Source organism: Talpa europaea, assembly GCF_964194135.1.
Source record: "Talpa europaea genome assembly, chromosome: X".
Taxonomy (NCBI): domain Eukaryota; kingdom Metazoa; phylum Chordata; class Mammalia; order Eulipotyphla; family Talpidae; genus Talpa; species Talpa europaea.
This window is the reverse complement of record NC_140081.1, coordinates 93,671,529-93,743,273: the sequence shown is the minus strand read 5'-3', so window position 1 is coordinate 93,743,273 and position 71,745 is coordinate 93,671,529. Positions and strand designations below refer to the sequence as shown.

Genomic DNA, 71,745 nt, shown 5'->3' with positions numbered 1-71,745 from the left:
GGGTAATCTGTTCATTCTGAACACTACCCCATGGGGCTCAAGCAGGTGGGCACAAAGGCACCAGGTGTCAGCGAGGCCCTGGGAGGCCCTCCAGCCCCGGGAGGCCTAGGGTGCAGGTGGGCTGGCTGGCACAGCAGCACTGCTTCTTCAAGACCTTTAGCAGAGGGTTTTAAGAATGTTTTGAGTGTTAGACATTTCCAGATGTTAAAGCTATCCACATTCAAATGTTAAGCTAGGGACTCTCCAATTCTCCTCCCTACTCTGAAGCAGCAAGGATAGTTGGCTTGGTGAACCTAGGCAGGAGTTTGAAGACAGTAAACATTGAGGGGTGGGAATATGTCTATTTTGGGACAAGAGAGATATTCCAGATGCTTTACTGGAGAGCATTCTGAGTCCTTTGGTGAGGCGGCAGAGTCTAGAGCCCACGGCACCCGGGCAGTTTTGGGCAAGTGACTCCTCTGTGCTGTTTCCTCCTCGGCTAGGCAAGAGGGAACAAGATACAGGTAATCATAGGGTTGTCATGGCAATCAAGTGAATTTTAACACATGAAAAGCACAGTGCCTGGTACCGCACAAGCGCAAATGTAAGCTATTTACGACAACTATAAAAACTTGTCACTCACCACCAGAGATGACTCCTTCCTTTTTAACGCTGATGCTGATGGGTGATGCTGGGGTCCTGAACGGACCCAAGTAGCCAGCTTTGCACCCATCCCCTGATGCTGGGACTGTTGGCTTCTAATGGCTCCCAGGCACCCCTTTTGTGGAGGTGCACCCTCAGCTAAAGGGAGCCATCTTGTCCAGAAGCCTGTCTTTGCTGTGAAGGAAGCTGTCCCTGGACAAACATCAATGCATAGTGGGGAGAGTGGGTTTGGGATGCAAAATTGCCAAAAAAAAAAAAATCCAAAATCTAAGATGTCTTTGAATTTCTTATCATTGCCAGAGCAGTATTATTTTGGAAGAACCTGATCACTGCAGTATTTTTAATAGAAACAGGTAGAAATTTACACGCTCACTCACATGAGCACCAGAGTGCTTGATGCGTTGCAGACATGGTCTCAGGCCCCACGGCCCCACAGAGATGACTTGTTTTCAACTGGGCAGAAATGGAGCTTCAGGAAATCCAGGGGACTTGGCTCAAGAACCGGCACGACCCGGAGGGAAGCGTGACCCAGCCGCTCTCGACTGCAGCGTCAGGAACAGTTGCTCTTCTTGGAACAACTGATGTAGTTTTGATCTTAAGGACACTGTGAGCTATGAAGTCCGCCCCATCAGCTGTGCCTGGCTGTAACCCTCCACGATAAGTTGAGGGCACAGTTCCAGTAGTGGGGTCCACCTAAGGACCTCAACCACGCTTGCTCCTTCTGCTTTCCAGTTTCCCTGAATAACAGGTTTATCTGGTTTGGATTTTTTTAGTTGCCTGAAATTTTTTTTTTTAAAAACAATGCTGTCTATTTGCCATATAGGCGCAGAGCTTGAAGCTCAGAGTCTCTTGTTTTTCTCAGTGGGAATAATTTTCCAAATTGCTCGAACTCAGTCCTAGCACAGAGGCTCTGGCCCCTGCCAGAGATGGACTGCACAGATGGCATTCCATGATTCAAATTTCAGTTCAAGTCGGGCAGAGTTAGATGACCTCATCATGACGGCCATCGGTGTGGAATGCTGGGAGATGGGCGTCCGCCCCATCCTACGCTTTTCCTGTGACGAGAGGTTTGGTCTCTACTGGCCAGCAGCACTGTGAGCCACCACTACCCCCTCTCAAACATTCCCTAAAGGAAAGATGATTTGCAATGATGATGAAACCTAGTAGATTCTATCAGTCAGGGCCAATCAGGAGACAGAAATCAGTCGTTTGGACAGGGACAAGTGGACAGGAGAACTATGAAGGCAACGGGGGCGATGAGTCTGATAAGGAGACTGACGAATGTAAGACGCGCAGGTCCAGGAAGCGGCCGCCAGTCCGGGGCGCCAACCCTGCCGCAGGGCCTGGGAGCCACCGGTGTCCTCGGCATGGGCCAGGTATAGACCAACTCCCCTCGCGGGAGCCTCACACCAGAGAAACAAGCTCATCGTGGGGCTTCCATAGGTGTGACTACTCTGGAAGCAGGGGAAGGCCGGCAGCGGGGCAGGTCACCGCTGCTGAAGCGTGTCCTACTGAATCCTGAGGGCAGGGGCCCCCCGCAACACTGAGGGCCGCATGGGGAGTGCCAGGGTCAGCTGCAAGGCAGAGGGATTGGTGGTCTCTGAGGGGAAGGATGGATGAGGGGACACAAGGCTATCACCGGCTCCTCCCTGTAGCTGCGCCGAGAGGATTTACTGTTCAACTTGGCAGGCCCCCAGAATTCCAGCCGCAGACCTCTTCTCCTCTCTGGCAGCTGCTCTTGCACACAAACCACTATTTTCATCCCTCAGGGCATCCACCCAGTTTACAATTTGCCAAATGACACTCAGGGGAGCCAAGTCACTGCCGCGTCAGCAGTCTTTCTGGCTCTGCCAGGCGGGGAGACCCCAGCCCCGGGACTTCCAGGCCTTATTGAAAGAGCAAGACCCGCTTCCTTGGGAAACCTCTGCCATGACAGGTATGAAGGCCCAGTCTCCACAGAGTCCAGGGCTCGGGGACAAGAGCCCAGCGCACCTTCCAGGGAAACACAAGAGATTCCCTCCGTGGACCCAGGTTGCAAGAAGAGCAGCAGCTCCCAGTAGATTTCCATTCCAGGCATTTCTCTCCCCTAAGGAAACCTGACGCTGCCCAGGGAGGGGCCTTTATCCCAATTTCTCTCCCCCGGGGCCCCGTCCCTGCCCTCCTGCCTCTGTCTCTTGGGGGACGTCTCACCACCCTGCTCCTGTGACGGCGGCTCCCACACCTGCCCTCTGTGGGGTGGGGTACGCCTGCTGGCCTCGTGTCCCCCCAGGACCTTCCACGTTCCTAGTGCTTCCAAGGGGCAGAGGCTCGGGGCCGGCGTGGGCAGGACCGGCCACGGGCAGGGGCTTCTTTACCACGTTCATCTCTCCCTCTTGAATGACCCGAGCAAAGCACAGACACATCTGCTTTTTATTTTACAGAGTAAGCGGCGAAGGGGCACAAACCACACGCTCAGTGTCTTCTCCTTGTCTAACTTCCGATGCCACCATTTCACCGCCAAGGCGCGCCCCACTCCCACGGCTCCCTGCTCCAGTGAAATCACCACAACATCATCCAACTAACAGTCACGCGCGTCCTCTCGGACCGGGGGAGCACAGGCTCGTGTGATCAGGGTCGTTCACAGCAGAGACGCTGAAGCTAATAAACCTTCCTCCAAGGAACAACAGCTGAAAAATTCCTAAAGAAAACAGACATCCATTTCCTGTCACCACAGAGGGGGGGAACGCGACGATCTGTGCACCGTGTGCCCCAACTCTCCCTGCCCCCCAGCTTAGGCCTCATCTTCCATATCGCTCACAGCCTCTCCACATAAAGCAAGTAAGCAACTGGGATCCTTCTTATTGACCTTTAGCAAATGCTCCAGGACGTCCACCTTGTTGGTCTCAGCATGAGCCCTGGGGCCCCACAGGAACTCGTAGCGGGCAGGATCACTATTGGGCACCTGCTGGTACTCCAGGTACTGCTCCTGCACCCATGCTTCGGTGAGGAGCACCCTGGGATCCCCAAAGATGAAGTGCTCCACCCCGACAAACACCCCCATCACACTCAGAGCTTCCCACATGCGCTCCTCGGAGGAGCGGTCGCCACCCAGGAGGATCACAGCCAGGACGATCACCAGCAGGCCCGTCTTCGGCATGGTATCCTCGGGGCTCATCAGCCCATCGTAGGTGAGGCCCAGGGTGATGACCACGACATAGGAGTCGCCATTGGGCTCTGTTTCCTGTACCTCAAGGCCAAAGACCAGCTGCAGGCACTCGCAGGCCTGGCGGAAGGCCACAGGTAAGTGCTCCTGGTTATCACTGAGGACTTCCCTCAGGATCTCGGCCTGGCTGGTCGGCTCCCTGGAGCGATACTTGAGGAGCAGGAACTCCACTACTTCAGTCATCTTCTCATGCAGTGCTTCCTGCGGAGAGGCCTGGCCTTCTGCATCCCCCTCCTCATGTTGGTTGATGGCACCAGGAGCAGCCCCCTCCTCATCCTGGTTGCTGGCACCAGGAGCAGCCCCCTCCTCATGCTGGCTGCTGGCACTAGGAATAGCCAGGGCTAAAGAGTAAGGATGGGCACTGGGAGGGTTATGGGGAGGATCGGGGTCCCCACCATCAGACTCCTCCTCTGCCATATCCTGGCCCTCTGGAGAGTGGTGGGGGGAGGAGGAGGCAGAGGAAGAGGATGTGGCCATCCCCTCCTCCTCACCCCAGATCATCTGGAGGAAAGGCTCATCCTCTCTTGGTTCCTGGTGCTCATCATCAAGATTGCACCGATCACACTTGTAATTTGCAGGCATAATGGCACGTGTTGGGAAGTTGGCCTGTGGGACAGAGGAAGGGAGAGGTCTCAGCTGAAAATCACACCCTTGACGGTGCTCACAATGGTGACTTACAAGCTCTTACAAGCACTGAGGGGTGCCCTGGGGCCTCACATGCTGTTTTCCTGGGGGATGTCCCCCAAGAACCTGAAGGAGAAAGTGAGATGGCCCTTTAGGGTGCAGGTGCTACAACTTCAAGGTTCTGGGCTGACTGGGGGGTCAGGAATTATGGGCTCCCTTTTTTTCTGGAGTCACAGGTTCTGTTTGTGCTCACTCAGCGTTCTCACCTTTCCCGTCGCCCCTCAGAGGGCCTGCGGTAAAACCCTCAGAAATGCCCAAATATCTGAGGTAGAACAGAAGCAACAAGGGCCCCACATCTGGCTACACCTGCCCTGGGCCTCCAGAGTCCTGAATGGGGAGAGTGCTGGCGCCTCACCTGGAGCCCCGCCAGGGCCTGGGATCCCTCAGCTGACCTGAGTCGAGTCCCTCAGACCAAGGCCTTCCTTCCTGACCTCGGATCTAGAAGTGAGGAGGGGACCAGCCTGATAGACTTGCCCCACGTTTCCATGGCTGACAAGAAGGGCAGTCCAAATGTCCCTGGACCCCCACTTTGGCCTGGAATTTGAAACACAGTCACTCCTTCCTCATCATCCTCACCTGGACTCTTGGATAACCTGGGACTCTCCTCTCCGGTGACCAGATGTGGCTCCCTCGATGATCTGATGGCGTCCTCTCAGACAAGGTTCTCTCCTCCCTGAGACCTGGAGAGAAACATGAGGAGCAACCACATCCCCATCCCCACCGCACCAGTGATCAGAAAAGGCTGTCAGTGGGGTGGCCCCTCTGTCCTGGGGTGGGGTCCCTTCAGCCCTCATAAATGTCCTCTGCAGGACTCTGCAGGTCCCGGGACTCCTATCCCTGCTCACCAGATGCGGCTCGCTTACTGATGGGGTGTCTTCCTCCAAGAGTATGTACCTCGCCTCCCTGAGAGCTGGGAGAAAAATGTGAGCAGGAACCCCACGTGCCTCCCCTGCCCAGGTTATCACAAGACTGACAGCAGGGCCCGAACCCCATCAGTTCTGCGGTGGACGATTCCCTCAGTCACACCTCCCTCAGGATGACCAGGCTGAATCCACGAGACACCGAGTGGACGAGCAGTCCACTGCCTCCCAGGGCCCGCCCCCTTTGCCCTCCGTCAGGGTCCTCACCGTGCCTCCTGTCAGGACCTGGGCGTCCTTCGGCCAGGTGATGCCTGGCTCCTTCTATAAAGCCCCCAGCCTCAGACCCAATGCTTTGGTCAGGGAACACTACACGGGGTCCTCTGGCCCCGGGGCAGCTCAGGCCTGACAGCAGCGGCGTCTTCTGCGGTGTCTGTCTGTTCTGGAGCCCCCCACCCATCTGCATTCCTGGGACACGCAGTCCTCACTCGGGGTCTCCACCTTGACTCTTACCAGAGCTGAGCCCTCTCTGCGGACCGGAGCTTGCTCCTCACAGACCTGGATGCTGCAGTCAGGACCCCGAGTGCTCACCCCTCCCCCTCCCCGAGGTCTGGCGGAATTGGCAAGCTTCAGAGGGTCCCCGCATTTTTAAGGCGCAGGGTTCCTCGTACTCCTTCAGTCCCGCTGCCACTTCCCACATGACCTCGGCGCTCTCTCTGCTGACCCGTGGCTGCTACTGATCCAAGGTCCCAGTTTCTCTCAGACATGGATGCGGAGGTCAGGGCGCCACGTGGTCGGTTCTCTGCCCCACCGCCCAGGTCTGACCGCCGAGGAGCTTTTGTGGAGGCTCCTCAATTCTAGGGTTCAGGGTCCCTCAGTCTTCTCTCAGGGGTCTCACCTTGACTCGTGACTGGACCTGGGGTCTCCCTCTGCCGACCCTAGTCCCGGCCCCTTCACCCAAACCCCGCATTTCCCTCAAACTCGGATGCAGACTGGACGTCAGGGGGTCCTCCCGCCCTGAGGCCTCCAGGACGGACTCTGTTCTGGGGTCCACTGGATCGAAGTCTTCCATAAAGGCCATCACTTCATCTCTGGCAGGACCTGGGCGGTCCCTCTGCTGACCTGGCGCCCTACTCCTTATAACAACTCCCCAGTTTCTGCCAGACGAGGAGACAAAAGTCAGGACGCTGTGGGTCAGCCCTCCTCCCCCACCCCGGAAGCATTTGGAACTCAGGGTCCTCACCTTGCCTCCCAAGAGGACCTGGGCCCTCCCTGTGCCCACCTGCGTCCCTGCTCCTTATACAAAACTCACCCCCCACCCCTTTTTCCTCTCAAGACTCGGCTGTGGTAGTCAGGTCACTACCCGGCAGTCCTCCCATCCTGGGACCTCCAGGGTTTATTCTGTTCTGGGGTCCACTGCACCTCAGTTCTCCCTCAAGGTTTTCACTTGATTCTGGGTCCTCCCTCTGCCAACCTGAGACTCTGCTCCTTACATCAAGGCCCCAGTTTCTCGCACACACCAATGCGGAAGTCAGGAAGCTATGTGGTCCTCCCTCTACCCTCCCCCCCCCGCCCCCATTGTGAAGCATTGGCTTGCTTTTGTGGGGTTCCTTCAGTTCTAGGGTTCAGGGTCCCTCAAGGTCCTTATCTAGCCTCCTCACAGACCTGGGCCTTGCCTTTGCCAACCTGAGACCCCGCTCCTTATATCAAGGCCCCAGTTTCTCGCACACGCCAACACGGAAGTCCGGACTCCACGTGGTCCTCCCTCTGCCCCCCCCCCCGCCCCCATTCTGAAGCATTGGCAAGCTTTTGTGGGGTTCCTCCAGTTCCAGGGTTCAGGGTTCCTCAAGGTCCTCCTCTTGCCTCCTGACAGACCTGGGCCTTCCCTTTGCCGACCTGAGACCCTGCTCCTTATACAAAGCACCCCAGTTTCTCGCACACGCCAACATGGAAGTCAAGATGCCACGTGGTCCTCCCGCCCCCACCTCCATTCTGAAGCATTGGCGAGCTTTTATGGGGTTCCTCCAGTTCTAGGGTTCAGGGTCCCTCAAGGTCCTCCCCTTGCCTCCTGACAGACCTGGGCCCTCCCCTTGCCGACCTGACACCCTGCTCCTTGTATCAAGGCCCCAGTTTCTCTCACACTCGAATGCGGAATTCAGGACACCACGCGGTCCTCCCTCCCCACCCCACCCCGACTTCCGAAACACTGATGAGCTTTTGTGGGGTCCCCTCAGTTCTAAGGCCAGGGTCCCTCAATCCTCTCTCAAGGTCCACACCTTGCCTCCTGACAGGACCTGAGTCCCTGCTCCCCCCCAAAAAAAACCCCTCGCCCCCCGGTTTCTCTCAGACTCGGCTGTGGTAGTGGGGAGGCCACGCGCCCTCCCCGCCCTGGGGCCTCCAGGACTGACTCTGCTGCGGGGTCCGGGGCCCCTCAGTAGCATGTCCCTGTCCCACCTCGCTCAGGCGGGCCCCGGTTCTCCCTCCGCGGCCCTGAGCCTGCGCCCCTCAAACCGAGGCTGTGACTCCCCGAGCTCCCTGAGGTGAGGGGGGTCTCCGGGACCAGCCTGCGGGGTCCCTCAGGGATTTCCCGGGGGGCATCTCTGGGCGCCCTCGGCCCTCCCTCCGAGCCTCACCTCGCTCAGGCACGCCCGAGCTGTCCCTCCGCCGACGTGAGTGCGCGCCCCTCAGGCCCAGGACCTCACCTCAATCTCGAGCGGAAGTCGGTGGACGTCACATCCGGTGCGCGCTTCTGGGGGCCCCCCCGCAAGGGTGTCGTGAGGGGCGGAGATAGATCCCGGGTGGGGGGGTGTCTCTCCATCCCTGTTCTGGCCCTCACCTTGGCTCAGGCAGGGCCGGCCTGGCTCTTGGCACACTTGAGCCTGCACCCCTGAAACCAAGGCTCCAACTCCCCGAGATCCCTGGGGTGAGCTGGGTGCTAACCCTGCCCCCTGTCCGGGTCCCTCGGGAGGTTTCATGGGGGGGCCATCTGGCCTCTCCGTCCTCCCTCCGATCCTCACAGGGGCAGGTCCTGCCTTCGCCCACCTGACCGTGCGCCCCTCAGACCAGGACCGACTCCCGAGTTGTCTGAGCAGGTGGGGGTGATCCCTCAGACGGCTCGCCCCCGGCCCCTCAGAGCCGTTATGGGGCGCAGCTGGGTTCTGTGGGTCCCCTGGGCGGCGGCAGCCCCAGTCCTCACTCCCTCGCCCCCGCAGAGGCTGCTCCCAGGACGGCGCGGGTGGGGCTGCCGGGAAGGTGGGCGCCGTCGGAGCAGGAGCCCCCACCCCGGGGCTCCTCAGCAGCAGATGCCCCGACTTTGGACGCCTGATGGCCTCGCAGTGATGGTGGCTGAAGAGCTGAGCCACGGGGTGGGGGAAGCTGTGCCTCAAGGGGACCCAGAGTGGTGCAGTGTGGGGTGGTCGCTGTGCAGCCTCCATCGCGGGAGCTGCCCTCCCCCATGCCTGTGTGTGCAATCGGTGTGTCGATTGTGCACACTCATGTTTTGCACCAAATAGACACACGAACTGGGGTGCACACCTGGGTGTTTATGTCACCCTCCTCTTGCTGTCCATGAGGTAGACTGTGTATGTGGCACTTTGTTTCTGCAAGGATCCCTGCTCTGCCATTCATGCGGTGCTGTCTCCCCTGTAGTCAGCTGCTTGTAGCATATTCCTAGAATAGCTGTGGGGAGGCTAGTGCTCCTCACGGAGAGGGTCTTGGGTGGTCCTGGCACTGGGGAGTCAGATGCCACCATTGCCCCTCCTTCCCGGCCGGTGTTACCCCGGGCTCCTGGCCTGTGAGGTCTGAGGGCCGCCTCACATCTGTGGGTGAAATCTCCTCCTCCCCATCCTGACATCCACCTCCCTGCAGCCCCCGGTTCCCCTCCTGCCCTCAGCTCCCACTCCCCTCCCCCCACACAAGCCCCACCAAATGCCTTCAGTCGCCCCATGGGCTCTCATGTTGTTTAATTGTTATTCATAGGGTGTGTGTAAGACTTCACTTTAAGGGCACTTTTTGGTTCACAGAAAAATGGAGAGAAGCACAGAGATTTCCCATTCACCCTCTCCCCGCACAAATGCACTGCCTCCCCCGTTACCAGCAAATCCCAACAGAATGGCGCTTCTCCTATAGCTGAGGACTCCACAGGAGCACCTCCTGACTCCCCGGGCTCCCGCTTGCCGTCCTGGTAATCAAGGGTCCTCCGGGCCTGTGAAGTGTGTGTGACGGGTATCCACCCGGGCATCACCCACAGCCATGCTGGTGCTCTCTGGGCTTCTGGGCTCTGCAGATTCATTCCTCCGTCCTCCCCGCTCCTGGAAGGACTGATCTTTTTACAGTCGCCATAGTTTTGCCTTTTTCAGAACACCATAGAGTTGGGATCATACAGGAAGTAGACTTTCCTACTGGCTCCTTTTACTTAGCAATGTGAAAGTCACTTTCCTCCGTGTCTCTTCTGGCCTCATAGCTCATTTCTTTTAGCCCTGAATTGGCTACTCCACTGTCTGAATGCAGCACGGCTTGGCTCTCCATCCCCCTGCCGAAGTTTATCCATCTCGGTTGCCTCCAAGGTGTGCGACTGGGAGTGAAGCAGCTGCAAATGTCTCTGTGCAGGTTTCTGTATGTGTATGAGTTTTCTGTTTGTTTATGTCACATCCAAGGAGCACGACTGCTGAACGGCACGTACGAGTATGTTTACTTTGTGTGAGAAACTGCCAAACTCTCTTCCAAAGTGGTCATTCAGTTTTGCTTTCCTCCAGCAATGAGTGAGAGTTCTTGCTGCTGCTCCACATCCTTGCCAGCACCTCACGTTGTCAGTGCTTGGAATTTTTGCCTTCTAGTTGGCGTGTAGTGGCGTCTTGTTGTTAACTGGCAGGTCCCTAGTGACATGTGATATGGGCCATCTGCACATTTACTTGCTCTCTGTACTTTCGTGATGTGTCTTCAGATCTCCGGCCCTCTTTGTAATTGGGGTGTCTTCTTATTACTGAGTTTTAAGAGCTCTTTGTATATCTTGGATGAGAGTCTTTCATCAGTTATATATTTGGCCAACATGTTCTTCCGGCCTGTGGCTTGTCTTTTCATTCTCTTAACAATTTGTTTCACATGCTCCTCACCTAGGTTTTATTTCTACAAAGATAAAGGGCACTGTGATCTTATAACCTGCATCCAATGATGAGCTGGTAAAGTTTTAATTATGGGTTTGCTGAAGAAACAACCCAAAAGTCCTGATTTATACCATTTGCTGATTTCTGTGGTATAAAAACTCCCCTGTGGCCAATTTCAAACGACAGTCCTTTTCTTTCCTTTCTTCTTTTTTCTTTTCTTTCTTTCTTTTTTTTTTTTGCGGTAAAATTAGCTTGCAACACTGTGTAGGATTCAGGTGTCCAACCTCTCACCTCAGCAGCTGTCCGTAACTAGTGCGGTACTCCACCAGCTGCCCCCTCTACCTGTCCCTCTTCCCTTCCCCCGTGGTAGTCACCTTTCTGTTGTCACAGTGGAAGGGTTTCTTTTCGCTTTTGTCAAGCTACATTGTCGACATCACTGGCTTCAGAGCTGGAAGTGACTCGTCCTCACCAATGAGGGGCCCACGCACGTGAACTCAGCTCTGGGTTGCTTGTGTCTGAGCACCCGAGTAACCCCGTGTCTTTCAAGTTCTCTTCCGGCGTCTGCTGTTCCTCTTGGTTTTCACTAAGGCTTTCTGTTGTTGCTATAATTATTTATTTACTCGTATCCTACAGTGAGCGGTTTGGTTTTTTTTTTTTTTGGAAAATTATTAGTGAGAATCCTAGAGACCCGGATGCAGGTGTGTTCCTTCAGAGAGCATTTGCATTTGCTTCGGCTGAGCACCTGGGGGCGCCACCACACTGGTGCCGGAGGATTTTTGAACTACCAAGGTGCAGCCCATTTGGGTGGTAGCCCAGAGCCCTGAGGATCGCCACTTCTTTTTTTTTTTTTTTAAATAAGATTTTCCCAGTAGGTTTTATTTTTTTTTAAAGATTTATTTATTTATTTATACAAGCACTGGGTACAGTCAGAAGCGGGGGAGGGTGAGAGAATTCACCAGAGCCAGAGCGGGGAGCAGAGCAGGCAGAGGGACCGAAGTACACTGCCGAGGGGAGCAGCGGGCGGCAGGAGAGGTCTGCGCGCCATGTGGGACCCTCCTCCGGGGGCCGGGGAGCAGCTGGGGATCGAACCGGCGCTTCAGAGGCTGCGGGCAGCTTCGCAACCTAGCGCTCAAACGCTGTACCACCGGGGAGGCCAGGGATCACCACTTCTCAGGGACGTTTTCACCTTCCTCCCCCTCCTCTGCTCCAGGTTAATCTGAATTTCCTTGCAGTCCTCATATTGGGGCTGTGAGAAAATTGAGCTCATCAAGCACGGACTTTCTCAAAATCTCTATGCCTTTGTATTTGTTTCCTCTGGCTGCTTTAACAAGTAGCCACCGAAGCGTCTTATGCCGCCCATCCATGATGCAACGGTGTGCTCCCGGCTTCGCGGGCCTCCTTTGTCCATCTCAGGTCTCCTCTTCCTAGGGCTGCCCCTAGGAGTCTGGAGTTGGGGCTCGTCACTTTCCTCACTCACTTGCATGGGTGCCATCATCCATTCCCTGGGTTGACCCCACATCTGAGTTTCTATCCCCAACTTCCTTCTGTGGCTTTTGGCCACATCTTGAACCCCTCACCCCCACATTCTGCATGGCCCCAACTAGCACCGGCAATGCCCCCATTTGTTCCTTTGCCGAGAATCGCCCTAACCCAAACCTCAGGATCCTCTGACTTCTTTCTCTCCCCTTCTTTCCAGCGGGTCAAACTCCTACTGATTCTTTTTTGACCTGCATCTCTTCTCATCTGTACTCCAGGCCCAGCCCCCACACTTGCTCAGCTTCCATCACCTCAACTAGCCTGTTCCTGGTCTTGTCACCCTACAACCCACCCTGCATGTGGCGGCCGGAGTGGCTCACGTCCCGCCGCCGAAACTCTCCAGCGGCCCTGACGGCATAGAGAAGATGCCAGTTCCTGACGATGAGCCCCAGGGTGCTGCACGAGCGGCCCTGCACCTCTCAGCATGCACCAGACCGAGTTCCGTGCACACGCGGCATCACGTCTGGAGCACTGAGCCTGCTCCACTGCTCACTGCTGTGGGGTCCCTCCTCTGCCTTCTTCCTCCCTTTACCATTGTATGTAGCTGAGAAGTTTAGTTTGCTCCGGAAGTTACAGGAACAGAGTAACACCGGCTGTGCTCTTATGTGGTCCCATCCCTTATCACATTCGGGGAGCTGATCGTTGTGTGTGCTGGGCGCGCTGCACTGCAGCGCGTGTCTATGCCGCAATTCATCTGCTCCCCCACAGATGGACATGTGCTGCCTGATGTTCTGGCGGCTACAGGCAACTGCTGCCGTGGCCCTCCTCTCACGTGTCTCGGTGCGCACATACAAGGGTGCATGTGCGCCGAGTGGAAGCGCTAGGTCAGACCATGGTTAGCGGCTCAATTTGACCAAGTAATGCCGACCTCCTCCAAAGGGGTACATGAGACCTCCCATTGGCCCATGGGGCCTTGTTGAGGCTTGGGGTTGTCAGACTTCAAAGGCTTGTCAGTATGCGGGGTGGGGGGAACATCTCACTGTGGTTTGTACAGCTACCTGGCTGCAGGTGTGACCGAGTTCCTCCTCCACTGACAAAATTCAATTCTGATCACACTCCCAGTACATTCCTCCCTGACCCGCCACCCAGGGCCCGCAGCCCTCCCCTGCCTCTCACAGCAGGCAGCAACCTACCCGGCCTCGTATTAGCTGGACTGTCCTCCCACCAGGCCAGACACTCGCTGAAGGAGGGTGCTGCTTTCATTTGTTTCCAAAACAAAACAAGCTGGCACAGGTCTGGGCCCCAGTGGATGGTGATGGATGAAGCACTGTGCCTTTCCAGAACTTCTGGCTCTGAGCCTTAGTCTCATCTAAAAAATGAAGACATCAAAAAAAGAAAAGGCAGCCTCACCCACCACCTGAAGCGAGCAGGAAGTGAGGTGTGGTAGGCAGTAGAGTGGGTCCCCAAAGATGTCCATGTTTGAATCCCCAAAGCCTACGAATATGTTACCTTACACAGCAAGGTGGCACACGGGCTACAGGTGGAGTGAGGTCGCCATTTAGCTATCCCTGAGACAGAGAGAGGCGCCTGTGCCTCCGGGTGTGCCCAATATCAGCGCCAGGGTCCTTCACAAGCCCGGGGCAGAGGAGTGTGCTAGATTCGAAGTTGCTGAGTCACTGGCTTCAGACAGAGGAAGGGCCAGTCAAGGGATGCAGGTGGTCACTAGGAGCTGAAAAAGCAAGAAAAGGATTCTCCCCTAGAGCTTCCAGAAGGAATTCAACAATGTGACACCTTGACTTTAGGCCACTGAGACCCATTTCCACCTTCTGGCCTCCAGAACTGCGAGAGAATAAAATGTGTCGTTAGAAGATACACCACCTGTTTGCAGTGATTTCTTACAGAAGAGAGAGGAAACCAATACCTGAAGCAAATTCCATTTTGTGCCACAAATACTGTATGTGCACAAGTGAGAAGGGCTGTGTTTGAGTTGTAAGGAACCTTCCAGAAGGTGCAGCCCACACCCGCCCCGAGCATATGGACCTGGAGGCCGTCTCCCAGAACCCACCTCCAGAGCATCTGGAGTGAGGAGGACCTCAACCCTCTCATTCACGAAGCAGTTCCAGAGCCCAGTGGGAAGCTGGTCCCCTCCATACCCATCCAGGCTTCTAAGATGGGTTGTGAAATCACGCCCAGACGTGAGGTGAGTGACTTTCTTTCTGCAGTTTCTGTGAAACGCAGTCCATTTCAGAGGCACGTAAGTATTAACCGCTGGAAATGGGTAAGCCGTGTTCTCAAAGCCATTAGAAAAACTAAGTACTAGGTCTTAATGTTCGAGTCTAAACATTTAGCCACCCCGCATGGTTGAAATACATTATCGCTTCTGCTATTAAAAGAAAATGATTGCAAATAAGGAATAATCTGTATCTAACTGTAAGCCTGGGGACGAAATGAGAATCCTTTGTTTTGCTGATCTTTCATCTTCTAAATAGGCTCAACCAGAAGACTTCCATAATGCCTCAAGGAAGGCATCAGTCTACCAATAGGTGTTGGTCTTCCAGCATCATTCGTTCACTGAGCCTGCGAACCTTAAAAAAAAACAACTCGAGCCAAGATCTATTTCTGCGAAGACACTACCCTCGCTCTGTAGGTGGCACGCTGCACGTGTCTCTTGGTCCCTCTAGGGTCCCCCTGCCTTGGCTTTCGTGGACACCAACGGCTACGCCTGTCCTCCCACATTTTAAAAATGTTCCCTGTCGATAGTCCTGCCTCTGCCTCCTGCCCCCACAAAGGTTGTCTGGATGGTTGGATCCACAGAGCTGCATTCGGCAGAGGCTGCGGCTGATGAGAAGTCGGCTTCCTTTGAAACCTGTGAGTCTGCCTTCCCCAAAAGCGTAAGCATAAACTTTGCTGCATTATCAAAAATAGATCAGAAAGTGCTATGACTATATTTGGAAAAAGACTGTTATATTATCAGAAACATACATGGTTCCAAACTATTTGCAGGGCTGGCCCTGGCAGAGATAATTCTATTTTACTGCACAAGGCCGACCTCCGGCGGGCCAGCGGGGGACGGACAGCGCATTTGTTTATCCCGCCCCTGTGGGTTTTGATGCACTGGGGTCCTGGGCAGGTGGGTGACCCTCTGGAGCAACGACATGCTCCTCAGCTGACAACCAGGGATAAAGGGACAACCGAATGCCCACCCGCCCCCCCCACCCCTGGGAGGTTGAAGTGAGGACAAACACCGCAATGTCTAAGAACTCCGCAAAGCATTTCAAATACTCATCATTTTTAAAAGACACTTATCATTTGAGTCCTACCCTGATTAAGAAGTGGTTAATTTTAGGTTATAGCTGTAACTATTTCACATTCTTAGGATGCACAGAGTTAAACAATGTCATTCCGAAGTGGTGGTAGTTGAAAAATCAATAAAGTCTCACCTAGAGAGACACACGTGGGGCTTACCCTGCCTGGTCCTCAGCACCTCCGTCAGCCAGCTGCGCGCCTCACTCCCTCGGAGCCACTGCTGCGCCTCCAGGCGGGCGCTGAGGCCCGCGCCCTGCACTTTCACACAACCTATCCCTTTTTTAATAAAGACAGTTGGGACTGGTAAATTCTGCCCTGCATGTCACTGCACGTCATCATCGGCGCATTCGGACACCTACCAGCATGCTGGGGAGAGAGAGAGCACGGGAAGTCCACCTAGGAAAGGTAAGATGGCGCCATGCATGTGAGACAGACGCAGCCACACCCTGGGAAGAGAGTGCTGTGTTTAGTTCAGGTATTTATTACAGCAGGTCTTAGTCATTATTGCCAGGGAAACTTTTTCATGGCATTTCACAAAATCCTTTAAACTCTTAGTATTCGCCTTTTTTCTTCTTATGGAGTGACACTGTTAATTTATGAAATATTTACAGCGTTTACAAAAAGCAAGAGAATAGCTAATAAAATTTCTTATACATACAAAATTCATACATTATACTACTATATTTGAGATGTCTTATTTGGTAGGTCATTTAAGCTATGACATAAAATAATTTACAAAGATATATTTAATCTCTCTTAATTCATTGAAAACATAACCATATTAACTATAAATAGTCCTTTACAAATCATTGTAAAACATGTGGTTTTAACTCTAGCCTTAACTTTTACAAATATACTTACTAAATGAATTAGTTCAGATATCAAATAGAACTGTGCATCTGGAGTTTTATTTACTACTACAAAACAAACAAACAAACAACAAAACATGAAAAAGCAAACTGCCGGGTACTTCAAGTAAAAATTTATAGAACCAGTTTTTAAGCACATCTGGAGGGGGCACCCAACACCGCTTAGAGTGAAACGCAGAAACACGACACTTCCAAGAACACGCTCCCCAAGCGGACACCTAGGGCTCGTTTCCAGCCCAGAGGCTGAGTCCGCAGCGCACGTCCTACAGGTCCGCCCTCCACGGCAGAGAAGCTGCTTTGACCAGAGCAATTTGGGGGGATGTCACCTGTGCAGAGAATGTTGCCTGATGCGCCTGACACAGGCTGGTGCTGCACGAGGGGCGACCCCCACCAGGACTATGGTGGCAGGGGAAGCACTAAGAAAATGCAACTGGCGAAGTTAAAAGAAAGCCAAATCCTATTTAACTGGGCCCCATCTTTTTTTTTTTTAATATAAAAATATGCTTCTCTTGAAAATAAGGGACAATACTTCATAATCGAAATTCTCACAACAATGGAAAGCTCGTCTGCACAGCCCTTTCTCTTTCAGTCGCTTATTTTAGATTTAAGGTAGTGACAAGCTTGGTGATTGCTTCGACACCTTGCTTTGGAGAATGCCTGGGAAGCTGGGCGCAGTTTGGTTTTGGCAGAGTCAACAGGTCTTTCACATCAGGCTTCACTTTCTATCAATGCAAAGCAACTATTAGGAGCAGCTTGAGGAAAATCCATTTCACAAACACAGATTTTGCCCCGTTCGTTTAAAATAACATCATGCCAATTCAGCCCACAAACCACACACTGCATACCTCATATTTCTAAAGAGGTAAATGAAATTTGAACTTTTGTTTTTCAAAAAACTGCCTTTGAAACGTGTCAGGATTTTCTAAAACCCCATCTTGGCTCCTGTCTTCTGACAGCCATGCAGACACGGCCGTTTTCTTGTAATATGTATTCTAGAAGGCACATATTCAAGAGTTTAAGAGCATGTTAGTTCAAGTTCTACATGGAGGCCAGTCAGGTCATCTACTCTGTGCACAGGGCCAAATGCAGGCGCCTGCCTCACTGGACACCCAGCTCCTCGCTGGGCCAGGCCCCTCTCAGAAGTGGGTCTGCACATGGGGCATCATTTGGGAAGGACTGGAAGGCGATGTGGGGGGTTCGGGGAGCCTGGTGGAGTTGGCCAGCTGCAGTTCCTCCAGCCGCCTCAGGTACTCGTCTCGCAGGGCCAGGAGCTCCACATAGCGCTGCTCCACAGGGTTGGGCTGCTGGGGGAAGCACAAAGCCGTTACTGAGGCCTCCACCCCACCTGCCCAGCTCACATGCACACGGCCTCTCATAAGCCATACTGTGTAAAAGCGCGCACACGTGGAGGAGGCTGCATCCAGCTCTCTGCCACTAAGTAGTGAGTCAAGTGCACAGTGCCTCGCCCTGGCCCCATCTTTTTGAAATGTTAGTGTCCCACACCCAGCCCATCTCCCACACGCCCGGTCCCCAGGCCCACGACCCTCCGCTTCTTCCGTGCAGATGGAGGCCCACTTTCCTAGGGGTGCCCGGAATCAAAAAATGCAGTCTTCAATTTGAGAACGCTTACGCCAGTGGTGGCACGCTCTTAGTGACTCTCACCAACATGATGGCTTTGAACCCCGTCCCACCCATCCCTTCCCTCTGGAGTGAACGGACCAACACGCAGGGCTGTGCTCTTCAGAGGGTTTTTTTTCCTGGGGGGACCGAGGAAAGGTCCCCTGGGGGGACCTTGCCTTATGTCCTAGTCAAGGACATAAGGTCTCTTAGGCCTCACTAGACACCGTCAAATGGCTCTCAAGGTGGCGCTGTGATGGCTCACTCATGCCTTAGCACCATGTGCTCCCCAGGACGAGGGCAGGCCACAGTCAACGTTTCCCCCTCTCATGACTCTCGCACAGACGCCCCTGGGAGCTTCAGTCGGTGTGCCTGGCTCTGCTCCAGCCACCTCTTCAGGTGTCGTTGCTCACAGAGAGGCATGGCTGGGAGCCATGACTTCGGGGTCAATCCCGGGTCCGCCTCTCACCAGCTATGTGACATAACCTTCTGGGGACCTCCATTTCCCTCTCTGTCAAATGGGAATAGAAGCAGCATGGACCTCAGGGTCGTCATGAGGGAAGCCGGCCACCACGGCCTGTTTTGCTACTCCAGCCTGTGTCAAAGGAGAATGGGGGGCTGGCAGCACCAGGCTGGAGTCATGCAGGAAAAGACCGCGATTCTCCACTGCCCAGCAGGTTCACACCTAACCTGTGTGTGCCAGGATAGAAATGAGAGCTAATAATGTGCACAAATCTTAAAATGTTCAGGTCGACAAATCCTGATGTAGGTCCCCAGTGCCGTAATCACCACCAGGCAGGCTATAAGGCAAATAGTCCCCTAGAGCACTCCTTTGCCAGCACATTCATGTTTTGAAGTCATCAAGGGTCAACTTCTAGAAAGCTTGAGCAATACAGGAAGGCCTTAAGAAAGAAGCTAAAAGTCTGTGGAGGTGCCTTCCTTTAGCACTGGATTTTAGGGTTCACTCTAAATCCAGGATGATCTCATCTTGAGATGAAACTACTGGGTTTCTGCTGGGATTGCTGCTTTCCTTGGAGTTCTGGAAGGTGTACAGGTTTGGAGAGATCTCCTTATTCTACTTTCTCTATAACCCTGTTTTTTTCCTTGCTGGGTGACTTTGGAAAACGTGAGGTTTTCCAGAAACATGCATATGGCATCAGAACAGGCACACTTGCTCAAGCACCTGGCACCCAGCAAACGCTGTGCAGACTGCTCCTTTCCTTTGCCCATTTTTCTCTATTCAACTGAAGGCTGGACACTGTTCTGGGCGCTCAGGATCCCTGGCGGGACAAAGGAGGTACAAATCCCCGTGTTTATGGCAGTTATCTTCCAGCAGGGGGAGACAGACAGACAACACAACAATCCTGGGAGTTACAGGGGATGCTGGAAGGTGAGGGATTCTGTTAGGGAACAGAGCCGGGTAAGAGGGTCGGGATGGTGGGGTGCAGTCACCAAGAGGTGACTGGGAGCCGAGAGCATAACTGAGTGTCTGGTGTGCCTGGCACCCAGTGCCGGAGAGAGAGCTGTAGGTGAGGAGGCCCGGAGGCCAGAGAGGTAAGGGGTGGGCTAGAGTCAGGCAGTCACGCTGGACAAGGGCAGGTGTCCGGCCCTGGGGCACTGGGAAGGGTACGGTACAACTGGTCAGTCGTGTTTGGAGTCCAAGCCCAGCAGGCTCCTGAGAGAAAGGATGTGGGGAAGTGGGGTGACAGACAGGAGTCAAGGATGACTCTACTAAAAGGATTTGGGGTGTAGCACCAAGTGCTGAAGTGGGGAATGTGGTGGGTGGAGCCAGTTGGGGGAACACTGGGAGTTCTGTCATAGACACGTGATGTTGGGTTTGCCGATCGGTGCGACAGCCTGAGAAGGGCTACTCCCGGCCCTGTGTGCCAATGCTGCCTTCTCTTCCTGCTAGGATTCCCACCTCCGTGCCTGCTCTGGGTTCTGTTCTGTGTCTGACAGGCCTGGACATGCAGCAGGGTAAATGCTTCCTGACACTCGTCCCTGAAATCCCCTTGGCTTTTTAAAAGCTGCCCTCTCTCAGGCGATGACTACTGGGAGCAGTTACTGTGTCACCAAGTGATGATTTGACAAAAAAAAGAAATCAGAGGTAAAACAATCACTTTGTACATGACGTGGCTGTATCATTACAAACTCCAGAAAGTAGATGCAAAAACTACTAGGAATAAGATGAGTCAGTGAGATCATGGTGCAAAATGTATAGAAGTCAGCAGCCTATAGACAGAAACCATGTAGAGGACGTGCGAGAAGCAAACAGTCTATTTGGGAAGTGCACACCAAGACAAACGAACAGGAATGAAATGGAAAGGCAAGTGGCTTCAGATACCACACCTTGACGGGTCACTGGGGAAATGACTGTTGAAGCCTGTGCCAGCCACAGCCCAGCCCAGCAGGCGGGCAGTCAGCAAGCCGCGGCGGCTCACAGGATCCAACCGCTTTCCTACCCACATTCCTTCTACCGTTTCTCAGAAGTGGCTTCCACCCGACGCAGGCCAGCCCTTGACACCTGACTGGCCTTGGCTGCCTCCTCAGGCACCACTATGCAGACGTGAATTCGCCCGATGCAGCCCTGCTCACAGCGACGTGGGGTGCCGGGGTCCCCAAAGTATAATGGGAGAGTCACTGACAGGTGAGGTCCTTTTCGAGGCTATAACGAGGCTGATACGCTTGCTTTGGCGCGACTGTCTTTCTCATGGTAAATGAAAGCCCAATTTGCTTACTGAGGCTCGCCGAGTGGAAACGCTGGTCTTCCCAGCAGCTCTGCTGCGTGTGTGTGTTGTAGTAGGGTGGTGGCTTTTGCTATTTTTTGTTATTTTTCTTTCATTAATTTTTCATTTTCTCACAGTTTGTTCATTTTGGTCCAGCGTTTGATTTCTCCCCTCAGGTGTGGTCCCCGTCAGTCTCCCACCCCCACACCGCCTGTGAACCATCACCATAACCCTTGTGCTCGTCCCACCCCAGTTTTTAACACCCCTTCCCCCGCTGTAAGCCTCAGATCTGGCTTTTGCTTTTAGAAGCACAGGAAGCCTGCCTGCTTTTGAGGTTAGCAGCTCACCACGCAGAAGGGCTGCATATGCTGCTGGACCTTCCACCACCGACAAGGCACCACTGCGTCATGAAAGCCTGAGGCACCCTGTAATGGTTTCCACGCCCACCTGGGCACACAACTCCACAACCACCTGTTAGGTGGCTAAGCATATTGTTCTGGGTCACATTATATATTTTCAAAGTGCTGTGTGACCGGACTGTCATGTTTCTGTATGAAAACACGTTCTACGTGAGCTCTTTAAGGAGTCCACTGCATGTGGCTCACACTGTTACCGCAGCATTTGCCCTGAGCAGAAGGATCATCGCTGATGTTCCTGGGCCTTCTGCCAGCCTGCAGCCCCTCATGGGCAGGGACCACCTGCCCGGCACATGGTAACACTGAGTCTCAGGCAAATGAAAATGCAAAGTGGGGGACACAGGTTCGTGCTGGACCCTTCATCCCGCTCAGAGACTCTACATAGAGAAGGAATTTACTTTCTTTTGTGAGTCAATTTCAGAGACCATACTCTAGACCATTAACAGTCTCAAGATAAAAACCTCTACCAAGCACATGTGCTCCCAGCTCCTGTGCCCAGTTCCATGGTGCTCTGTGAGAACAAGGGGGACAGTCAGATCACAGTAATGACACCCCTTTCAAGCCTGCCTGCAATCATCATTATCTTTCTATATTCAGAAATGAACTGCTGCCAATTCCTTGAATGTCAAGAATTGCTCCAAGCACAAAAGGGGGAGGGGAGATGGTAGGACAGACAGAAATGGAGGATACTTGCTACCTGCGTTGGTCAGGAAGAGCCAGGATGGGCACAGGGAAGGCTGACTTATAGGACACACACAGTGCTCATTCACACAATATTTTTAATCAGAAAAGGAACATGTCCTCTGTAATAGTACTTAGAACCCTGGAAAATTCCCACTTTCTCTTCATGTTGGAAACCCTGGAACTACTGCTGAGTAAACCTCCTCCATGTGCTTCTCAAATCCCAAAGTAAAAAGTGTGTGCATGCCAGCCCGGAAGGCTGTCATTTCCCGAAAGCCCACACACTCTAACCTCTGCTACATCGCAAAAGCATTTCAAGGCAGCAGCACAGACCTTGACATGATAGGGCCAGCCTGAAGTAGGCACTGGCCCAACGAGGAGAGAGCAGGCCTGGCGTGTGGCCAGCTGCTGGGTTGAGTGGTAGCCTGCAGTCCAGGCCCTGCCACCAATTCCAGGTGGCGGGACACAAGACTGTCCACAAGAACAGGTAGCCCAGCATGCAAAGTGCAGTCGCCAAGACTGAGTGGGATGGCACACGGAAGGAGTCCCCTGACAGAGGGGTGATTTCCCAGCCTTTCCAAACAGGGGTGTTTTCCTTCAGATCTGGGGTGAGGGGGGCTGTGCTCTGTGGAAGCCTGAGCATGTCTTTAAGAAAATGTGGCGTCTTTTGCCTCAAAATTCACTACTTCCAGTGCCTCCCCGGTGGTGCAGCGGTTGAGCGCTGGGTTGAGAAGCTGCCCACAGCCTCTGCAGTGCCAGTTCAATCCCCGGCCACCGGCGAGGGTCCCACATGGTGCAACAGACCTCTCCTGCCGCCCGCTGCTCCCCTTAGCAGTGTATTTCGTCAGTCTGCTTGTTCTGCTCCCCGCTCTGGCTCTGGTGAATTCTCTCACCCTCCCGCGCTTCTGACTGTACCCAGTGCTTGTATAAATAAATAAATAAACAAATCTTAAAAAAAAAAAATCACTACTTCCAGTCTTGATTGCTCAATAGTCAGGGGCCGCGCTCTACAACGGTGGACCAGGGCTGTTTACCCGACAAGTGCAGCCCCTCAGCAGAAAGCCCTCTGATGCCACCGCTCTAGTCCACACTCACAGAGCAGATATGGAAAATAGTTTATTTATTGAAGGCTCATTTAAGTGCAGTCACTGGAAACAACTGCCTTATCACAGGTAGCACCTTCAAGTGACTAAAGGAAATCGTGGACTATCAATACTTGGAAATTTCCCCAAATTTAAAATCAGGACACATTTTAGTAAAAACTATATTATTCATGTGGGCAGAGGGATTTAGCACCAAGTGACATATATATTTGAGGAATTAAAGAAAAGTTTTAATTAAAGTTGCGTCTAGAAACAAGTGTGACTTTTTTAGTCTGATAGCCCCCTCATGATATTCACCATCCCCTTCCTAATATTCAGTACTAAAAATATTTTTAAAACCTAACAAATGCCACTGTTCAGAAGTAAAGGTCAGGTGGCCAGTTGGCTTACCTGTTGCTTGATTCTGGGATTCCATCTAATGTAGTAATTCACCCAGAGCTCCAAGTGACGCATGCTGGCAACTGGATATAAAACTCGATTGATTTCTTTAGTATAGAAGGGATTTTTGAATTTTTCTTTGTTGCTGTTTATCAGCGACCATAAGGAAACGGTTCTTTCTGGAACATTCTACACAGAAAGAAAAGTAGAAGGCCTAAGTGAAAACACACACAAATCCATAAACCATTTGCAGCAGCAACTTGAATCAGACATTCACATTATCCCCATAATAGCTCAAAAAGCCTCCAGGGCCAGTGAGTGCTAGGCAGCCACTTAGAGCTATTTGCATAGATAATGGCCTGGCTGGAGAGCCACTACTGCTGCCCAGAGGGGCACGGGCTGCAGGGGACGCTGAATGCAGCTAGTTCACTGACCTGAGAAGACTATTCCTGGCAAGGTAAAAACTGACGCACAGACAAGCGCCATGCTCTTTTTAATTCAGCAGGAAGAAAAAGTGCTTGCGAGATGCCACTGACTTTTTTCATTTTTGTTTTTATTCAAGTACGCAATCGTGGCCCGTGTCTCCTCAATAGTAGGCACTAGATGCAGTGTCATTTTAATGAACCATCCAGACGCTTCGTCTGCATCGTGCCAACATTCTGATATTGGCCACCATCACATTTTCATTACCTCAACAAAACAAAGGTGTCTGTGAAATGTTATGTAGTATGGATTTTTTGAACCAATTTTGACCATAAACTGAGGAAAAAAATCAAAGCTTGGGAAAGAAAAGTACAACTATGAGCACGAGCCAAGGCAGAATGTGAAAGTGCTCCTAGCGCTGACTTCAACCAGAAGGAACAAGGGACGAAACTGGAAGCTAAAGAGCCTGAATTAAGTCACTGAAGACAGAGACTGCTAAGTGTGAAAGGCAATAACAACAGCAGAACTTTGCCTTGCTTGGAATCCACTTCAAACTGTACGTTTCTGATGCCACAATCTTCATCACACTGTGTTGAACAGTTTGCTTATTTTATTTTTATACCTCCTCATTGTTTAAAAAGTCAAATAATTCCACATGATTTGTTATGAAAAAGGCAGCCTCATTCCAGAAGCAACTGTGTTTGATTTTTCAAATGGATCTGTTTGAGTCTTTGCACATGCTCTCCTAGTGCTTGTCTGCTGTCCTGTTGTGAGGCTGCCTGTGGCCGGCCCCCCTCTGTCATCCTCGCACTGCTGCAGGGAAGCACGTACTCGCTTAGTCCCATGACTTCTCTCTTCCTGTGCAATTTTTGGGACTGCTTTCCCTTGATTGAACAGCTGCCAATTCTGTTTGCTGACGTTTTGGGGGCCATTATCATTAACTCAACCCCAAAGTTTCCCTCCAACCTCTTAAGCATCTGTCAAGACACGCAGCACTGCAGGCCTCCCAGTTTCGTTTTGGGAGAGAAAGTTGGTTGTCTGGTGTGCTTACCCCAAGTCTTTGTGGAGTGGATACGCAGGTATGTTCCAGAGAAAGAGGGTGGTGTGGGAGCAAGAGGTCTGGTGTGTCAGACTATCTGTGCTGGACCTCAGTTCTGGTTGACACGGTGCTGGTTATGGGAGCCGAGGCGGAAACCATAACCCTTTACCTAACTTTTGAAGGCCAGGCTCTCCCAAGTCCTACACTGCCAACATTGCTGTGAAGGAACCAATCTTTCTGATTTCCATTTCTCTGCAAACAGCCTGTTCCTTTTCTCTTTGGGAGAGGAAAGACCTTTCCTTTGTTGCTGGTATTCCCAAGGCTCACAGAGAAGGGCCTTCCTTGGCAGGCACATACTTCAGTTTTGGTTATTTCGGTGATTTCCCGCTCTCATTTCTCTTTCTAGAACTCCTGTCATTTGGGTATTGTCTCTCCAGCTGTCACCTGGTGGACACTGGGGCTGCTTGGACTTTTCTCGCTGTTGGGAGTGCTGCTGCCAGGCATAGTTAGTGTGTTCAAGGTTTTGTTGCAACTTCTATTTTCATACATACATACAAACTCACCATCATAATTCTATATTTAGCCTTCTGAAGAGCCCCCGGCATGCTTTCCACAGCAGCCGTGCCATCAGCAGTGCAGGGGGTTTTGTTTTCTCCCCACCCCGCCAAAGGGGAAGGTTCTCTCATGCTCCCAACTGAAGCCAGCAGAGGAAGCCAGCAGGGCTCTCAGAGGCCCACTCTTCTCCATTCACCTTGTCCCCTGATGGCACTCAGGTCCCCAGCTCTGAGACCCACACTTACCCTCTTCTCTTGAGAAGAAACCTATGTCAGAGGCCTCAGCTCCAGAGCAGGTAGAGAGGGGTGAGGGGAAGTTGGCTGCCTATTGTAGACACACCTTCCTTCAGGTTATCTTCTCTCTCTCCTTTGCCCGACGCCTGCTATAGCTCATGCCTGAGTCACCTGGGAGCCGTGTTCCTGGCTGAGGGCTGCTCCCTGGCATCCCCCTGCTGTGTGGCACCTGCTTTTCTCCAGCTGACTTGTTTACCACAATCTGCTGGCTTTTCAGCTTTCCAAACGGCTGTTGCTATGTCTCCTCATCTTCCTGCTGCTTGTGGGTTTGTGCCTTTAAAAAATTCCCCTTCTGACATTTTTGTGGCATTTTGGGCGGGAGAACGTGTACACTTTTAAAACCATTCCTACTCCCCTGAGGGCAAAGCCAATGTTCACCTGTGCAGTGAATACTGAACACCGAACACCTGACGAAAGCCATTTGACGTGAAAATGCCCAGGCTGGGGGGGGGGGGGGGCGCGGAGTCTGCACCGGCCACAAGGCAAGCTCCCTGATTCCCCGTACAGCATGGCAGACGTGCTACACTGCAGGGAGCCTTTAACTATAAAGGGTGGCATTTTCACTAACCTGCTTTACTCGAGTGGACTCACAGTTGTACAAGAAAGTACCAAACCGGCAACTGTACAGATGATCCAGAATTGTGATCAGAAACCGTTCATTGAATTCAAACGCTGTGGGGAACTAGACGGAAACAAACAAGCAAACAAAGCATGAAAGCCTGGGACGGATTTTTTATTAAACCGAAACGATGCATTTGTAGGCATGCCTAGATGTTTTCAGATCCTTCCATGAAGGTTAGCACAGGTTCAAACTGCACACCCAATATCTCATCTGTTGGAGCTTTACAAAGGACTGAGGCCTTGAAATTAGTAGCAAGTAATGGAAAAAAGAGGAAAATACACCAATTTTCTGGATTCTTCTGAGTATACAAGACATGCAGGAGAGGTTAATTATTTAAGATATGATGTTAGCTCACGTGCCTACATCCAAAGGCCAGTATAGAACAAACGAGACCATGTGGTATTGCCAATTCTATTGCTCCTCCATTAGAAGAGATAATAGTTAAATACTGAATTCTAAAAACGTTTTAAAAATTCTGCACATATCAATAGCAGTGACAATTAAAAAAAAAATCAACCCTCATGTAACCATCACACGGCTTCAATTATTCACTGGCACACGGCCTATGCTGTTTCATTTCTATCTCTATCCTGTATTCTCAGGCAAATCCCAGCTACTACGTCAAAATATTTAAAGATCTGCTTGAATGTATTTTCATGCCATCTACGTCCCCTTACCTGCTTTGACATCTGCCATACACAGTCAATAAACTGGAGAAAAATGGGGGAGCGGTCAGCGTCGGCATGGTTCTTATCGCCGTGACCTATTCTCTGAAATGGATTGATGAAGATTATTTTAAATTGGGGGCACAGAACTGAGAAAGCATATAACCCACACAATGTGGCACCAGCAGACAGCAATCTGTCTCCCAATTGCTGAGTTACTTCCAGAGTAAATAGCATGTTTTTCCATGGCAACATAGAAAATAACAAAATGTTTAGAAGTATGAAAGAAATGAAGCCTATATACTTCTGTAAAATACCGACACAAGCTGGCAAGGCCTCAGTGCCCTCTGTGACTGTTGCAAGGACTTCACACGAAGAGTCTGCACAAGCCCTGGGCGGCAGCGGGACGCTGCCCTGAGGCCCTTGCAGTGTACGTCACGAGCTGCTAAGGAAGCAAACCTTATGCTCCAGGACTGGAAACTATGTCCAAAAGGGTGTGATTAAAATAATGAAAAGTAAGTTCTTCTCTCTTAAAAACAAGACAAAAACCTTACCAGTCATTCATTTACTAAACACTGATTCCTACTTGAGAATGCCATTCACACCCCTTAGGAAGCTGGGATGAAGACGACCAGGCTACACAGTGGTGCTGTGCAGCCAGCGCGGCCTCTCCATGAGCACCGTCAGGCGTCTGTTATAAATGCTCACTCAAGGGCACCTGCAAATATGAGTTGTACTGGGTTCTTTCCATTTCTAAAACATGTATCAGAGAATAACAACAAAAAAGCCTCAACTGACAGTGCAGCATTTCCGTAAAAGAGTTGGCTCCAACAGGGACACCGTTAGTCCGGGAAGAATCACTCTCCTAGCCTCCTCCTCATCTGCAATCTTGGTTTAACACGTCTGCACAGACTCTGTGTTACTTTCCAGTGTAACTGTCAGTAGTAGAGATGAATGAACCTATCTCTTAAAAAGCTTTTAAGCTTATTACACTCCACAGATTTTTGAAAAGTAAATATATGTTTAACAAGTAGTTTTTTAATCCCAAGTAGCTATGATCTGACATTAAAAAAAAAAAAACCCTGCTTTATTGTTTACTTACAGATGCAAATTTATGTCCAAAACTTATCCATTCTTTCTGTACCAAGATTTCAAAGCCTTCAATACTCCGATAGAAGCTGTCCAGCATGAGCATGGCCAGGGACGTCAGCTGGGCCGTGCGGTCCCAGCCGTCGCTGCAGTGCACCACCACCGAGCTCTTCCCTGAAGAGACTCTGTCGGCTACTTGAATGGCGCCCGTCAACACAAGCTGTCAAAGAAAATCAGAGGCGTCACTAGGTCTCTGTGAGGTGCTACTTACATTTCAACATAGCACGTTTAACCCTAGAAAAAGTGCTATGTTAAAGTACTATTAATGCTCAGAACAGATAAAAGTCCTGCAAATGGAACACCAGGAGCTGCAGGGTCTGGTGACGTTTTGCCACAGAAACTGCACTTGAATGCAACCAAGTGTTCAAAACCAAAACCAAACAGACAGGAAGCCTAAGTGCACCTCACACTCGTTTTCATGTACATGACTGTATTCATTTGCTAGGGCTGCCGGGACAGCCACACGGATTGGGTGGCTGAAATAAAACCAGGCTCGCAGGTCCGGCAGCCAGAAGTCTGAGATGTGCCCACATTCTACTTTTTCCTAAGGACACCACTCGTGTTGGATCAGGGGCCCTTCCACACCAAGATGACCTCACCTTGACTAATTGCATCTGCAAAGGTCACACTCTGAGGTACTGGGGGCTAAGGGCTTCAACATGAATTTTGGGGAAACAATTCAACCCATAATGGTGATCATATTGTAACAGGGTGCTCCCCAGGAAAGGGGGAGTATCCAGGTTTCCTGCCCCACCCAAAAGGAGGGTGGAACTGAGCAGGGAGAAGAAGCTGCAGAGGAGACTGAGGAATTCCGGAAGGAAGCAAGATGGAAAGCCAGGAGACCTGGAGGAGGCACATGCAGCCGAAAGACATGTGAAGAAACTGCGCTTGCCTTTTGGTCATGGACTGGGTGACACAGATGTGGGTGAGACTCTTGGGGAGGTGACAATGGCAGTTTTTGTCTTGATTTTGATTTTGCTCTTTTCCTCCCAGACTTGTCTGGTTCTGATCCTTTTCAACAAACAACCTGGTTGTTTCCGGTCCCCACTGGAAGATGCTTTAGACCTGTGGCAGGCTTTGGGGCCTTGCTCTGGGCCAATCCCATTTGGGTGGACTTTTACCCACGAGGGGACGGGTAACTTTGGGTGCTTGATTTAGAAACTATATTCTTTGCCTTTCCTGTATTGTTTCCTAATTGTATTAAAGTTCCTTTTCATTAAAGTCTCATATGTTCTTATGTTGATGCGGCGGATGGCAGAACCTATTTAGAGCAGGCAGGTTTGCAGGGTCTAGGCTGCCCCTCTCCCTGCCCTGTAACAATATTAGCAATGTCCACTAGGTCCACTCAGGACTTTAAAGGCAAGGCATAACAGAAATCACCTTCTGGCTTTTAAGTTGACAAAATATAAACTCTGTATGTGGCTCATGAACAGCAGAACAGGTACCAGAAGATAAAGTGATGACCTTCTCATAAAATTTTGAGACTGAGAAGCACCACGAAATTTATGTCTATAAAGAGATATTGTTAAGATATCACTTTGGGGATGATTTTGGTATTTACAAGTACTTTATAAATATAAACCACAGAACTTATCATCCATCATAAGTGTGCAGTTAAAAAAATAAATTTACAGTCATGCAACCACACCACAATCCAGTAGTAGAACACTTCACCACCCAGGAACGTCCTGTGTGCTTTGAGGTCAATCTCTGCTCCCAGCCCCAGGCAGCCACTGATTTGCTTTCTGTCTTGGTAGTTTTGCCTTTACTAGAAATTTCATATAAATGGAATCACATTAATAGGTACTCTTTTATATCTGGCTTCTTTCACTTAGCATCAAGTTTGAGGTGCATCTATGTTGCAGCACATGACAGCACTTCATTCCCTTTAAAGGAATTCCTTATGTGGATAAACTACATTTTATTTATCCATTCACCAATAGACAGACATTTGGTTGTTTTAGCACCTGTTTACTATGAATAATACGACTGTGAACGTTTGCATACACATTTTTGTAGGGACATAAATTTTCAGTACTCGTGGGTAAACACCTAGGCTTGCAATGGTTGGATCATGAGGTAACTGTACGTTTATTTAATTTTTCAAGGCATTGCCAAACTGTTTTCCAAAGCAGTTGTACCATTTCACATTCCTGTCAGATTCAATGGGATTCAACACAAGTGGTATTAGGAGATAATTTTGTAGCAATACAGGGTCACATTGATAAACAAGAAAAATCTCAAGTAAATAATCTAACCTTACATCTGAAGGACCTAAGAAAAAGAGCAAGTGAAAGACAATAGAAGGAAGGAAATAAAAATTAGACCAGAAATAAATGAAACACAAATAAAAAATACAAAATATCAATAAAACCAACAACAGGTTCTCTGAAAGAATAAGCAAAATTGATATACCTTTATCTAGGCTCACTAAGAAATAAAGAGCAAAAACTCCAATGAAAAGAATCAGAAATGAAAGCGGTGAAGTTTCGACAGCTACTGAAATACAGAAGATCATGAGAGATTACTACGAACAGCGATATACGAACAGCGATATGTGAACAAATGGAACAGACTAGAAGAAATGGACCGATATTTAGAATTACAAATATTTTTTGAAAATTGGAAAAGAAGTAAAACTATCACTATTTGCAGATGACCTAATAATATGCATAGAAAATCTTAAAGATGCCACCAAAAAAAGTAGTAGGACTAATAAATGAATATTGTAGGTAAAGGATATGAAATGAATACACAAACATTTGTTGTTTCTATATGGAAATAATGAATTAGAAAAAAGAGAAATTCAGAAAGCAATTTCATTGACAGTCACATCAAAAAAGAATAAAAGGAGGTGAAAGGAGGTGAAAGGTCTATACAAACTACAAAACACTGTTAAAAGAAATAAAAGAAGACACAAAGAAATGGAAACATACCCCACGCTCTTGGAACACCACAAACACCACAGAAACAACTTAGACTCAGAAAAATATGGTGGTTACCAAAGGGGTAAAGGAAGGTGGAGGGAAGAATGGGCAGAGAGGGTCACTGACAGTGGGGAAGGGCACTAGGACTCTGGTAGGGGGTACAGTGGGGTGTGCACACACACTGGGGTGTGAAGCTGTACTTCCAGAGCCCAGATAGTGTTGTAAGCTGATGGCATATCAAAAATATTGTCTGAAGAAAAAGAAAACGTGCCCAACTGTTTTCAAAAGAGGTTGTACCATTTCATATCCCCACAATCAGTGTATGAGGCGCCATCTTTCCACGTGCGGACAGCCATTCACATACATTATGTCATGTTGGGGTTCCCAGAATTCTAGGAGCCATGTAACATACACATGTGATGTCATTTTAACTAAATTAAAGAAAGTGAAATATGTATGTATTTTAATTAATTCAAGGAAAAGACAGACTAAGAGTGAAAGGTGTCATATACAGAAAGTTTTTTTTTTAAATGTACTATTTTTTGACATAACCACTAACTAAAGGTAAGTGGACAGTGGCAAGGACAGGCCGGGGCCTGACGGCATACCAGTTTTCTGTATCACAATCATTGCTTTAAAAACTGACTAGAGCAGGTTTATTTACTTGAGCATTTTAAGTATCTCCTCAAAATTCTGTTTACAATTTTAATTTGAGGCACTTCTGAAGGGCTGTTGAAAGCAATGATAATATACAAGATCACTTGAGTCCAACTTAATGAAACCACAGGTCTAATGCAATTTTACAGAGGAACACTCTCACACCAGTTATTTCCCTTTTAATAAGAAAGGGGCACAATCTCGCCCAGTTATCTTTAAAAATATCAGATGATTTCCAATAAAGTATGAATTCCCACCAACATTTCTGAGAGGAACAGTTGTAATTATCTAATAAACAAGATTATATTTTAAAAAACACATCACCGAAAGCTGTTAACTAACAGACGACCTTGTGACTGATGGGAAGGAAGAGCAGCCATCACGCTGCAAGGGGCACTGCTGAGGTTACCAGCTCAAAGAGTAAAGACCTGGGCTTGAAATCTATTCCCACAACTTTCCACATGTTGCACCTTGAGCCAATCGCATAACTGTGGCCCCTTTCTTTCTAAGGCGAGGAGAGGCGTGGCACCCTCATCACATCCTGAACTGAAAGAAATTATCCCTATGCAGCGATGATATTGAGCTTGTGTTCAGTGAACCCAAGAAGCACAAAAGGTCATGTGACTTGTAAAGAAAAAAGGCCACAGGAGAAGAGTGTTGAAAACAACAGAAGAAAATGGAAGCTCCAGAAACCAGAGACCTGCCACCTTGTTGGGGATGCATCAAGGGACGGGAATGTGGGTTTGGGACCCAAGCAAGGGTGATGTCTTCTTGCCTGCAAAAGGGTTGCCCTATTCTGTACTGAGTGGAGGGATCTTTTCACCTGAGTGGCTTAGTGCCAGCCAGGCCAGCAGCTCCGGCACTGTAAGATACCATGGAGGTCAAATAGTGATTACCAAAGATGTCCGGGTCATAGAAACCTGTGAATTCTGCCTTACAGGGCAACAGGGACTTTGGAGGCAGAGGTCAGAGTGATGCAGCCACAAGCCAAGGAATGCCAGCAGCCCCCAGAAGCTAGAAGAGCCCGGGAATGGCTTTCCCCCCAAGTTTGCAGGAGTCAGCCCAAGTGTCCTACCCATTTCCACCTAGTCTTGAAGGTTGGGCTCAAGGCTACCCACATCTCTGCTCTCCTGTCCTACCTGTTACAATCTCACTCACTCCTGAGAGGCCTTGACGCAGATGTCCATCAAGGCTTCCTGGTTACACCTGGTCTCTTTGGAGATCAGTGACAGTTTCTTTCATTTCTTTTGCATCCCCCTGTCTATGAACAGAACTATCAAAATGTAAAGGGGCCTTTTACACTATGTTCCACATTCCTTAAGTCCTAACTTCCATATTTCCTCTTTTGCTGATGCCTTGACTCCTAATTTCCTCACACACTACAGCCATTGAATAAAGACCCACTTCCAAGTTCCACTGGTCCTTCCTAGATCCTTTAAAGTCTGCTATCCTCCTCTGCTCTCTTGCTTTCTCCTTGATGTCATCTTTACTGAGCTCCACCCCTCACCTCCCGTCTACTCTAAGTGCCCCCATTCTCTGTGTACCCTTTCTCAGCATCCTCAGGAAAGGGCTGGCTTGAGTTGGCGGCCTAGCAGCTTTCCCCAGCCTACACTGTAGTCCTAAGCTCCGTTTGTCAGACATGAGAAGCTGGCTGCCTGTCATTATTACAGGTAGATAGCGGGCCACTCCCTCGCACACACAGCATTTTCCTTGACCACTGTCAGTCTACCTTCATCCACTTCTCACTAGCTGCTTATCCAGCTAATCATCAAGTACCACAGGCCCTTTGTAGTCTCTCCTCTCCTCCACTCCAAACCTAGCTGCATTCAGAGTCAGGCCATAGCTACATATCTCTGGTCTCTAGCAATGGCTTTGTTTTCTCTAACTTCATTTTCTTTCAACTCTTATCTACTCTGTAGGCTGCTGTGAGAACATTTTCCTAAAACACCCCATTATTCCAAAACCACTGGGGTCCCCCAACCTAACTTCACTTTCAAGGTCCCTGACTATGGCTTCCCTCAGATTTCTCTAGATTAACCTGCAACTACAAAGCCCTCACTCTTCCTAATCCAGACATGTTTCTGGGCTTTTGTCCCAGCTGCCCCTTCTCTAGAAAGGATCTCCTCATCCCTCTGCTTTCTTCATAGTACAGATCAAGTCCCCCATAATCCCGTAGGGCCAGTTCTTCCTGCAGACTTTGCTGTGAATACTCTTTGCTACTTGATGCACAGTAATCTGGAAAGTTATACTTCTGTTTTCTGCACACATATAATTTCTTCAACCATATAGATACCTCCATAAAGGCAGAAGAATGTCAGACCTTTTCCCATTCACAGGGTCTAGCTTTACACACCATGAGAGTGCAATCTTTTTTCAAAATTACCTTTTCACTTTAGGGACGTTATTTTACATTTATAGAAAACTTATAAAGATACTATGCAAAGTTCCCATATACTTGACTCAGTTTCCCCTATTATTGTAAATCATTTAATACTACAGTACATCTGCCTCAAACATACTTGAAAAGATTCAAGTACTTTTACTTTGAAAAGAATGGGATTTTGAATGGTTTTATCAAGATGAGGGATCAACTATAATAAAAACACAAAAAATCCATTCTTTGGAGTAAGTCAATTTGTGATTAGTTCCAGTAAAAGCAACCTTTCTCTAGGTCCTTGAGGGCCATACTCAGTGGTAGATAATAAATTGGCTATTCCTAAATAACCTGTGTAAGACTCAGCTACTGACTATTCCTGAGAGGAAAGTGACAGCATACTGCCCTAAAAATATTCTCAGAGGTGATGTTGTGAAATCTTTAATTTAGGTAAGCAAATGATAAAGAAACAAAACTGTGAATAATAGAACCCTACAGAACAAATATTTCATCTCCCCCTGATCAATTTTTTTAAAAACTTAACAAATTACAGAAAATTCCGCCAAACAATTACTTTCTTTTTTTATAAACACATGTAAAATTTTTAAAAAGTATACTTGCCTTGATGTGTTCTAACCAATGAGTAGACTCCAAACTGGACAACCAGTGAGATTCTTCCACATTAGGGTAAACAATGTCTTTCACTTTTTTTAAAGATTCCCGCATGACATGAATGTTATGAATGTCTAAGAAGAAAAGTTCGGCGTTATGATATGCATCATCACTTTCATATCCTCCTCCTGTTGCCTAAGGAACAAGATATACAAACAATCAGCTGGGTTTTCCATTTCATCAGTAACTTACACAACATTTCATAAGTTATCAGGGCCCCAAACCAGCAACCTAAAACCCTCCAACTTAGGCTAATGGACATGGGCCGGTGCTCATCCCCCACAAAGGCTTAGCAACTTCAGTCACACCTGGAGCTACAAGAAAAGAGAGGTGGCAGGCAGCCAGTTTCCTGGGGATCTGCATTTCCAACGAAGAGTCATTTCCAGAATGTTCTAGAATTACCAGCTCTTCTTCCAGATCTGAAGAACAGGACCAGTTTGGAATGGTGCTTTGTAACAACACTGAGGGAGGCACTGGCAAGTACCAGTGCTCACGCATATGGCGATAGACAGGGGACAGAGGAAGATAGCAGGTGCTGGTGTGAGACAGACCTTCAGAGCTCAGCTTCAGTCCCTTGGCTGAGTTTCTGGGATAAGGCACTGACCCTCTCTGAGCGTCAATGTCTCCCACGGGATAGGAGAGGCAACTACCTAGGTCTCACAGGATTACGGGAGCCAGGCTCTGCAACAGCAAACCCCCGCCACTGTTTAATGAGCTCCTCTGGCGTCCCGGGCCCTGGTGCTGTGACCGTTGCTTTACAAGCCTGGCATTACTATCCTCGTTTTGCGAATGAGAAGAGACGCTATTTACCCACCCTTAAAGTCACACAGGGAATGGGGAGAATTTAAGTCATCTGACTGCCAACCCCGCCCCTTTTCTGTCTGCTGTGCAAATGCCAAGGATGAAGCGCTGCAGGTGGGCCCTGCAGAGGGTTTCAGAGGGAACAGAGGGTTTCAAGAGAGAGGGGTGGACCTTCCCGGCGTCTGACTGGCAGGGCGGTAGTCCACCAGAACTGCAAGCTTGTGTTTGGAACCTGGCTGCATTCGCTTAACGATGTTAATGCCACATAACGTGGCCTCTGGTTGGTTAAGAAAAAGCGAGCAATTCAGAGACTCTGGCAAAAGCAATGTTCTCGAAGTTGAAATGGAAGGATGTTAATGGACATGGCAAAAACATGGATGTGTGAAAGTCACCAGGACAGGTGCCCACAGAGTCAGAGGGGCATCGCGCTCACTGGCGAGTGCCTGTGAGGCTGGGCACGGAACACGGACATGTGTGGAACTGAGGGGTGCGGGGAAGGCCACAGTGTGCAGCTGCCACACTACGCTTTTTTATAAAATGTATAATGAAATAGAAAGTGGAAGTCGGGGCAGAAATCCCAAAGCATCCTAAGTTTCTTTCCAGGGATAGTCACAGAGGTTTCCCGCAGTAGAAGACAGGCTACCCCTTGACCTTCAAACCTTGAGACCCATGTGCAAGCCGGAGGCTTCAGGTCCCAAAGACTCAAGGTGAGGCAAAAGGTGTTATTTAGAAATATAAAAATCTATCTTAACAGCTCAGTGAAGGTTGACTCTCTCTCTATCATTGAGGCTGTTTGTAGCCAACTTCAAAGATAGATTTTTATATTTCTATATAAAATTTAAAAAAAAATTTTATATTTCTATATATAAATTTTCTATATATAATTTTTTTATATTTCTATATAAATTTTTTTTAATTTTTATATTTCTATATAAAAATCTATCTTTAAAGTTGGCCTCAATGATAGAGAGAGAGTCAACCTTCACTGAGCTGTTTTTAAAGTTATTAATGAATAAGTGGACAAATAGGCCCCTTCCCTGGCGGGTGGTCCACGCCTCTGGGAAGGACACCTTGAAGCTGCGGTCAGAAGTCAAGTGCGCTGGTCACTACTGCCCACGGCAGCGCGGAGCCTGGGGGAGCCTGGAGCGGAGTATCCCCTGGCCTGTAAGCTCATCAGGCACAGTTGCTCACCCTCCCGTAGACAGATGACCTGCTTCTCTCCCATGTGGTTCTTCAATAGTCAGGGCAATTTTCAAAGCGATGCTCAATACTAGAGTTTCTTTCATAAACAACTGAAGATGATACGTGAAGAAATAAAAGGGAAAGTATCCCTATCACTCACTGCCAGAGTCTCTGGCAGCACCGGACATTAATCCAGCTTCGCTGTAATTCATCAAGGGCATCAACACAAACCGGGAGCAGCCTGGTGCTGGATCTTATCTCCCCCTGGGCTTTGTCTGTCTGCTTGTTTAATTTAAAATGGTGTGCTGCCGCTTGTTGCATCTGGGCTGGGAAATTTCTAAATATCCACAGGGGAAGAACAATTAGATCCAAAAAGAACAGAAGTCAGAAGGGTAAAAATCAATTAGTCGAGCATAGATTGAGTTCCCGAAGTTCAGATTCTCTGTTATGAAGAGAACAGAGAAGTTATGAAGTCTTCTTCGTGCAGGAAGACGGAAAGGTTCAAGGGCTGTTGCTGTGCACGTGGATGCGGGGGGGAGTGCCCCGGGAGTGGGGTGGGGGGAGAACCTGCCTGTGGATTATAAGGAATGACTCAGATCTTTAAAGCCTAGGTCTCCCGTTGCTTTCATTCCGGAGAGGGCTAGAGACACAGGCCTATTTCCTGAGTGGCATAGAGGCCTTCGAGAACGTGCCTGCTCTGACAACGTGCTCCTAGAGCTAACAAACTGAAGCCTTCATTTTACGCATCCTATATCTTAAAATATTCTTCCCAAATACTTCATTTAAATGTGACGGCCTATCTATTTCGGGCTCAGTGCATACATGGAAATGTTGTGTTTTATTCATGCATTCCATTCTGACTTAAAGATGAAGCATTGCAGGAACAGAAATACATAAAACTGAGACCAATCCAAGAAGATAGTCATACTTAGATTTAATTTCCTGAAGGTTTTACTTATAATTCCTAATTTATTTATCATTTTAACATCCTGATTTCTTCAAAATTATTGTTATTGCCTAAACTAAAACTGTCTGTAGTAAGAGAGAGTTGGGCCAAGATCAAGGGCATGGGGCTGCAGGGGGCTTCCCAGGAGGAAATGTAGGAGGCAAGGAATTACAAGGGCCTCTCGCACGCCACCGTTGCCGCATGTGCTCGCGTAGTAGACACCGCAGGTGCCACTCAGGAATTGGCTAACTCTGTCTCAGCTGCTCCGGGACTTGTTTTGTTTCCTGATTCGCAAGAGAGCCTTGAAGAATTGAAGACGCCAGAAAATGACCTCAGGATGTGCAAAATATTGTAGATGATGAAATGAAAGCCTCCAGCCAACAAGAAACAATTCCCCCAAAAGGCGGAAAGGGCTGGGGGTGAACACCTTGTGTCAGGCCCATCCCGGGCACCTGCAAGTGACAGCTGGAAAGAACAGGAAAGAATGAAACCAAGCCAAAACACGGCCATCAGCTGTAAAAATCACTTTCATCTGGGGCTATTCAGCAACAGAGCAAATAGCCTCACCCCTTGAGGCAGCTCTCTGTACCTCGATGATGTTCAGGATGAGGACCCTGGTCAACTTCAAGGGCGCTTGACATATTCTGCTTACAAAGGCTGAGAGCAGAGCTCTTTGAAAATATTAACGCTGTGTGTTATTAAATCTTACTAAATCTGAACATTATTCACATTGTATATGTGGTTGTAAAATTCACACTATCAATCTTCTTGAATGTTCTTAAAATCATCAAAAAGACACATTCATGAGCACAGTGATGGTATGTTTTGGTCAAGCTACGCATTTAGGATTTCAACAATCACAAATTCGCACAACTCCTCACAGATGCCTCAATAGTGTACACATGAGGCCGATCATCAACAGCCTGCAAAGCTCCAGAGACTTGAACTTAGGCCTGATTCTGGCCAAACTTCGACTTCAGTACAGCTCTGGACTTCTGCGATTTACCTAAACTTTCTTTTCATTGGACTCGAATGTAATGCAGCTTGTGTTGAAGATAATGTCTGTGATTAAAACTACATTCTACATTCGTGAACTGCTTTTCTTAAGTAACCAAGTTTAACTATTAACTCGAGGTTAAGGTTTATTTAAGCACAAGTGAATGCAGCAGGGCAAGGCATGCCCGTGGTGCCGCGCGAGCTATGGGGCTACCAGTCCAGGGGACTGACTCACCTTGTTGGCCACCGCGTTCACATTGGGTCTTGCGTCATAGATGGTGAGTTTAGAGACTTGTCTGTTAGTCTCCCTGATGACGTCAAGATACTTCTCGTCATCTTTATTTCGTTTCCCACTCATCCCCACGAGGGGCTGACTGCAGCGCACAATGACCGTCTTGTTTTCCGGGTGAATCCACGAGAGCACCTGGGGGTAGTTGAGAAATTTTAAGCTATCAAGAAAAAAACCAAATCTTGAGAAAATAATGAAAACTAGAAGAAGCAAAGCACTAAAACATCACGATGAAGTGTATCTGGTCTTGCTGAAGTGCAAAATTTGTTCGCCTACGATTTCACTGGGTGCGCCCAGAAACACACACTTAGCAGCGCTGGCTAGGAGAGAGCGGCTGGAATCACCAACGCCGTCGGCATCTTCCCTTCGTCAGCACCGACAGAGACGCGCAACGAAACCGCTCTGGAAGCCAGTGGAAAGGCACAGGATCCGCCAAGCCTCCCTTTTCTTACTTTTGACCTAGAGATGAGATCTGCTCTCCCCACCTCCGATGGCCTTTATTTCAAGAGTCATCAGGGATAGGAAAACCCTTTTATTTTTTTAATCTAATTTTTTTCAGGTTTATTGAAACAGAAGTGACACATAACACTGTTAGCCTATGGTGGACAGCATGTTGATTTCATACAAGATCGCTTTGAAAAGAGCCAAGTTCTACAGATACAAGAGACTTATTTGATAAAGATCCTCATCAAGATGTCAATTTCAAGCTGCCCTGCGCCACCAGAGCCCGGACTTCTCCAGTCCCTTCTCATTGCTTGGGAGGTACATTAAGGAGTCACTACCAAAAGATGTTTACCACAGCATGTTTATAATAGAGAACCCGGACATCTCTGAACAGGAATGTGACTGAGCACACTGGCAGACGAGCAGATATTGACCAGTAAGTGACAGAATCATTTGTATGTTATTATTTATGCACAAAATAACAAGATCTCTTTCTTGTCAATGCTTTTTGTATTTTATATAGGCTCTTTAAAAAGAACTGAAGGGCAACTATTAATGATTTCACATTAAAAGCACAAGTATTTTCTGGGTTATAGTCAAGAGTCAGGTGATTAGAAAGTGTATCAGAAGAAACACATTATCTGCCATTAGATATTTCTAGGCATCATATCTATAAAGATATAGAAGTGATGGACAACTTAGTCTTAGAAAGATTAACATAATGGGTAAAGAAGCAAAAAATTAACCACTCACTTTGTTCTACAGCAGACTCTTGTTCACTGAGAATGAGAGAGACTACTGTCTCAAGATGGCAGCCTGGGCGCAATGGACTGTGCACAGTTGATTCAGCCTTTCCTTGCCCCAAACCACATGTCTCTCTCTCTCTCTCTCTCTCTCTCTCTCTCTCTCTGTGTCACACACACACACACACACACACACACACACACACACACACACACACACACACCCTTTGAGAAAGCAGATGACCAATAAAGATTAACTGAATGAAGGCATGAACAAAATCTGTCCAAGCTACCCCAGCGCTGTTCTCCTCAGGGGCTAGACAACTGGCTAGGGCATGGGTAGAATCCGTGGTCATGACCCAGAAATTATGTGCAAGCAGAGGAGTACACTTGTGACTCCAGCTTCCTCAGCACTGTGTTCTGGCAGCATGAGTGAGCGAGCATGCTTTCGCCTACAGTAGACATCGTGAAGAGATGAGCGGCAGTCATAATTAGAGAGGCAAGTGATTTTAAATGTTACCATTCACATGAGGTTGACAGATTACTAAAGTTTCATACAAATATCCTTTTAAGGACAGGAATGTATAGACTTCGAGGTTAAAGGCAAGGTGACATTAAATCTCAAATTCTTCGTCCCTTCTCTTACAATTTTGAAAAACAAAGCAAAACAATGTACTTACTATGGCAGGCCCTGAAAATAAACAGAGGGGGCAGATTCTCCACATTTTTAGTCAATAAAATTTATGTGCATGGAGAAGACTATGGCATGCACATAAATATTTAAGAGCCAAAGAGAAACTCTGTGCACTAGGCCCATGACAGCTCAAGTCTGGAACAGGCTGCACTTGACCCCCGATGGTGCGCTCGGCCCATCACATGTCCGACATCATGCTGCAAGGGTGGAAACCACCCAGACCCTTCCTTCCCTCTTTCCTTCCTTCCTCGGCACTGCCGGCCGCGTCAGGGCCACTTGCCTGGTTCCTGCCTGGCGGGGAGCTCTGGCGCCAGGGCTGCCTCTCCTTCCCGCTCAGCTGCTGCTCCGCCCTCCCTAGGCACCTACCTGGTCCCTATTGGTTTGACTGAAATTCCACAAGAGTATTTCCTGAATGACCTGACCACAGATCTTAGGGAATAAAAGACACTCCTTGAGAAAAAGACCAGTTGTAGTACTCACTGGAATTCGATTTCGGGATCTGAAAGCAGCCACTCTCTTGAGGTCGTCATCCGAGGCCTGGTAGGGGACCACCAGCAGTGCGGGGTACGTGTCGCAAAGCTCATAGCGCTTATTGATGAAAGTTATTCTCCAGTGGTGGTTGGGCAAGCCCTGCGAGAAGAGAGGGAGGCCGCGTCAGAGCCGCGGCACTTCGACCCTGCGCGTGGCCTTGACTCTCCTGTCTTCTTTCTAGCAGAGACTGCATGTGCCTTTGACCACGGGGTGGTGGCACCATTTGTAAGAAGGGAGCCAGCTCAATAATCCAGACAACATCAGAACACGAGACAGAACACTGGTGCATCCACAGTTCTAAACTACCCTTGGTAAACACTCCCGAACTCGAGACTGCTTTCTAGCACAGCAAGCTCTTCCTCGCTGCTTGCAGATACAGATACACCCGAGTTCACCCCTCACCCGTGCACCTCCCCCACCCCAAAGACAAATACATCGCGTAATCATAACCCGCGCCTAAGTGAGGGTAGAAAAGACATCTGGTAACTTCCTCTCCCCACTCAAAACAGAATGAAGGCTTGAGTCTGCTCCAGAGTAGAAAGAGGCTAAGTTTATGAGGCAAGTCACAGAGGGGAAGTGAAGGAAAACCCCTCTGGGGAGGCCCATTTCGCCACCTCCTAAGAGCTTTACAATCAAGTTGTCTGCGGTTGCTGCCCGCCCTACAGTTTGTATGAGAAATACAGTCATTGCATTAGGAGCGGACTGCCGAGTAACAGGGACACTCGGATGATACCTCCCATCCTACCATCTACCCACAAAATTGTATCTGGGACCGACAAGATGCAGAGGTGGTGGAATATTCTCTCCCCATACTCACAAATACACAAATACACACACGGAAGTGAGCTACGTGGGTGCTTGCTTTGGGACAGACATTTGTACCTTTTCTTTAGGTCTTTAGGTCCGTGGTCTACAGACCACGGACCAAACAGATGAGTCTGCTGCTGAGTCCGCTTAGAGCTCTAAGTCCCATCAGAAAGTTATAAGAAAAAAGATGGTGTGTAATGGCAGTCTAGAAAAGAGTACCTTCCACAGCTCATACACGCATGCCACTGTTTGCTTTCAAGCTAGAAGCTTTGACCTAAAAAAATAAGTCTTAATATTGTCAATAACATTCCCAAAGTCAGGTACAAATAACTTAACACATAATGTTACAGAAGTCTCCAAAACGCGCCTGAGGTTTGAGTGGTCCTTCTCGAGAGCTGACCCATGACGGGTCATTCAAATGAGAGGCGCAAACAGCCTTGGAAAACTCCAGCATCTACAGCTGAGTTCTGGAAGTAACGGGGTGCACTACAGCACTCGTGCGCTCCCGCACCCCCTTCTAGGGCATCGATTCCGCTCATGACTCTGCACACCACGGATCCGACTGAAAAGGAAACTGGCCTGGGGGCTGGCAGCTAGAGGGGCTTTCTCAAGCCCAGGGCTCTGCGGCTTTACTTAACACTCCTGCCTTTCCATAGAAAGTAGCTGGTCTTGACGGGATCCTCAAAGGTCACTCAACAAAATCTCCCTATTATTTTAAGAGCTTTGTAGACTGAGAGTTATGAAAAAATTCACCATAAAACTCCTAGCTGTCCTCAAAAGGGACACACCCGAGACCCAGCAGGGTCGCTGGCTACAGAATATGCACAGGGGCTTCATAAAGATGCCCCAAGAGACCTTTGTCCTTGAGCAGCAACATGATACCAAGTCTCCTTCCTTCCTTTCTTTTTTTTTTTAAAGATTTATTTATTTGATTGATTGATTGATTGATTGATTGATTGATTTATACAAGCACTGGGCACAGTCAGAAGCGCAAGAGGGTGAGAGAATTCACCAGAGCCAGAGCGGGGAGCAGAGCAGGCAGACTGACGAAGTACACTGCTGAGGGGAGCAGCGGGCGGCAGGAGAGGTCTGCGCGCCATGTGGGACCCTCCTCTGGTGGCCGGGGAGCAGCCGGGGATCGAACCGATACTGCAGAGGCTGCGGGCAGCCTCGCAACCCAGTGCTCAACCGCTGCGCCACCGGGGAGGCCTCCTTCCTTTCTTAGAGCAAATAAGCATGTACGCGGGTGAAGTTTCCCTAAGAGAGCAGTGAAGGCAATTGTAATAGTCATTCACAGAAGCTTTCTCAGAAACCTCATCATTACAGAAAAAGCTCAAATTCACTTGGCCCCATAATATCATTGATATTTAACCGTCAGCTAGTTAAACCTCCAAATATACCAATATACAGCAATAGCAACTCCCAAATAGTCAAGCAGGGAAGCTTGAGAGTTCTAGACCCCCAGTGTGTGCTCATTTCATGAACTACCACCCCACATAACTGCTGTTCTTCATGGAAGAAACAGAACTGTGGCGTCCGGCCTCCAAGGCAGCTTGAAATGGTGAAGGAATGAGCTAGTAGATTACATCATAATAGAGAAATAAAATAAGCTATTTTAGACCATGCCACTGAATGCATATTTAGCAAGGCTATTACTGATTCTCAGAGAGTGTGACCAACAACGTATCATGGCCATGTCTGGGATCTGCCATGTGCCACGCTAACTGTGACATACCTGCCTTCTGTATTCTTCAACTGGGTCATAAACTGTCCATCCATCCACGTTAAACTTTTCTTCATTTAAAAATGCAAATATTGGCTGGAAAAGGCAAAAAAAAAAAAGGAAAAAAGAATTTCAAGCTCAGTGCGAAGGAATTAACAGTCCACTAATAGTATACTCTGCTTCACCAGATTTGCTCACCATAAAATCATAGCCCAAACTGAACCTTTTAACAAATAACCAGGAAAATTTAGACTAGACTTACGCTGCTTTCTACCTTGAATAGTAATTACTTTTGAAAACTCTATTTTCTATGGCTACAGACATACTTATGCATTGTTTTGAAAGGATGCGCCATAAAAATCAGATTTCCAGATTAAAATATGTCTGTGGATTTTAAATAGTATCAGCAATTGATCAAGTAAAAGACACCCCCCCCCAAAAGAAAGAAAATTCAGGAGTGATTTTTAAAGAGGGTGACTATCTCAAAGGAGCACAATGACGTCTTTAAAGACGTTCTCCTACACTGCAGGGCCCCATTCTGGGCCTGTGGGCAGCTGCAGACGGATTCTGTCCCAGGCCAGACAGGACCTTTGCCCAAAGTTGGCTGGTGATCAGTGCTGGAGGCAGCCCCCCCTCCCCCGCCCCATGGATCTTGTGTAGGGCCTGGTCCTGTACCTGGCCCGCAGCAGGCCTGCTGGCACTTAGCCAGGTGCCACTCCAGGCAGAACCCGCCCCACCCCCACCAAGCCTGATCCCAAGGGCCACATGGACACAGCAGACCCTTCGGGAGTCTGGGCTAAGGCTGCCTCTGATCCTGATATTCCAGGGCTGCTTTACTTTTTCTGAAAGTTATTCTGAAATGGTTCACAAGCCATCATGAAGAAATGTACAGGGAGGGCCCGGGCACCCTTCACTAGGCCTCCCCGATGTTGGCAGCTCCCAGGACTTGAGTGCAACCTGAAAGCCACGAAAGGGACATTGCAAAGGTCGCTCCAGTGGGCAGCCCGCCTTCCAACAAGCAGGCCTCCTTTATTTGGCTCTGCTGTCAGCACTCGGGCATTTCATCAATTCAGAGTCCTACCAAGCAAAAGATTCCTTGCACTAAGACTTAAAACAAAAGACAATCATGTAATTTTCCAGGATTAAAAATAATACAATGGAACATTTGAAAAATGTTAAAGGACAAAACTGACATGAAAATCTCCAATTTCACACTAGGTGTAAAAGCAGTTTAGACAAAGAGAATGTAAATTGTCATTTTAATTTAGCTACGTTTTACCACCAACGTTGTACCTTGGAGGGGTGCGGATTGTCTGAAATAACAAGATTTTAGCTTTCAGTTAATTAGCCTTATTTTTACATGACCCTATATAACTTGTGTGGAGTTGCTTGAGACAGCTAGATCAAATTTGTTTTCATTTAGTAGAATCTGTAACTATTGAGCAATCCATGAGTCTCCTTCAAGGAGGGGGCGCTGTCTGTCACAGAATTAGGGTCCCTACATCTCATGAAGGCCCTTCACAGACAGCTTCCTCCCACCCAGAACTTGCTGTCTCGTGTTTCAGAACTGGGTGTTTGAGAATCAGACTCATAAAAATCAAGTATCATTCAAAAAGGAGACAGTTACAGAAGAGAATCATCTCCACAGCATTCGGAGGGCTGCATGATAAGCTCTGCAGTGCTTTCAAATGATCTGGCAGCCACTCAGTGACACAGCCACAGACCGGGGTGATCCTCAGGAAGATCAGGCCCTTCTTATGAAGCAAACAAACTACAGCTCAGAAAACCTGACCTTAAACATTCACTACCTACTTTGTTTCTGAAAGAATTTTGCAATGTTTGAACAGGAATTTAGTGAGCATTTTCTCTAATTTGATTTCTGAAATTGAAGACATTTGCCTTTTTTAAAGCTTCCATCTGCCATTTAAGGGAGCAGCGATGTCAAATTACCTCATTTTCATCTCACAGATTACACACACTTAAGAAACAAGACTCCTTCCCATAAAGGAAGAAGATGCTTTCATTAAAGTAGGGGAGAAAAAGTCTAAAATTTTAGAGAGAACCACAGGAAGCACTAAAATCTGGCAAAGTTCATCATTCTGAGTAACAGGTTCACAAACAAGTGATTTCAGCTTAATCCACGTGATGACAGTGAGCTGCTTCAGGTAGCTGCATCAAAGTACTGTAACCCCAAAACTTGACTGAAGGCTCATAGGTCGAAAGCAGCTACCATGTAAATTACCATTTAGACTTCCATTTGTATAAATAATTCCCCTAGTTTGCTTTCTACCACATTTCCTGGGGAAAATGTTTTAATATTCCTGGGACACTATTACTTTTATGTATAAATGTATTTATTTATTCAGCAAAGGCCCACAAAGTACATTTGAAATGTCATTTGAAACCATTTGGAAAAAGAGCATTCTTTACACTCATCTACAATCAGAACCATTGGAGGCTGACATTTCTCCGGGTCACCCACTGTACCTCTTCTCACTGTAATTCTCTCTTCTGGCAATTTTGGCCACATTTATGAAAATGCCAATGATCACGTCCAGCCTACCAGACAAACCCCTCCTCGGCCGGAGCGCCAGGACTCACGCAGCCACCTGCCTCCTGCATGGCTCTGTCTCCAGGGGCTGGCCTGCGGACTCTCACCACTCAGCTGACCTCCAGCAGAGTGCACTGCCTCCTCTTCCTCCCTCCTATCTGGGATCCCCAGCCCGCCTGCTGGCCCCGCCACCTTCAACCCGGTTTCGTTATCCAGGCTGGATTCTTCTCTCTCTATCATCCCATCTGTCTTCTTAACTGTATTCAGTCAATCAATTAATCCTACTGATCTTACCTTCTAGATCTTTCTCGAATGTCTCTCCTATCCCTCTCCATTGCCCCATTTCAAGTCCTCATCAGTATGCACTAACAAAGATTCCCTGAAATGGAATCCTGACCCCTGTCGCCCTAGTCATCTGTTTGACTAGAAATCTCATCATGTCACTTTCCTGCTTAACCCACTTTAAAGGACCCCCTTGTCTTCAGATAAAAAGCAACGCTTTGCTGTGAGGGCATGTGAGGTGCTACAAGCTTAGGCCCGGCCTTCCCTCTCAGCACCATCTCTGGCTGCCACCACCTTATTCCTCCCACACCACCCAAGTGTGCGACCTGCTCTCTCCACACTAGCATACACTGCTCCAGTTTTCCAAGAACATGTCTGCCTGGCTAACACTCCTATTCATCTTTCAGGATGTGCCTCCTCTAGGAATCCTTCCTGGACTTAACACCCTTGCTTTTTGTTCTCTGGGTATCCTACACAGGTGCATCTGTATCGTATGCACCTGTGTGTCCCCATCACCCAGAAAAACTGCTCCTGCAGATTGATACTGTAGACTGGGGGGCTTAAATAACAAACATTTATGTTCACTGCATTGGAACCGGAAAGTCCAACGTCAAGGAATCAGTACGCTGGGGTTCTGACCAGGACCTGCTCCTGGGTCCTCACATGGTAAGAGGGGGAGCTCAGGTCCCTTCCTGTGTCATCACAACACTAGTCCCTCATGGGGCTCTACCCTCCGACCTCACCTAAAACTAATCATCTCCCAAAGGCCCCATTGCCAAATGCCAAAACATTGAGGGTGACAGCTTCTACTTGAGAGACTATGGGGACACGAATATTCAGCCCATAATGTGGGCCCTCTGTGAAAGGCTTCAAGTGGAGAAAGACAAGTAAGACAGACACCGTCTTTAAAGGAGAGGGACAGGGCCGCCTGACCAGTGCCCAGGCAGAGAGCAAAAGGCCTGTGCCTGAGGCTGCAGACAGAGCTGTGGGCTCAGAGGGTGCCAGGCTACTTCTGGGCAGGTGGCCCTGCAGGGATGCTGGAGGCATCTGAGCAACCTGAGCAGGACGACAACGACTTTGGACACGTTAGCAATGACAGCAAAGGCACAGACAGCAGCCAAACCCAGAAGGTGTGTGGCTAGCAGCAAGGGCGGCAGCCTCGGGAGGAGACTGCAGGGACATGGGGCCTCTGTGGGGAGACAGAGCCACCTTAGCAGTGACGAGGGAGGAAGTGCGATGGTTGGGGCAAGGGAAGGAGAGTCAGAACTGGGAAGCTCAGCGCAGGAGAAAGGAAGGAGGAGACACCCAAGAACCTGCCAAGGAGAGGAGGATCCTGGAATTTACCAGACTGTGGGCCAGGGGAAAGGCGTATTTGGTGAGGATCTCAAACATGTCCCTTCTGCTGTGGCCTTCCTGCTTCAATGCGAACCTCAAGTTCCTCATGTCCTGGAGGGTGGAGGAGAAATGGGACAGTTGAGTCTTCACAGAAAGTCATTCTCATTAGCAAAACAGCCTTCTTTCACCTCAGGGCGCACGGCTCACTTACCTGAGAGGACAGTTAGCCAAGATTACAGAGCACATGACATTGCTTTGTGTGATATTTTCAAATGTCCAGCTTAGCATGCGAACACGCCCTTCACAGTCAGGAATGCAAAGACAAAGCAACCCACGCTACAGAGAAGACAGAGCTAGAACTCACTCTGTATGAAGAAAACCACGCCTAGTCCTGCACGTCATCCTCTCTATCTACTTTGACAGTTTTCTGCGATCGCTTTAATTCCTAAACAGTATTTTATTCACAGAGCTTTGTATCTGCTATCAAATATAATCTCAGAATCATCAAACATGTCACACAATACAGATGCGACCCCCTCATGCTTTTCCTTTAAAGTCAGTTTCAAAAAATTAGCAAATGATTGGCATTCCAAGCTCACAAACAAGTAACGTCATGTATTTTTATTATGCAATTTCACTTTCAGGGAGTTCCATAAAAACCACAAAAAGTGCCCCGTGCTGGTAATGCCAACGCCTCCAGGAACTGAACATTAATGCTCAAAACCAAATTACGCAGGCACCTTCAGAGAGGCAGCTCTGCAATAAGCAGGGAAACCTTTTAGACTGAATCCGGGCAAAATAAGCCCCTACCTTTAGTATCAATTTGTATTACATAACAACATGGATAGCATTCTCTTATTTTCAAAGCTGGAGTTTTTGGGGTGCCTCCAGTTAATCAAGGCACTGTGACTAAGAGCTGGCCAACCGTTAGAGCCTCCGCATGGGGAGTGAGACAATCAGGCCCTGCCCTCTTAGGTGTCACCATCTTCCTATTTTTCAAAGCCCTTTTTTATTTATCTTGCGAGCTTTCTTCACACTTAAGTCTTCGGCATGAAGGTCCAGCAGAGGCCTTGCCAGCCACAAGTCACCCCAGAATGCAGGCAGCAGCAAAGGAAGAGCAGAAAAGAGGACTCTCGGGGCTTCCAGCGAACGCCCCACAATCGGCCACTGCATATACAGACGGCTGCCCCGGAACCTCGCCTGCTCCAGGGGCCTGGGCATCCATTTGAAAAGCTAAAACCAAAACCCAATTGCCACGTGTTCCAAGGAAATGGGATACTGGCTGCTGGGTCATGGTGCCAAACGCTAGTCAAGAGGAGGAGTCATCATTTCGATGATTCGAGAGTTTGCGGTGGGTACGAGGAGTCTGGGAGCTCAAAGACCCGCGGGGGACCTCCCTCCCAAGGGCCTGGGCTCACATGACGACTCGGTGGCATCATTCTCTGACTGCTCTGCCAGAAACTGAACTACTTCTAGATAAATGTTTATTCTGGTCTAGCCAGGACTCCAACAACTACTTGTAATGTGCCAGAGCGCTGGGCTTCAGGCAACTTCTCACTATGTGACTCTGATATAATTACTGCCGCATCTTGCCAACGAGAAAGTCAATGTGGAAGAGACGACCGCAGCTGACACGAACTGCAAAGTCCCCCTGAAGTCAGAGTCTGACCTGTGGGAACGGACACCGGGGAAAAGCTGGTGGCACAGGCGCCTCGGAGTCAGACCCTCAACCTACTGGCGCCCGTGCGAAAAGAGATGAAGGAAACCCCCACCACGGACCTGGCACTAGACCACAGTTCGGGGTCACCCCAGGGGGGTTCCAGTCCAACCTTCGGGGCCTGGTCTTCAGAGGTGATTGTACTGTTGGATTTGGGGTAGAACCCAAAGGTCTACATTTTTTGTAAGCTTTCCCAGGTACCTGGGACTGAGAACCATTGAGACAGATGACCTCCTGGTCCTTCCAGCTCTTTCCAGGACTGGACATTATAGATTATAGTCTTTGATTTTTTTTAAGCCTACATTAATTTTTCATTCAACACTAATGTGCCTTTTTTTCATTGTGGAAGGAAGTACTGGATCTCTTACTTTACAGGTAATATCTAGCCCATAGGAGTTCTCTCCTCTACTCGTTGCGCCTCCCATTTTTTCAATTCTTGAGATCACACCCAGAGGAACATCAAGTATCAGAGTAGAATCCTGTAATGGACAAAAATACAAAAGTCAGTATTTCCATCAGTTAAATAAAAACAACAAAATCATATCAAAGCAATCGTATGCTTTCAGGGCATTTGCCTCGGTCCTTTTATCGGTTTCTGAACAAAAACATGGCCTACACCACACATGAAAGCGAGCTTGAGAACAGTCAGTTGCGCAACCCAAACACACGCCAGCAATGGCCGCTGTGCTCTGCCTACCGAATGAAGACTGGCCCCCTCGGTCAAAGGCCCGGATGACCCTCCAGCTTGCTCCACAAGCGTCTCTCCCACAACCGTCTGTGTTCCAGCTTACGTTGTGTCTAAATCAGGCTATGTGCTTTGTAGGGGACAGGGGGCTCTCTTTGTCTAGGATGAGAGCTCTTTCCCAACTTCCAACAGTCCCACTGTGGCTTAAGCTGAGCAAGCTCCACCTCTAAAGAAGCTTGCTTCCCAGTGAGATCAGGCAGGATGGACCACACTTCCCGCTTAGGAGCTCTGCACTGGCTCAGACTGCGATTACACCCCTTCCTTCGCTGTCCTGTTGCCACTACAGCAGAGACAGCTCCACAAAATGGGTGGCACCATGTTCCCCACCCACTTAACTATGGGTGCAGCTGAATGGCCAGGCGAAGCTCTATGACACAGAAGGGGGGCAGGCGGGCTCTGGACACACAGAGGGGGACGCACAGAGGAGAGGCACGTGAGAAGTGGGCGAGCTTGCTTCCTGGCTCTGCACTTGCACCCGGAGCTTGGGGGACTTGGAGAAGACACATGCAGAGACACATGGAGGAGAGACCGGGGGGGAGGCAGACAAGGGCAGCCTTTACCTTGATTTGTACCATGACTTTGTTCTTTTCCTTCCAGACTGGCCTGGCCCATTCTGCCCCTTTCCTATGGGTTCCTGCCAGAAGGTGCCTTAGACTTGTGGCAAGCTTTTGGGCCCTGGTGGCCCTGCTTTGGGCCCATCCTATTTGACTGGGCATTTATCCACTAGGGGATGGGTGACGTGGGGTCTTTTATTGGGACACAATATCCTCTCCTGCCCTCCACTTCTATGCACAATAATTCCATTGAAGTTCTTTCACACCAAGTATGTTTTGTCTTTGTGCACATAGATGGCTGGACCCCATTAGAGCCCGCAAGCTTGGGGGTCCCAGGGCTGCCCTCTGTCTGCACATTAACACCATAACGTGGCATAACAGTGCCCCCACCTGAAACCGAGCATCTGAAGCAGTGTTATCAGGCACAGGAGGAGGGCCTGAGCACAACAGTGCCTCTCCACTGTTTTGTACCCAGGCTGGGTGCCAGGGACCCAAAAGACAGCTGGAGTGTGGGATCACCAGTGCAGTGACCCAATCTCCTGGCACCACGGGCACAGCAGCTAGCCAGTCTGGAATGCCTCACCTGTGCCAGGTACTGCGAGAGGGGCTCTGAATGCGTCATTTCACTTTACCCCACGACCTTTGTGTAAGTGAATCGCTCCATCTCCACACGTGGCCTCAGGGCTATAAAAAGCACTGGCAGCTTGCTTAGTAAATCCTGGAAAGATGGAGATGCAAAGCGAGGCCTGGGGGCACACATTAAAGGGCCATAAAAAACAGCCCTGCTTCTTGTGCTGTAATTTCACTCTTAAGCGCGGATTTTACAGCTGTCGTTCATCAGGAGAAAAAGCCACACGCCTGCAGATGCTCACTGGAGCCCAAGGTGGACAGCAGGGTGGAGAAAATTCCACTTAGTCAACTCAATGGACTAAGCATACAGCTATTAGAATAATTATGGCACATGGAAAAATAAGTTGAAGTGGAGAAAAGGAAAAAGGCAGCACGCGAAACACACCGCCACCAGCTACCAGGGAAAGACGGGTCGCGGGGCAGAACGGGAGAGGCCACGCTGGCTGCTTAATCCAGACTTTTCTTTAAACGCTGTGTTAAGCGACTTCGAAAATAAAGAAAAAATGTGAAAGATGTTCAGTGAATTTTTTGTTCATTGACAATATGCCCTTGGAGGGGGGGAGATGTAGATAAAACAGTTTTACCTTAAAATGCAATTAAAAAAAACCAAGCATTTCTTTGTAAAATACGAATATAGCATGAGTTACACAGAAATTCAAGGAGTCTATGGCTGGAGGGGGCAGGATTGGAACGCTGCTCAGAGGCACACACGAAAGAGGGGCCATGCGCCGCCCGGAAGCGTCCCAAGGGCATTGTGCCGAGTGGACAAGCCAGTCTCCAAAGGGCATGTACTCTATGAGCCATTCGCAACATTCTGGAAATGACAAACCATAAAGGAGACCAGAGAAGTGGCTTCAAGGAGGGTGAGGGGAAGGGGGCTGGGCGACTAGGGGTGCCGTGGGAGAGTTGTGGCAGCGGCAGGGCGGCTGTGTGTTTTGACTGTTGGTGGCAGTTACAGGAATATAACGGGGGCCGACCGTCACAGACCTGTGTGTGTAACATGGAAAAACAAGCAGAGGAAAACCTGGCAAATTTCAAGTGTGCTCAGAGCCTTAGTTAACTCTTTGTGCTAACCAACTTTCTGGTTTTGACAAAACGGGCAGTTACTGGAGAAGCTCGACCTCCCTGCAGCATTTTCTCAGTTCTTGAGAGGTCACAATTCCCAGATTAAAAGTCTAAGAGGGTGGCCATCAAGGTGTAGAGAAAAGAACACAAGCCCCAGAGTCAGAGCATGCTGACTCGGAGCGGCCCCGTGATAGTTAGTACCTGGATGGCCTTGGCAGCCATTGTATGTCTGAGCCACATGACCCTGTAAAGTAGGGGTGGCCAGAAATCACAGGCTTTGGCCCCGGCCCCTGGCGTGGCGCGGGTCACAGGTGCCAGCTGTCATTACAGCCAAGACCATTTCGGCCTCCGCATGGCGAGCACCTGCCGGGCTTTCTATTTGTACCTGTAAGGAGGCGTTTCTTAGCTGTTGCCATGGGGTGGGGGGGGTGGGGGGGCGACACCTCCTGATGCGACTGAAAGCCAAAGCCAAGAGGAAAAAGCAATGCCCAGTAGCTACGTGCAGCATGCGTGCCTATCATGATGCGCCTACTTCTCTGTATGGGCCAGTCATTACAAACATCCAGCACAGTCTGTTACCGCGCCCAGATTGCATCGCGTCTGTTCAACTAAATTCCTAAATGCTAGGCTTAGGCCTAAAAATACAGAAACTAAATAAAAGTCCAATACTCTAATATCAACATGGAAATAAGAATACAAAAAGAAAAAGCAAAAATATTAAAAACAAGACGTGCCTTGCTGGGAAGAATCAAAGGTGCTCTGGGTTTGGTCCCCAGGGTCAGCACAACCGTGACCCCAGCCAGAGACGTGAAGAACACAGGGGGGCTGTGAAATGGACATTTTCAGTTTTAGGCCCACTGGGTGTGAGGTCACAATAAATGAATCAAATGCAAAGATCCAAGAGGTCGCAGGAAACAAAGAGCTGGAAGAGCCCCCAGAGGCCCCTAAAGCTCGAGATGTCCAGAGCAAAACTCGGGGCAGGCACTTCTCTCTCCAAACGACATCTTCCTGCTCAGCGGCTGCCACTCCATCTACCTGGACACAAAAGTCAGCACCCCAGAGTCATCCCGGACACCCCCTTCTCCATTATCCTTAATCCAGTCTCCCATGTCGACCTCCTAATCAACGTCTCCAACTCTCCCAGCAGTTTCTCTGCCCTCAAGACACAACAGCCTGGGTGACCTTGTACAAAAGCCAAAGCTGATGCCCTCGTTGCCCCACTTCAGCCACTGTCAAAGGCTCTCACTCTCAGCTCTACAAACTTAAATCCTTCACAGGGTGTACAAGGCCCAGGTCTGCCCCATCCACCTCTTGGCTCAGCCCTCAACTGTCTCCCCAGCTCCAGAGGGCCACGCGGCCATCTCTGCATGGCCCCTTTTTGTCACAGGGCCTCTCTCATGCTGCTCTCCAACCCAGGCCCCGCCAAGCACCTCGAGAAGTCTGACTCATTTTTCAGAGCACACTTAAGCATCGTTTTCTCAAGACCATTTCCCAGGCTCCTCAAAATTCTGGCCTCCTGAGCTGTTCCAGGCGCCTCTCACCATAGCTCAGGGTTCTCTACTGGAGCAACTGCCAGGTTACTGGCTGCCAGACCCGGTAGGACTAAGGCTGCACGAGGGAGCTGGCAGGACTGGGCTGCAGCAGATCCCGGCCCCTGGAGTGCACTCCACCGGTGCTCAAGCTGGCCGGGGTGGAGCAAGCTGGGGCCGCAGCTACGGAAGGAGGCGAGAACAGAACTGGTAGGAACAAAACCTGAAGTGCAGTGAAGGCAAAAGGCAGAAATGCGACAAGAGCCTCGATGTTCCGAGGAAAGGACATAGAAGGAAGGCATCATCACCCTGGGGGCCGCTATGGAGCTGAAGGTCAGGGGACTCGCGAGGCCGCTGCCACAAGCAGTGACAGGGGTTCCAACAGGGAACTGAAGCCACAGCACAGGAAGTGAAGGAGTCGCTGCTCCGGAAGTGGCAGCGGCAGGCATCTGGTTTTCGGGAAGCCTGGCGGAGTAGAGGAAGAGCGAGGAGAGGAGTGTCAGGGAGCAGGGATACAGGAGGGGGCTGGAAATTCAGGAGCCTTGAGCAGAGGAAGACAAAGCAGCGAGGGGCCAGAGGCTGCAGAAGAGAAAGGAGGAACTCAAGCAAAGGGCGGCGCTCTGGAAGAGACTCGAGCTGGGAGCAGGGGAAGGGATGGGTGAAGGCAGATGCGCTGCGCTGCCAGGAGATGTCGGGAGGTCAGTCTGAGATTCAAAGATGTGCCAAAGCAGCGGTCAGACCCCTTCTGAGGTCTGCAAGCTCGGAGTTGTGTGAAACGAATTCATTCCATCCACTCCGCTACTTTCAACTCACGTTTCTGGAAATTACGAATGGGTATGAGAACAGGGAGCAAAGGAACCTGGGGTTTCAGCAGAAACTGCTTTCTAAACCTGCAAACAGCATTAATCTTGCAGCGGCAGCTGTTTTAGGACTGGATGTTTGAAAGAATCCGCAGAGTGTGGAGCCTGTGGTCCCAGCGCGGTTCTGCTTCATGGACGCAGAGGGAGGCCTTATTACTGTGCTCACTTTAGCATTATTTCACCTCCTTTAAAAGGAAGAGATGCCAGACGCACTAGGCAGAAGGACCTTGAAAAGGCCAATCCTGAACTGTCCCCACAGTATTTTCTTGAAATGGAATGCTTTTTGTTTGTGCTGGGAATGAGAAAGGAATTCCGGTCTGGCTGTCCAATGTCCACCTTCGGCTCCCTTCTGGGTGCTGGGTGAGCACAGCCAGTTATGGTGACTATGGACCCGAAGGCACCAGGCTGTTAGCTGCTCGGCGCTGGGTGCCACGATACCTCACACCTGTCAGAAGCAGGTGTGTGAGCCACGGAGGCTGATGGCCATGTGGGCTTCCATCCAGCTCGATTCTCCAAGTCCTGTCTCTCTGCTAGTAAGTAAACCATTAAAAATTAAAGGAAACAGACCCCATCACCCTGCCCCCTCACAGAACGCCTTTGCTGGGTAAGCTGACATGGGTGTTGTGTCTCTACCCGGGGCCTGAATGGTGTTCCACGACCGCTGGCTCGTGCTCTGCCTGGAGAACTGAATCACTATGCCTCTATCTTTTAGAGAAACCTTCACAATAAATTTCTCCATGAATTTAATCCAGGAAGAACATACTATTTCTGACTTATCACTGAAAGATGAAATGTATATTGTGCACGTTTCTCCTCTCAGCAGCAGTGCTAATCCTAGAAGCAAATTACACTGCAAAGGGTTATCACCTGTGGAGCAGAAGGTTTAAAAGCTCCCCATACTCCGGTCCCTGTCAAGGATGAATGCGTGGTGTGACGGTGAGAGACACCAACTTTTGAAAGGCGGAGTCCCTGAGGCGGGGGGGATGGGGGGAGACCCTCACAGATGTTTGCTTCTTTCCAAAGTTTATCTTACCTGGGCGGTGGGCCCACGGATGTTTGTGGATTCTTTATAAACTTTATCCTAAATATTTTCCAAATCAATTTTAAAAGTGAGTGACCAGTAGAGACGGGGGTGGGGGGGGTGGGGGGGCAGGACGGCCATGTATTCTAGGTGGAGAAAGCAGGAAGCGAGAGGGGGAAAGCACAGGGCTTGTTGGGGGTCTGGACACTGAGAAACACCTCAGAGTGTGAGGACAGGGCCCCTGGGGGAGGGAAGACAGGTTCAGTGGTTGTAGAAGCTAAAGAGGGGAGGAGCCCCCCCCCACTAGGGTCTGTCTTAGGGAACTAGAAGAAAGGTGTGGGGAGAAGCTGCAGGTGGCAGGGTCCAGGAGGCCGCTGGAGGCTCCTGGGAGATGGGGCTGGGGTGAAGAAGCCTTTGGCTGCGATGGGCAAATGTGGAGATCACTGCAGAGAAGGGTGACTGGAAGAAAAGTAGCACCGCTGACAGAAACAAGAGGGAACCGGGAAGAGCGCAAGTGCTGGAGAACCATGGCTTGGCAGGATTCTGGGCCACCAGATGAAGTGGAGGGAGCTGCAGCAGCCAGGAAGGAAGGAGGCGTGGCCAGGCTGCCGGCCCGGCCTACCTACAGTGTCAAGCAGGCAGAGCTGGTGCAGGGCTGGCCTGGGCAACTCTCAGGAGCTTTGCAAGTAGACAACTGTGGAGAAGTGACAGAAGGCAAGGGGAGCAGGAGGGAGAGAGTGTTGAGGCCAGGGAGCTGGAGAAGCTTCCAGCAGGAGGGAGCAAAGAGACACCAATCATACTCATCCTCCACAGAATCTGTTCTCCCGGGGGCCCCCAGGGACCTAAACCTGAACCTTGTAACCTGTACCACCCTCCCTTACTTCGAGATTCTTCTTGCAGCAGTTTTTTTAGTGCTCCAACTGCCACTGCCCTCTTCTCCACTCCTCTTCTTTCGCTCCCCACCATGGACAAGTGTCCATGAGCCCCAGGGTTCTCTCCTCAGCAGAATCTGTGTCACATACTTGTCATGGTGACCTTGGGCACCAACAGCACTTTACTGACACGCTCACAACCACGCCCCAACTGCTGCAAGACTGTCCTCCTTGGCGAGCAACCTCCCTGCCGCCCGCGCAGCAGCAGGTCCTTCCCTACGGGCTACGTCCCCTGGGCCTCTCAGCATCCGATTCCTTTCCTGTAAGATCTCCTTCCAGGGAGGGGAGTTGGTCCAACCATTCAGGCAACAAAATAAGAGACAGTCTCACCTCAACAATCCCCTTCAAATCCCACCTCCAAGCAGCCCCGCTCGTCCTCCCATCTCTGCGCTGTTCCCTCGCTATCCCACGGTGCTCTCCCGCTGTCGATTGTGGAGGCCCCTAGCACTGACCCAGACAACTCAAGTAACATCCTGGTGGCCTTCCCACTTCCTGCCTCCCCCTGTCCTGACCCACCATACAAGCTGCAGCTCTTCTCCTGAAACCTGCACCTGAGGTGGGCTCCGCCCGACCTGGGACCTCCCAACTGTGACCTGGGCTGGTTGAGGCCAGCCCTCCGCTGGCCTTATTCTTCCCCTGGCCTGCACAGCCCTCTGCACCGGCTCCAGCAGCTCCCTCGGCCACCTTGCACATCCATGCAGACGGCGCCCTTCTGGACGTGGAAACTACCTGCCATGTCCCTCCCTCTGTGGCCCCTGCTGGCTGCGGCAGCTCGCCCAGTCTCAGCAGCGATGAGTCATCATCGCGGTGACTCATCCTCGTCCTGAGCTCAAGTTACCCAGCCACTGCAGCTCTGCCTAATGACTCCATGATTAGTCAGTCTCTCCCTGTCCCTCAGCGAGCAAAGCGTTAGCTCCACCACAGTGCTCACTGAATGTTTCCGGAATAAAGATAGGAGTGCAGGGCTGAGCAGAGGGTTCGTCTGTCCCGCTTATCCGCTACAGCGCCTGGACCCGGCGCGCTCTGGAATGGCTCTGGAAGCCCGCAGCAGTGTACCGGATTACAGCTCGACCCCGAGCCCAAGTCCTGAGCATCCTCGAGGTCAACAGGTAGCGGTGGGATTTCTGAAGCCCAGGAGCAACAGTGGGATTTGAGGTGTCACGATTTAGTAGGGCCCAAGCTTGGTTAAACTGTGGGGACCAGGTCATTGCCCTCTAAGGTACACTGGCAAGCTGGGAGTTGGGCCCCTCCTGAGTTCTCCCACCGAACACCCGCTACAGAGCACCTACTGTCTCCCAGACATGGTGTCAGCTAGGCACAGGGGGCCCCCTCTAAGGCCACAGACAGCAGCAAATCAACAGGCCAGAAGCCCTTCTGTCAGCACGCCTAGTGGCGCGCCTTCACAAAGTGCTGCAGGTCCGCCCGCAAGCACAGCCCGGCAGCCCTGCCCTCACAGGGACCGCCTGTGGGAGCAAGCAGCAAAGCAGGCAGAGAGGAGACAGGCCAGCGCTCAGGAGGAAACATGGATGGAGAGGAAGCGTGGCGGGGGGCGGTTCGAGGTCAGCTCGGCAGGCAGGGAAGGTTTCAGGGCACTAAGGGCAGCAGGCATGGAGACATGGAAGACGGCCGTGGACACACGAGGAGGAAGTGACTTCAGGGAAGCTGCGGAAATCTCCAGAGAGGACTATGGAAGGTGGAGGGAGTGAGAAGAATGGTGCCAGAGAACAGAGCAGCAGGGCCTCGCCTCGTGTGTGGGAGAAGGGAAGAAGGAGCTTTGGAAGTGAGTCTGGGTTGGGGGAGAAGTGGTGTGAACAGAAGCTGGAGAACCCAGAGGATCGATATGCCACAGAGGGAGAGTGGATTTTACTCTGTGGACAACGCGGGAACTGACCAGCATTCTAGAGGTGAGAAGCCGCTCGGCCTCAGCTAGGAAGGATCAGCCTGAGGCAGCACACGGGGCAGAGCAGAGGCCAAGTCCAGGAAGGAGGGCCGTGGGAGAAAGCCGCCGCCGGGTCCATCTAAGGAAACCAACTGGCCTGGGCGCCTCCGAGACTGGAGAGCTGGCGCCGAGTCAGCCGCACTCCCGGTGCCGAGTTTACTTACATACCTGAGACCAACAGGTGTCCGCTCTGAAACGCCCGCGAGGTGACGGCTGTGGGACGCACACAGCAGCCAGGCGGCAGTGGCACGCAGTTACTGTTCTCACTGCGGACTTTAAGGAAGCAACACTGCGACGCCTGTGCAGGAAGCAACACTGCGACGCCTGTGCATCTCAGCTTCTGCGTTGCCACTTCAGCTGGCTGTCCTTACCTGCCGCCTCCTGCCATCACCTGCGAGCTGCCCTACTGGACCAAACGTTGTGGTCAGCTGGTCAAAATGTTTAAGTGAAACTTAGTGGAAGCAGAAAAAAGTAAGTGGTCGGTATGCAACAGGCATTTCCTTCACCCAGTCAGCGCTAGCTCCGTCCCTCCACGGGGCCCCAGGAAGACCGGACAGCTTGCTCTGAGCTCCCCCGTCTATCAAAGTAACACGAGCTCATCCCAGGGGACAGGAGGAAAGCCCAGCAAGTGCAACTGCACGCGCCAGCTATCGCAAGTCCTCAACCCTTCGGCGTTTCCTTCCAGCAACTTCTCTAGACTGTTTTCACTCGTTCAACAGAACTGAAACCACACACCGCATACACGGTCTTGTCACTGCCACAGCTGAAATAGTTTCCCCAGCTCATCCTCGGTGCCGGCGACAACGCAAGATGGAACCGACATGGCAGGAGACTCAACAAGCCACGCGCTCAGAGCAGGAGGCGCCATGACAGCTTTCATTCCAATTGTTGATCTAAAGTCTCACTCTGCCCCATGTGGCCATGGAAGCTGCACAGAACGAGTCAAACCTGCTCCACGGAAGGCACTTGGACTGTGCCAGGGCAGCTGTGCTGCGTCTCCGGGCAGTCTTCTTTTCTCCAGACAAAGGGGCAACTTCCATTTCCATCACCGCTCATGTGACGGCCCTTCGCTAGTGCGGCTCCCTCCAGCTGAACTGTCTCTTCTCTCGTTTGTCATGTCCCTCCTAAAATGTGTCACCCACACTTGAAGGTGACACTTCAGACCACACTCATGTCTCATTTTGTCTGGTCACTAGACTGCACTTTTGTTAGCTCGGCCTACAGGTGTATTAAGTAACAGTCACGTCCAGCTACTGAGTCACACACATGTGGGCCCATTAAGGGAGCCTCCTCCAACCTTTAGTGAGATGACTGGTTTTTATGAAGTAAATGTTATCTACATGCAACGTCATATTAGTATCACCCCAATATGCTAGCTGAGTAAGATCACCTCTACCTTGATTCTGTCACCCAGCACGCTGCCTTGTTGGTTGCCATTTTCCACATATCAGCTGTGTGCGTTCTAGGGGTCCATCTGCGCTGCATCACAAACACTGGGGAGGGAAAGCTCGCACAGCAAGACCACAGCGACCATGCCACCTAGGTGGCGTCGAGCCTTTAACTCACAATCTCTAACTCCACCTGCATGTGCCACCACCTCTGGCCTAGGTTTCTTCGTCAGGGTCTGACACATGCCTTGATACACTCAAGACACATGGCCGTAACAGTCCCAGTGCCTTCTTTCTTAGGTGCTTAAAAATCATGTTGAAATGATTAGCGATTCTAGAATTGCTGTCAATTGTTACAAAGGGTAGACATCCAGCTCACAGCTGTTAATTTCCAGAATCTTCTTTCACATTCTGCAAAACCAGAACAGTTGTCCTGCTCCAGTCTTACTGAGAAGGCTAAACAGATCTGTATAAATAAAATGCCCAATCTCATCACCTCGTGGGTAGCCTCTGCACAGGACAGAAGCAGGCTGCCACCACTATGGCAATAGGACTAATAAATAGCATTTTTAAGCATCTGGACACAATAATGAACATATATAAAAATGATCAAAAGATGCAAACTAATCTAAATTAGAACTACTGTCAAGAAGTGGTGAGTACAAGCACTAAGCTCATCAGATTCTCCCCAACAGTGTCATGGGTCCACTGTAGACACTGACTCTGGGCTATGAGTCTATGTACTCTGGTGGTGTTGATCCTGCTTAGTCCAGCCCATCAAAATATACCTGCCCCTTCAGGCTGACCAAGTCAACGGCTACTCAATCTACCCCAGGTCCTTCTGTGGTGGCCAAAGAGGCTACTCAGTCTTCCCCTTGTGGAGCATCTCTTCCCCATGTCATTGTTTCAGCTATGGAACATTCTTGAAATGCTGTGGCAAACATTTGTGGATGTGAAATGAAAAGGGAGGGGGGCACTAAGCCATACCATGGTCACCCTCGTTTTAAACTGCAACCTGGGGCTTTGTCATTGAACACCTGGAAAGTTCTAGAGCAGTGTGCCTTCATAATTCACATTAGCAGCCTCCTCTGTGATGTTTTATGAAGGACCACGGCCAGCCATTCTGATGAAGTGTGACAAGGTCATCCGGGGATTCTGTTAGGTTTAATAGCTGCATCTCATCTGTGCTTCTGGTAAAGAACCACTGTTCTGCTTCAAGCTAGCACCTGGGGACTGTCTCCGACCCTGCTCTACTCTTATGAGGGACAAAACTTATTCTTTAGTTCACTCCATTCCCTATGCATACAGGTGTTAGTTAAACGAGCTTTGCAGAAGCCAAAAATTAAGAGTCGACAAACAAATCTATTGGCCATGTTAATCTGATCTAGTCAATCGCGCAAAGTAGAAGAGAAAGAGTTTAGCAATATCTTTAACAGTTAGGGTCATCTTTATGGTCTTAGAGTCTACTTACCATTTCCAAACTTCTTAAATAAAGACGATAATTTGTGATGTAAACTCTTCCCTTAATGGGGCCATTGAAAGGACATATGTAAATAACTTCTTTGTCTATTAAGATAAAAAAAGTACCCTAAAGTAATGGAAATATATACCAAGATACATAACAAATGGCACTAATATAATATAAACTAGTTGGCTAAGAATAAGTACAATTTAAAAAGTCAGTGTAAAGGTGCAGAGCAAGCACTGGCCACATCACTGCATTACTGTGCCCGGAGACATCGGTGCAGTGAGGGCACAGATGGGCCCCATGTCACCTCCAGGCCCTGCTGGTGCTCCTCTGAGCCTGCCCTCAACGCCAGCACCCCGAGGGGAGGTGTAGCATCTGGAAGGGGAGGTGAAGGAGAGCACGCACTGCTCCCCCTGGGGTGAAAGTAACTGGAGCTCCCTCAACCAACCTGATGGACAGGCTCGTGAAGTCACCACCAGGTAGGGCTTGAGGTTTGCCAGCCTCTAATCTCTAATCACACCAACATCGTGTTTTTAATAAATGAGTATCAAGAGCAGAGATGTTTCTATAGTCTAGTCTTTCTATTTTAATAGTCCAGAGATGAGTTTAGCTAGATTCATCTCACACATGTTAGTGACATAAAACAGATGGCCATGAGAACAAGACATCTTTGGAAGACTCAAGCATAAGGAGAGACTAAACCAGGAGAGGTCATTTATTATGAGAAAAATAAATCTTTCAAGGATGTCCTTTAATGTATTAATGGTTTTCAGTGTTGTTTGTTTGTTTTTGTACAATGTTGAAATCTCTTTCTCCTTGGGTGCTAAATGAAAAATACCCAGTGGCTACTCTTGATAATCTAGTCAGTTACTCCCTTGGTTGAGGTTCTGGCACAGACACAGAAACCAAAACTTGGTGTTTTCAGACTACCCAACGTCAGGGGTTCTCTCCACTCTGATCCAGTCACTGGGGGAGGGGGGGGGCACGGGCCAGCGCTTTCAAGACTGGGCTTGGTGTGCGAGTCTGTGACATGGAATCCTTTGACTTGGTGCACCGTGTCCACACCCTAAATGTAGCTAGAGCCATGATTCAGCCATTTACACCAGAGCCCAGATCTTATTAGACAAAATGAACGCAAAGGTCCCCCACACCCCGGCAACCGCCACATCACTGGGTACAATGGGGATGTGAGAAGGTGGCGACCCTGATATACAACATGAACGCCTACCGCATCAGCACCGGCTGACAAGTGCTCATGCTGCATTCTGTGTTCTTAAGCCAGAATGCTCTGGCCCTTCCACAGGGCATTCCTCTTACTATGAACTTACCATGAAAAATATGTCAACAATCAAAAGGTTACCTCAATATTATTAGGCTCAGTTCTGTGGCAAATGAAAGATACTTTAAGCCAAGACGCTCTCCTATCTCTCAAAGAAGAGACTATTCTGACCATAAGCCCGTAAGTGGATCATTTTAAAGCACATGTCACAGGCTGGCAAACCTGAATATCACTGTGTTCTTAAGACCTCAAATGGTGAGTGCTTAGAGCGACAGTAAGTGACTTTTAGGATATAATCCACATTTTTTTCCCCACAATAATTCTCATTTAAAAAAAAATTCTCATTTTTTAAAAGTACAGAGAAAAAACTGTCCCTATTGTGGATATCATGAGGCTCTTCAAAAAGCTGTTCACCCAGGACACCAGCATGGTGCTATCTCTAGAACGCTCTTAAGCAAAACCAGCCAGCCCCGCCACACCTGACTTCTAAAGTCACAGGGTTGGGGGACCTGGCCCGCTGGCCCTCTCATCCAGTTTCAGACCTAAGCTTCACAGGCCTCTTACCGGTAATTCGCGTCTCCCCCGGAAGCCGAGGGACAGCCTCTCCGAGATCCTGATTCACCCCCTCTCTGGAAGAAGTCTGAAAACAAAACAGTGGCTTCAGAAGGTGTTTAAGCAACCCCAAACACACACTTTTTTAAAAAGAAAAAATATTTACCAATGTAGAAAACTCAAACTAAAAAAACATGACACAGTATCAACATGATAAGTTTTAGCCATAAAAGAATGTGAACACGCTTAGTAATGTTAATTGTTAAACAACCCTTCCAAGCATTTCAGACAATTGACAGCATTCAGGAGAGTGACAGAAAGTAAATACCACTTGGATCTAGAGATACACAGAGGCTGTGGCAGCTTTCTTTGTGATATTAACTATTTAGTCACCTGTTGTTAAGAGTAGCAATGAAAACTTCATCTCAATGGGGTCTTATCCGGACAATAATACACCAGCCTTATCTGAAGAATAATAAGCCAGTCTTCTTGCAAAGCCAGAAATTAACTGTCACTCCCAAGCGGGTTTCTCATTTTACTAAGATCCCTCACACGTGCAAGAGCAGGTAAGAGGAAGAGGTGGTCTGCAAACTCCAGAGCTACCAACACACCTTCCTCACACTGCTTTACTCTACTGGCTTGAGAGCCATTCCCAGGCAGGTGCTTCCTGCCACCACCGCTGTAGCTCCGCCAGGCAGGCAAAGGCAGCACCGAGCCCCAAGTCCAGTCCCCACAGCGAGCCATGGCGGCTGAGCACCTGGGCAGGACGCGTGCAGCCTACTGAGCAGCCCCACGGGACCACACACATCATTAACATCTGTTTGAGCAGAAGGTTTCTCAGTCTTCTTCCATTCATTTTTTTCTCTAGTTGTTTTCCAAAATCTCATGGCAATCACTTTGTGTGTGAAGTTAGCAGTACTGCCCTCACAGGGGCTTTGTGACTATTTAGTGAAGCAACGTGCACAAGCACACTTTTGTAAACTCACACAGATGAGGCAAACGTGAGCTAGTAAGAAACAGGGGTAATGAGAGCTGTGCGCTGAGGTAAGATATAAACCACCAAAAGGGGGTGTGTTGCCGGATTTTGTGCTGAGTTTATCTTCTCTGCCTGCACAAAAACAAAACTTTCCTGTGGATTTCCAATCTGTGCTAGTGCTTGGACGTAAATAGGAAGGGAAGGAAATGTTATCACCTTCGCATACCACTGCCTGTTACTAACTGAAACACAAATACTGAGCAACTCGATATACAGCATATACTTTTGGGGGCCACATTTCTGGGTTGGGGTGTGGGGACGCCTAATAATCTAAGCACAAAGTACAGGAAGTGAGTATACTTGAAGGACACAGGGTAGCAAGGGATTAAGCTAGGCCACACTTAAAGTGATGCTACACAAGGACTTGTTGAAGTTACTCTTGCATTTAGAACTGATTCTTGTGCCATCACAATATTAAAAAGTAATAAAATTTATGTAATGTTGGGGAATGAAAAAGGCAAACATGAGCAAAAGCAGAAAATATGAAGGGAAAGATTGAGGGACATGATAACACAAAAACTGTAATCCTCTGTTTCAAAATCAAAGCAAAACACCATAAATATAATTGAAAAGTCAACAATAAATGAGGCCAAGGACTTGTGATGTGTAAGGAGATTATCATAATATCTAAAGAACACTTAAAAATTAATAGGAAAAGGCCCCACCACAACGCCCAAACACCACAAAAGGCAAAAAGGTGAACAGGTACTCCACAAAACAAACACCAGTGGACAAGAAACACCCCCTTTTAGCTTTAAATCCTCATTATTCATCAGGGAAACAGAAATGAAGCGACGCCAGGTGGACGAAGGCTGCTTGTGCCAAAGCCTTACAGGGCCATGGATAAGGATGGATAAGGCACATTTTAAATGCATCCCTTTCAATATATACTTCACATCTCCCTCTAATTACACAATTTTCTCCTCGATACAGTAAGCCATCTTCTGTTAAAGTCAGATACGTGTTGATCAGGCAACTAGTTTGTCGTCATATACAGAAATGAAGCCAATGTCTCAGAAGGTGTAACGGCCAGCTCAGTGGCCTTGCCTTCCAGTCTCTCAGCAGGTTTTCAGGTCAACAGGCTGGCAGGTACCATCAACGTAACATCTGCAGTAGCTCACAAGACACAGATTCTCGAAAAATTAAGTTTTGTGAAATAATTTACAAATGCAAAACTCACCACACAGAAGGCAGTCAGTCTTTTCTGGAACCTGGTAGAAAACCAAACAAAACCACGTGCATCAAAGTATTTAGGTTATGGGAATGAATGACAAAATCAGTCATTCGTTAAATCCCAAAGGGCTGCCTAACATTCAAATAGGAAAAGAGATGTGCAGAGACAGGGGTACAGATAAACTGGGAAACTCAACTTACCCTCTTAATAGACTCGTTCTCCAAGGAGTGTGAATTATATTTCGGGGCTGGTGCGGAAGCCATACTGGAAACCCTAGCAGGAAAGAGAACATTCAGCATCAATTGAATTGCATGTGATTTCAAACAGCAGAGACATCTGAGTCTTGAACACTGTGACTGAACAAATGGTACTTCACAGGCCCTGTTTGCACAGGAGGCCCCTGTGGGGGAGGGACCCCTGCGGGGCGGCCCCACACAGGCCCTCAGGAGAGCTACAACAACAGAGCAGGCGGCCAGGCGCGCAGGGGCCCAGGAGGGCCCGCATGCACTCCTGGTGTTTGTGTTCTATGTGCCAACTGCTGCCTGCAGCCCCCTGGTGCTTGACTCACTGTGCAGCATCCACTTTGCACGCTCAGTTTTTGAAGATACTTCAAGGCAGTCAAGCAGAGTGACAGAAAGGGTGGACCTCTGATCACAGACTATTTTCCCTTTCAGAATTCTGTTTTCTCCAAATTATGGCAATCTAAAGTGGCATGGGTTTAATGGAAATCAAATTAGCACAATTTGATTTAATCAGTATTTTCTAGAGACAGTATATACTTCATTTAAATAATGCATATTCATCACATGAATGAAAGCATCCTATTCAGAACATACACAGTATCATTTTAACGCAAGGATTAATTTAGACTTGTGAAGATTATAGCCACAACAGGAAACTAAATAAAATACTTGGGTTTTTCATTTATGGAAGCTGATGAGACAGAGGAGCTACAGACGAAGTCACTGGGAGTTTGGAAAGTGCATCCAATTCAGCCAGGTGGCTGCGGGCCTTTGGGGGATCGAGTGCCTTCCAAGCTGCGCAGCGCTGTCCCTGGCCCTAAGGAAGGTGACGAGAGGCGGCCTGTACCACCACTGAGATGAAGAGGCAGAGAGATGGCCAGGTGAGGACGACCGTACAGGGGCAAGGCTGGGGTCACTGGGGCCCTGTCTGCTGGCACACAGCTGGCACCCATAACTCTGGTGAATGAATGGCAGGTCGTGTGCAAAATCCACAATCTGGTGAAACCCCACCCACTGCAACCAGGGGGCTCCTGCTGAGCAACGGACAGTGAGGGACAGTAAAAGCATTCTTGACACGAAGGGACAGTCCACTTAAAAAAGCTGAAACTACTATGAGGTAGCACAGCCTAAAATTAGAAATTCCTTTTAAAAAAGATTAAAGGATGTTAACTTGAAACTAAGTGAAACTCAGAGTAAACAGTACAGTGTGCCGTGAAAAAACTCTTATCCTTGAGTTCAAATCCAAGCAAAAGAATGGACGAGGTGGACTAGGCAGAGCAAGTGAAATGTGTTTGCCCTGAAGTTCCTTTTCTCCCCTAAACAAGATTATATATTTGGGAGGATTTTCTTTAGTAACAGCACGTTGTAATAATCAGATACCTTAATACTGGAAACAATAATATAAGTCAATGCTCTCGAATAAACATGAAATGACCGCCAAGTCAGCGTTACACGCTGGAGATGTGGACACACAGGCAGCCAGCGTTCACCTTCCCGTTCCTGTTTATAAACCATTGAAGAAAGATGCGCCTTCCTGTTTCCCCTCAAGCCTCATTAAAATAGCGCAATTTAAAATGAAGTGAATATAACAGGAAAGTCCTCCTTCGCCCTGACTTTTAACTACCACAGACAGAACTCACACACTATCAAGTCACCCTGTTTAAGTCTGTGCCTCTCTGGGTTTCAAAGTCTATCCACAGAGGAGCGCAGCCAACACCCCAAAGCAGAAGCCCATACCCAAGAGTAGTCACTCATCACTCCCCAGCGCCCAGCCCCTAAGCTACCAGGAATTTGCCTTCTCTCTGTACAGACTGGTCCGTTCTGGACATTTCACAGAAAGGGAACCATAGAATACGCAGTCCCGGCTTGTACTACCGCAATTCGGGCCACACCAGAAACTGCTAGTGTTGAAAGGTGGATCAAACGCAAATCTGAGAGACCCCAAGGTGCAGGCAGCATGGGCCAGAGCATGACGTTCCCCTTGGATTCTCGTCAGTGAGACCTTATTGACGCATCCAACGGATCCATGAACCGGGCAGAAGGCCGCCCAGCGGAATGGGGAGAGTAAATGGGGGAGCAACTGCCTTCAAAGCCCGACCCCACAGCTCACTGCTCAGCCTGGCGCAGGTTATTTAACTTCTCTGGCTTCGGCTGCTATTGTCTGTATTTCACGAGCATCAGTGGGCAAGACGAGTGCAGCAATACACAGGAGTGCAGCCCTACACAGTGCCCAGCGCACCGGGTGACAAATTACTAGCAGAGGCTCGTTACTGAATGCTGATGCCAGCACCACCGCTTCGACCACTCTGTCCTGACCCTGCGAACACCGGGAAGCCCATTAGCTACTACAGGACTAGTATGTGGCCTGGGGTAACCTAGTTATCAAGCTTCTCTTTAAAAAGTACATGGAAATAAGGTCTCAAATAGGCCATGGGGGGAAGTTGTAGACAATGTCTAAGCGTGACAAGCTCACAACTTCACCGATACAGTATCTGTAGGTCTAAATGCTGTCCAGTGATAACTAGAAGTCACAGTGAAGTTGACAAAAGTCAGCTACCCCACCCCCTAAATATCAAGTTATAATCCTTTTCATTAAAAAAAAAAAAAAGAACAACAACATTGAATTCGGGCTTACCTTGGCTTTAAAGTGAAAACTGCAGCTTAATTCCCTAACCTTATGCTGACTATAGGACTCTAACCAAAAGTAAGCTTCTATCATTTTTGAACGTGAAAAAAACCTCTGTGCCAACTTAAGCCCAATCCTGCCCCATTACAGAGAGAGAGAGAGCCAAGAAGAGCCAAGAACTGCCAGGAGAGCCTGGAAGGAGGTGACCAGGCCCTGGCCTTGGCAGTTAATGGCAGGGCCAGCTCTAACCTAGGAAAGGGCACTTCTGAGTGGTCTCTAGCTTGAAAGAAACCAAGTCGGATACCAGCCAAGTTCAGTACAGAGGAGTTTTCCTAGTTTGAGACTAGGAAACACATTCAGAAAATGCAACTCTTCAAGGCAAGTAGTCTTTGCGGCCCCAACTCCCTCAAATAAAGTGGCATTATTTTAATAACGGGCATTAATAAACCAAATTCTCAAGTCACAACAGAGCCTTAGTTGTGTCTCTCTCTAAATTCAAGACAACTACCCCCAGGTGTGCTTCAAGTCTCATGGAGCCTCTGTGTCGCTCTGTCTTTGCCCTGTCCCTTCTCTCCCTGCCTCCTCCTCTCTGCCTCGGACTCTCTCCTTCTGGCACCTCCTTCTACCACTTACTACCTTTAACGTGTTACAACCCCCACCCCGCCAGAATGCAAGCCCCCACCTGATGGAATTCTATACTGGTGTAGCTGCCCAGCACCCAGCATGCACTTCGTGGGATTTGTTAAAGGAGCAAATGAACTGGGGCACTAAAGACTTGGCCGAAGACCTTAATGGTATTTACCCAATAGTTCACTGAAGTCGGAAATTCGTGAGAGCTTGGGAAAAAGGGCAGAACCAACCCTGAGCTGGGTAGGTCTTGTAGGCCTGCCGCTCGGGGCAGGGGGATGGCGGCGGGTTTATACCATATATAAAACGTTTATATAGACATTTCCCACCGAGGGCATTTCTGGTGACATACCAGCACCTCTTCCTCACACCCTTCTTGCAGACTAAGAAACTGTGTTCCCTTCCTGTCGAATATGAAAACCAGGATTCCACAGCACACCTGCAGCAGACATAACTAAGCACTTTCAAAAAAAACGCAGAACATTGTTACCTGACTTGAAAACCCTAGAAGCAGCAGAAGTAGAGACACTGCTTCCCCGTCACAGGGCTTCTGCAGGTCAGGGCCATTGCTGGGGACCCCACAGGCCTTGGGGGTGATTTTTTCAGAGCTTTCTGCTCACAGACGGCGACGGGGCGCAGGCCCTCTCTGTGGATTCTACTCAGTGGGCTTCCCTACTCTGTGCTGATGCTCAAATGAAGTTCAAGGAGGCAACTTCTCTGTAGGCTCCTCTGCTGGCGTGGGAAGCTACGCTGTCTGAAAAATGACTTCGAAAGCTGGCTGGTGAGCAAGAGGGTATACAGAGCAATGCCTGACTCCTGAACCCCAGGTCTTTCTAAGAAAGCTCTACTCGGAAGTCTCTTTTGAGAGGAAATGCCAGCTACTGAGGGCAGTAGTGCTCGACACTCCCACACCCGGCGCTCCCTCTGTTCTAGAACAGATTTCAGCAACTGAAAACCAGACAGTATCACCCAGTTCACAATTCTGGAAAAACCAACAGAAGCCGAGCTCCGGCAGAGGGCATGTCTGAAAGCACATGCTCTGTCATCATGCACTTCCCCAGACATTACACTAAATGGAAAACACCCCCATTTCCAAAGCAGCCTGGCGGGAGTACGGCCCATCCTCAGGGGAACTGCTGGGCAGAGCCATCCTGCCACACTCTTCAAGCGGCTTTCACATCACGGCCACTCCCAGGGGCAGCCACTGCCCAGGCTGCCTTGAGCTGTCTCCAGCAGCCGTCTGGACAGAAGACAGCTGTTCACCTGGCATCTGGAGAGCAGGTGCACCCTCAGGCTGGTGTCCGCAGTGGCCCAGGTCCAGGAGAGTGAACGACAACGGGCCAAACCCGCACCTGGCACCCCACAGACATCTGCCTTTGGCGTTTCTGCGCAGTGCAAAGGCATGGGTGTGTGCAGGGCCGTGGGCCACCTGTCTGTGCCTCGGCTACAGAGATTGGGGTTGAAGGCACCCCAAAGGTTTTCTGTACAAGAACCAGCTTTAAACTATTAAATTAGTTACTTCCAGACCAACCTTCTTTAGCCGAAGCAAATTATCAATTAAAATATATGTAATTAAGCCCACCATTCGTAGCTTATACCTGCAAAAGTATGATGTAGTTGAAAAAAGGAAGCGATTCTGCATTCAAACCAGTCTGGGTTTCAAATCCCAATTTTGTCCCCTGATTAACAATCACAGTCACTTAAACTTGAGCAACTGCAGTTCCTGTCTGTGCCCCGGGTGAGATACTACCTAATTCGTGGTGTCATGAGGTGGCACTGGGATATGCCAGTGTGACAGAGGCACCCCAATGCCAGCTTCCTTGCTCCACCCACAGATGCCCCCAGGAACTCCTCAAACAGGCGCTAACCACTCAGCGAGATGTCAGGAAAGACAAGCTGTCTCGGTGGCTGACGCAGTGCTCATCCGCATTTGCTAAAATGACCAATCTCATCTTAGTGAGGCTCTGCTCAGCCTTAAAGCACTTAATCTCAAAGTGCACCCACTTTCAGTAAAAAAAAAAAAAAAAAAAAGAACACTCAACACCTGACCCAGGGAAATATTCAGTGGAAACCCTAATGTGGCGGCCTGGCCCTGTCACCTTCAGTCAAGAGTCTCGAGTGTCCACAAATACACAAGACCTTTTGGAGTAAATCTAACTATTCCAGAACAAGACCCACCACCCCCACCCCGTGAAAGTCAGTGGCTTATTGTCTGCATGTAATACATATGGATTAGATTCTTAATTTTTCTCTCCCCACATTAGATCTGAGGGTTAAATGGCCTTTGTGTTGCTGATTCTTTAGAAACTATAAAATATTAAATAGCATTGCATTTAGAAACGTACTCTTTGTCCCACAATGCCCTTACTTCTCCTTTGAATACTGCAAAGACCTTTGGCTAAAAATGATGTAATTCACATCTAGCCAGAGTGCACCTGAACCACTTTTCCAGTGGTTACTGATGGACCCGAGGTGACCGTGGTCCCTTCTGACAAGTGGCACATCTTCAGGACAGCCAGCTGGCTTCAGAGGCATGAGCCAGCCACAGCACCGACCCCTGCAGAAATGCTTCGGAAACGAAAGGTGGTAAGCTAACCAGACC

At 49.3% G+C, this 71,745-nt stretch overlaps 1 protein-coding gene across 5 annotated transcripts; it reads right to left on the bottom strand.

Moving 5' to 3' along the window:
- Nucleotides 1-17,274: 17,274 nt before the first annotated feature.
- MTM1 (myotubularin 1) lies at nucleotides 17,275-65,914 on the bottom strand (the record flags this gene model as incomplete). 5 transcript variants are annotated; one of them, XM_084259300.1, is made up of 14 exons in its annotated part: nucleotides 17,275-17,442; nucleotides 23,072-23,248; nucleotides 25,938-26,051; nucleotides 26,669-26,761; nucleotides 27,759-27,965; nucleotides 34,385-34,570; nucleotides 38,596-38,784; nucleotides 41,011-41,160; nucleotides 43,604-43,687; nucleotides 47,769-47,870; nucleotides 49,845-49,955; nucleotides 61,611-61,705; nucleotides 63,451-63,526; nucleotides 65,849-65,914. In XM_084259300.1, 14 exons carry the CDS (start codon nucleotides 65,909-65,911, stop codon nucleotides 17,275-17,277), a joined length of 1,815 nt encoding a protein of 604 aa, XP_084115426.1. The 5 variants fall into 5 exon arrangements, with proteins under 5 accessions (XP_084115426.1, XP_084115423.1, XP_084115422.1 ...); XM_084259297.1 differs by having other exon boundaries at nucleotides 17,275-17,439; nucleotides 65,849-65,911; XM_084259296.1 differs by having other exon boundaries at nucleotides 63,451-63,523; nucleotides 65,849-65,911.
- Between the last annotated feature and the right edge of the window lie 5,831 nt (nucleotides 65,915-71,745).